Source organism: Pleurodeles waltl, chromosome 12 (genome assembly GCF_031143425.1).
Source record: "Pleurodeles waltl isolate 20211129_DDA chromosome 12, aPleWal1.hap1.20221129, whole genome shotgun sequence".
In the NCBI taxonomy this organism is placed as follows: domain Eukaryota; kingdom Metazoa; phylum Chordata; class Amphibia; order Caudata; family Salamandridae; genus Pleurodeles; species Pleurodeles waltl.
Genome location: NC_090451.1, coordinates 448648224 through 448720312, shown reverse-complemented (window position 1 = coordinate 448720312; position 72089 = coordinate 448648224).

The window sequence follows — 72089 nt, the reverse complement described above, 5'->3', positions numbered from 1 at the left end:
AGAGAAGGATAGGAACAGGATGCCACCCAACCTGTGGACACTCGGAGACAGAGGATGCTGCAACTGGTCGTAGACTCCTGGGCCACGTCAACAAGACAAGCCTGCAGGCAGGCTTGGCTGGAGTTCTTGGAGAGTGGAGCCCATTGGAGGGGGGAGGCGTGGGACAGGACAGAGATTGTGATGCAATTTATTATGTCATTGATTGAGAAGGGGCAGTATAGAGTTAATTTCGCTGGTAAAATAACTGGGATTTCTTTCATGGGCAAACTACTTTGGGGCTATACGCCCACAGCTGGTGCGTTCAGGTGTGAATCTTGGAAGGGTAGACTCAGGAAAGGGGACACCAGGGACCTAGAATGAAACCATTAACCATTAAAATGTTTGCTAAAAATGTGCCATGAGGCGGATGAGGGAGGTGACTTTATTTTCCACTTTAATGGCGAGGATGTTATTCAGGGCTTTTAGGGTGTCCAAATTGCTAGGCAACAAGAAGAGCAGGGTGTTGGTCTGGGAGGAAGTGTCTTGTGGTAAAGTCCAAGATGGATAAAAGAGGGTGGGGAAAGTTGGTATCCCCGAGCAGGTACCCAGTGGATGCACTCAGCCTGTTGAAAGCAAGTAGAGTAGCAGAGAAGGACAAGGTCTTTTTACATCAAACTGGCTACCCAGTAACAGCGTATCAGTTGTTAGCCATCCTAAGGAAAGTGCTGACGTGCATAGGGGTGGAGGCGGCATGCTATGTCACACATTCATATAGGATTGGGGTATCGACAAGGTTGCTGAGAGAGGGTTGGAGAAATTTAGAATCATGAGGCTGGGTAGGTGGACGCCAGACGTTTTTCAGCGTTACGTGCATTGGAGGAGGAGTGTCAGTAGGGAGGGAAGACTTACACTTGTTATTGTGTTTTTCGGGTGCAGTTCCAGGCCCAGATGTGCTAGCCCTGTAAGTGTGGATCATGGGACACTTGTCCATTGAATGGACAGAGAGACATGTGAAGGGGAAAAATCATGGTGTCAATTTGGGATTCAATCCAGCATTTCTGAATGTGCGGTGGCATGGGAAAGGGGGTATGAGATGGAATTGTTGCAATGCCTGAATAGATTGATGATCCAGGGGCAATGTCCTGATTTATAGCTCATCCATTTAGGGGAAAACAACTTAGTTATTTAAAAAGGAGTGGCACTCATCTGGGGGATGAAAAACAAAATCCTAGAGATACAGAGGCAGTGGTGAGTGACCCATGTGATATGGATGGAATTTATACTAAGAAGTGAGTGGAGGGGGGCTATTAAGTTGAGCCATAGAGAAAACAAGGAGGAAGATAAACAAGGAGATGAGGAACTTCTGCAGGTAGTATGGGGTAGGCAGAATAGAGCACAGAGATGTATTATATGAAGCAGTGGAATTCTTCCAGGGGGATGGGGTGCACCTATTAGTATGGATCTTTACCTCTTGCAAGGTGAGGAGGTGGCTCAAGTGTTAAACATACATTAGAAGGCAGCATGGCACTTGGATGAGAACACCATGATTCTTTAGGAGCCAAAAATCGGCAGCCCCAGGGGGCAGGGCAGAAAAAGGGGAAGTACAGCTTCACTTTTTCTGGGTGGTGGTTTGGCAGAGAAGTTAGCATGGGTTAGGCAAGTTTATTGTTGTTGGCAGTAACGATCAAACCACGAAGGGTACGAGTAGGCAAGAGCATGCCTGGGTGAGGCAGTTCAGTAACAAGTTAAATTAGTTGCAGGTTTAATAGTTGACGTTAAACAGGATGGGAGGATGAAAGCCTCAAGGGAGGAAGTTTAACCCAATGTAGGTTGTACAGCTTAGGTTGCAGGGGAGGGACATTTGTAGGGGAGAGGGAGAAAGTAATTTAGGCAGTCAGGTGTATAGTGATGCTTCTAGTTTTGTAAGGCTTACGGCCAGGTTAAATGATGTGATGTGCACCTGTTTTAATAAAGCGGCCTTTTTCACACAACAAGGTGTCAGTGGTCTGCGATGATCCCCTATTCCCCAACATACTTTCTTTGTATTCAAGGGAAGACATCTTGTGTAAATGAAAGCACAAGTGTGCCTCAACATTTCCGGCTCTCAGCCCAGACCCTCAACTCCATGTACCAGCTGGGCCTTGGCTACCGGGTTTCTCCCCATCGCTTGTCGCTGCTGGGTGCTCGTCTCCCCCCTCAGTGCCATCCTCAATGCCAGGTACTGGATGCCGGGCGTGCTGGCACCTCTGACTTGCTATCTGGGCCACCCTCAGAGGTACCAGGGGGGCCTTGTTAATGGGTTCAAGTGGTGCCACTGTGTGTTCGCTGCTGCCATGTCACTCTGCCACTCCTACCTGCCTTGCCCTATCTTGTCAAGCCTCTTGCCCTGCCGAAGTCAACAGCGTGAGGCAGGGAGGGAGCTACTGCATCTACACTGAAGTAGCATTGTAGATTAAACAAGGCCACTGGACTCACAAGGCCTGCTGTTCTCTGGGTTCTCAAGCCCTCCCCTGCTCTGGACTAGCAGGGTTGGGTACACAGAACCCTCCTCCTCAAGCATCTCCCACCATCTCCACTCACTGAAGCCTGCACCAGATCTCTTCATCACACGCCCCTGTAGCATGCCTAGACCCAGGGGTTTGGCAAGGATTGACAGCTGGACCAACTGAGGGCCGGAAGGAGACAGAAGGGTGGTTGTCAGGTGATAACTTGCCCAGTCAGGTCAGAGTTCGGTCAGTTGTGCCTTTGATCCTCTGAACCTCTGAAACCTTGGAAAACTTGGAACACTCTGGAACACTTGTAATAAACAGAACACCCATTTCAACTCTAGGAACAATTCTGACATTACTGACTGCCCTTCTCACTGCCTCTGTTAATCTTGAAATCTGGTGTATAGTAACTCTGAGCACAGACTGGAGATCCTTCAGCTGATCCCACAAGCCAGGTGGCTGCAATAGGCAAGTGTATCAACTGTAGTCAGTCACTGCGAAGGGTGTTCCCTGGGCCAAAGCAGAAGCGGCCCGGCCAGGCTGGGTGAGGCTTGCAGGGGCCTGGTTAGCCTCACTAGCCTTCCCCCAACACTCCCACCGCCACTTACCTACACACTGATTGAAGTTGGTTGGGAGAAGCTGGGCAGTTCTGTGGCGTGTGGACATTCACGGCGTACTGCACCTTTCCATTAGGTGAATTGAACAAAACAGGCCCAACAACCAAATAAGTTCAACAACACAAACCACAAGAAAGCAACAGAGGGAAGGAATCATGTGGTCAGGAAAAACAAGAAGATCTCCTCCCAACAAAACTGCAACAGGAAAGCAGAAGAGGAAACCCCAAGAATCAGTGAACCACTCTAAAATGCAGGCAGCCCCTTTGCTCATTGAGATAGAAGTGCACAAGGAAGTAGTAAGCCTCAATGTCAGTGACAACTCAGAACAAGCAAAAAAATGCTGTATTGCTGAGCTCCAGCCAAATATCTACACATAGGGGGTCATTCCAACCCTGGCGGTCGGTGTTAAAGCGGCGGCCAACCTGCAAACAGGCAGGCGGCCAAAAAAATGGAATTCCGACCCTGGCGGGAACCGCCAACACAGCCCGCCACTTTAACACTCCGACCGCCACAGCGGTACAGACAAGCAGCGCGGCGGTCACCGCCAACAGACAGGCGGGAGACAATGTACCGCCCACCCTATCACAACTCACCAATCCGCCACCTTTTCCGGGGCGGGAGCCCCGCCGATAAAAACACGGCAGAAACAGACTACGAACGGGAAAACGCTCACCTCTACACACTCCACGAGGAATCTGGACAGCATGGAACCAGAACTACACATCCTACCAGCTATTGTCTACCTGCTCCTCTACCAGGAGCACGAACGCCGGTGCAGAAGACAACGGTGAGTACTGCACCTACGACACACGGGAGGGGGGAGGAGAAAAGATTACGGGCACACACATACGCGACACCCCCCCCCAACTACCTACACACCAATGCAGAGCAACAACTCAGAGTGACACCCCCCAAACCCCCCGGAAGAATGCAAAGACAAAATAATAAGTAATTGTAATACAAATATATTGTAAGGCAAAGTAAATAAGTAAGACGAACATCCCATAACTATATACACATATGTATATTGTCCCATCAGAATTGGCTTTCTGTCATTGTACGTGGGCCAATGGTCCTCAACACATGGGCAAAGCCCACACATGAGACCCGAATCCATTGAAGAGAACACTGCAGGGGCATCAGATAGGAAAACTACAGGCACCTCAGGGGGAAGGTAAGGGGGGCCACCTCAGCCACATGAGTCCACGACGCCAGATCCACGAGGGGCCTCCATGGCCAATGTTCAATCCTGGGGAGTGCAAAACCACTGTCTCTCAAGTCTCTACAGTGGGTGGGTTGCCCACTGTGCCATCCTGGGGAGTGCAAAGCCACAGTCTCTCAAGTCTCTACAGTGGATGGGTTGCCCACTGTGCCATCCTGGGGAGTGCAAAGCCACAGTCTCTCAAGTCTCTACAGTGGGTGGCTTGCCCACTGTGCCATCCTGGGGAGTGCAAAGCCACAGTCTCTCAAGTCTCTACAGTGGGTGGCTTGCCCACTGTGCCATCCTGGGGAGTGCAAAGCCACAGTCTCTCAAGTCTCTACAGTGGGTGGCTTGCCCACTGTGCCATCCTGGGGAGTGCAAAGCCACAGTCTCTCAAGTCTCTACAGTGGGTGGGTTGCCCACTGTGCCATCCTGGGGAGTGCAAAGCCACAGTCTCACAAGTGGATGACAGACTACAGCGGTACTGGAGGACTATTGGTGCCCAGAGTGTATTGTGCAGCCCTGTCCGACACTGATCCGGGCCTGCCCCTTCTGCCAATGTGTCAGCAGTGCTTGAGATGAAGGGCCCAGCGGAGCGGTGCTTGAGTTGAAGGGCCAAGCGGAGCGGTGCAGAGACGGCGGTGCCCAGCGGTGCTTGAGATGAAGGGCCCAGCGGAGCGGTGCTTGAGATGAAGGGCCAAGCGGAGCGGTGCAGAGAGGGCAGTGCCCAGCGGAGCGGTGCTTGAGATGAAGGGCCCAGCGGAGCGGTGCTTGAGATGAAGGGCCAAGCGGAGAGGTGCAGAGACGGCGGAGTCCAGCGGAGCGGTGCTTGAGATGAAGGGCCAAGCGGAGCGGTGCAGAGACGGCGGTGCCCAGCGGAGCGGTGCTTGAGATGAAGGGCCCAGCGGAGCGGTGCTTGAGATGAAGGGCCAAGCGGAGCGGTGCAGAGACGGTGGTGTCCAGCGGAGCGGTGCTTGAGATGAAGGGCCCAGCGGAACGGTGCTTGAGATGAAGGGCCAAGCGGAGCGGTGCAGAGACGGCGGTGCCCTGTTCAGCGGTTCTTGAGATGGAGGTGCCCTGTTCAGCGGTGCTTCTCTTGAAGGGCCCTGTTCAGCGGTTCTTGAGACGGCGGTGCCCTGTTCAGCGGTGCTTGTCTTGAAGGGCCCTGTTCAGCGGTTCTTGAGACGGCGGTGCCCTGTTCAGCGGTGCTTGTCTTGAAGGGCCCTGTTCAGCGGTTCTTGAGACGGCGGTGCCCTGTTCAGCGGTGCTTGTCTTGAAGGGCCCTGTTCAGCGGTTCTTGAGACGGCGGTGCCCTGTTCAGCGGTGCTTCACATGTGTCTCCAGGGCACCAGATCCGGGCAATAGATGGTGTTCACTCGCCAACCGACTTCTCGCTTGCTGGGCCCTCCTGTGCTGGTGTCCCGTGCCCGTGGGTGTCCTCCTTCACCCCTGGAATGGGGCTGGTGGGGCCCTCCTGGGCAGCTCGCCTGCTGCCGGACTTGTTGGCCGTGCTGCCCTTGCCATCCTTGCCTGATCCTCTGTGGCCCTTGCCTCCCTTTGGAGATGTGCCAGGTGGCACCCCACTCCCTGACGGTGTCAGGGTGGTGCCTGTGGATGCTGCCGTCTCTGTTTTCTCGCGCCAGCTCTTGGCTTTTTTTGTTTTTTTCCCAGGGGGTGGGCTGGTTGTCCCTTTGCTGCTGGCCAATGTGGCTGCCCTCGAAGGTGGGGGGACTCCAATATCCCTGGACTATGGTCCTTGTCGGTCCAGGGGTTGTGGTGGCTGAGGTGCAGATTGGACTTTTACGAGATGGAGGGGGTGGGTCAGGTGATGGAAAGAGGTTAATTTTGGAGAGGAAAAACTTTTTAGGAGCAATGGGAAGGGTAGGTGCAGTGGGTATGGGAGTAGAGGAAGAGGATGTGGTTGTAGGAGAGTCAAGTGTGCTGTCTATGGGTGCAGGTGGCTGTCGTGAGGTGGATGGCTGTTGGGTGGGTGGCTGCCTGCGTTTGTGTGGTTTGGAAGACGGGGTGACAGACACACTGGGAGAGGACACAGGGGACATGTAAATGGCAGTGGGGGTGGTGACTGCACGTGTGCGGAGTGTTCTGGTGGGTGTGCTGATGATGGACGTAGTGGCTGATGAAGTGGTGCATGCAAGTGTGAGTTGGGACGTCACAGGGAGGGAGGAGGGAGACGAGGAGGAGGGGGACACAGAGGAGGCAATGGCTGTTGGCATGTCTGCATGTGGATGTTGCTTGTGTGAATGCTTCTGTGATGTGTGGTGCTTATGTTTGGATGAGCTGACCTTGGGTGTTGAGGTGTGTGCAGGCTGGTCTGTAGGTGTGTCTGGGATAGGCAGAGAAACAGGGGAGTGGGACTGGGTGGAGGGAGTTGGAGGAGGGAGGCAGGAGACAGGGACAATGGCTGCCGTCAGTGCTGAGGCCAGAGCGTTGAACGATCGCTGATGGGCAGCCTGACCCAAATGAATGCCCTCCAAGTATGCATTGCTCCGATGCACCTCCCTTTCCACCCCCTGGATGGCATTCAAAAGTGTAGACTGCCCAACAATGAGCGTCCAGAGGAGGTCGATGACCTCCTCCCTGAAGGCAGCAGGGGTAACTGGGGCAGGGCCTGAGGTGCCTGGGGCAAAGGAGATGCCCGCCTTGGTGTGCGAGCGGGCACGGGGCGAATGAGGGCGGAGCTGGTGCGCTGGGTGGCGGCTGTACCTGTTGTTGCGGTGGGCATGGATGTTGCCGCCACCACAAGGGAGCTCCCTTCCGAGGACGTGTCGGTGTCGCTGATGTCTCCACGTGTCCCCGTTGTGGAGCCCCCCTCGCCCTCCGTCTCACTGGTCAAATCAGAGTCCGTTGCATGGCCCTCCGGGGCCATGTGAGATGCAGCTCCCTCGTGCTACAATGCCACTTCTCCTCCGCCAGATGATGCTAATGCACACATGAACAGGAAGAGCAGACCAAAAAAGGGGGGGGAAGAATAAAGACATGTTGAGTGCATGCATTGGCAACACTGTTGGCGGAGAGGACAGACACAGAAGCCCCCTGCACTACGCCGCGCACTTGGGGTACACTACTCAATCAGTGGAACATGGCCTACAAGCCTATGGACGACAACTACACACATAGGTGACACAGGGCCATGGATAGCTGTACTTGGCACCCTACAGAGGTGGGGGGCGGGGGCACAGGGCCATGCCTTACGGAGGGGCCTAGCCTACAGAAATCGCCCTGGCCTAGGGATACCCACAGCCCTCCTCCCCCACCCAGACACTTCCACTGCGCGCATAGTCAGCAGAATGAGAGTGTACTCACCCCCTTGTGTCTGCTGTGATGTCCTCACGCGCCCATCCAAATCTGGGTAGGCCACCGCCAGGATCCGAGACATCAGGGGGGTCAATTGATGCGTGGCACCCCTCCTACGTTGGGAGGCCATCCCCAGCAGAGCCTCTGCGGTCTTTCTGCTCCCGCGGTGGATGTCCTCCCACCTCTTGCGGCAGTGGGTGCCCCGTCTGATGTGGACCCCCAGGGTCCGGACGTCCTTGGCGATGGCACGCCAAATGTCGACTTTCTGATGGGCGCTGACCTATGTGACAAGTACAGGGAGAGAAAATACAATTTCAGAATTTTCTGCATGCTCGATGTGAGTGTCCCCCCATCCCCACACTTGCCATGTGGCACATGCTCTCATCTGTCGTTTGATGCATGCCTCATACGCTCCCCTCCGCACCATCGTTCATTCACCCCACTCAACCCAGGCATTGCCCACAAAGCATGGTCCCAGTGTACTTACCTGTTGGTCTGGAGGACCGTAGAGTAGCGCATACTGGGGGAGGACCCCATCAACAAGTTTCTCCAATTCCTCAGATGTGAAGGCAGGGGCCCTTTCCCCAGTCGCAGCAGCCATTGTCTCTTCCAGACCGAGGTCACAGCAGCACTTGCAGTATAGGCCCTCTCCTGTGGATGATCAGGTCTCGAGTGATTAAGCAGATAGAAAATGGCGGTCACGCCCGCGGCGGTGCGTACCGCGGCGGTGCGTACCGCGACCGCCGGCGCACATCGTCATTGGCTCCTGAGACCCATAGGGTTCAATGTTAACCAATGGTGCTTTGAGCCGCGGTCTTCGACCGCCTACCGCCAAGGTGTGCCACGCCAGCGCATTGACCTCACATCCCATTGTCACACTTCACAGGTCAGGCAGCCGCCATTTCAAGGGCCCACATGGCTTAATTTCTACTGCGTCACACATGCCTAGCCGTTGCATTGCCACTCATACAAGCCATTCAATGCATAGCGAATCGTGTTCTGTGCAAGCTGTGGTTACGTACCTGTGGGTTGCTTGACTCTGTGCTCCATGTTGTCCTTCCTAGGCACCGTCCGCTGGGACTTGCGAGGAGATGGAGGAATCTTCCCGTGTACAGACCGCTGGTGGACCTGTCGACAATGGAAGAAAGACATGTCATACTGACATACAGACTTGACCGAGCCACTATACAGGAACTATGTGCCCAGCTGGAGCCAGACCTGATGTCCCCCTCTCGCCAACCCACAGGGATTCCCCCTCTGGTGCAGGTGCTGTCAGTACTCCATTTCTTGGCAAGTGGATCATTCCAAACAACAGTGGCCATATCATCAGGGATGTCTCAGCCTATGTTTTCTAAGGTTTTGTCCAGAGTGTTGTCTGCCCTGATGAAATACATGCGGAGCTACTTTGTTTTCCCTGAGGTGGGCGATTTGGCTACAGTGAAGGGTGATTTCTATGCCCTTGGACATATTCCCAACATCATTGGTGCCATTGATGGGACCCATGTGGCTTTGGTTTCCCCCAGTGAAAGTGAGCAGGTGTACAGGAACAGAAAAAGCTATCATTCGATGAATGTCCAGGTGGTCTGTTTGGCTGACCAGTACATCTCCCATGTAAATGCCAAGTTCCCCAGGTCAGTGCATGACACGTACATCATGCGAAATAGCAGCATCCCTTATGTGATGGAACAGCTACAGAGACACCGTGTGTGGCTAATTGGTGACTCTGGTAACCCCAACCTGTCGTGGCTACTGACCCCAGTGAGGAATCCCCGGACCAGGGCAGAGGAACGGTACAATGAGGCCCATCGGCGGACTAGGAGGGTGATTGAGCGGACCTTCGGCCTCCTGAAGGCCAGGTTTAGGTGCCTGCATATGACAGGTGGATCCCTAATGTACTCACCAAAGAAGGTGTGCCATATCATCGTGGCCTGCTGTATGCTTCACAACCTGGCTTTGCGACACCAGGTGCCTTTCCTGCAGGAGGATGGTCCAGATGGTGGTGTTGTAGCAGCTGTGGAGCCTGTGGAGAGTGAAGAGGAGGAAGACGACGGGGACGACACAGACAACAGGGACACAGTGATACAACAGTATTTTCAGTAGCACACAGGTACGAATCAACCCCGCCATTTTACATTTACTTAAAGTCTCCTGCCTCTCTACTGTCTGTGTTTCCCCCCAGTTCCTGTTAACTGAGTTGTGACTTTCCCTTCCGTTTTCAGAGCTGTGGGCCCCACTGCGTGACCTCTGCTTTGTTTGCCCATGGACTACAGCTGTGTGACAGTGGTATGTTGTCATCACAATGTAACTGAACATTTTGGCACTGTTATGTCTAATACATTTGTTCAAAATACAAGCAGACTCCAGATTTTTTAAGTGCAATAAGTGATTTTATTAATGTACTAAATTTAGGGACATGGTTGAAAAACGGTGATGGGTGATGGTGGAGTAATGTCCATGGCAGAGTCCAGTTTTCAGTCTCACAGGTGCATTGTCCATATGCCTGTGGAAGGATGGAGCAGGGGCAGTTTAAGGTTGGACAGGGTGACAATGTGGGACAGTGGGATGACATCAGGGGGTATCCTTTGCTGGCAGGGGTCTTGGCATCCTACTCTGTCTTCTTCTGAGATCTCAGGTACCGCTTGCGGGGTGGTTCTTCTTCTGCAGGAGGTGGGGTTCTGGTGGCCTGTCGTTGTGTGGGGGCCTCCTGTCCACTAGCGCCGGCGGAGGTGGTAGCCTGGTCTTGGTCCATGCTAGTGACAGGGGCCCTTTGTGGTGCCACATGGTCCCGCAATGTGGTGACTATCTGGTTAAGAGCCACGACGATGGTCCCCATTGCGGAACTAATGTTTCTCAGTTCCTCTCTGAACCCCATGTACCTGGATCTCCTGGAACCTGGCCAGTACCGTAGCCATCGTCTCCTGGGAGCGGTGGTATGCTCCCATGATGGAGGAGAGGGCCTCTTGGAGAGTGGGTTCCCTGGGCCTGCCCCCCCCCTGTCGCACAGCAGCCCTCCCAGTTCCCCTGTTTCCCTGGGCCTCTGTCCCCTGGACCTTGTGCCCACTACCACTGCCCCCAGGTCCCCGTTGTTGTTGGGGTGGTGGGTCAACCTGGGTGCCCTGTAGTGGTGGACACACCGCTGATTGCCGTGTCCTGGAGACAGAGGCATGGGCCCGCTGGGTGGGAGCTGTGCTGGTGTTCCCAGAGGGGGTTAGGTCTGCTGTAGCCTGTGGCTGTCTGTGGGGAACCGACTGTCCTGAGGTCCCCGATGGGCCGGGCTGGTCATCTGGGTCCAGGGAGACAGAGCTGCTGTCATCACTGGGGGCCTCTTCTGGGGGTGGGATGGACATCTCTGGACCCTCCTGGGCGGTGTGGTGGCGTTCGGGTCCTGCAGGGGTATAAGAGTATGGTTATTGCTTCTGTGTGTGCCATTTCGTGTAATGGGTGGGTGGCCGTGTACCAGAGTGCTGGCATTCCCTTGTGGGGGCTGTTGTGACGGTGGCTTGTGAGGGAGATAGGGATGTGCAGTGGGCATGCTTTGGCGATGGGTGTCCATGCTTTGGGGACACATGCAGAGCTAGGTTTTGGGATGGGTGGGTTGTGATGGTGAGCCATTTGCAAGGAGTTGGTGTGATGGGGGTGGGGGTATGATTTGGCATGCAGGTGGGGTGGGGGGAATGAAGTAGTGAAGATTTGACTTACCAGAGTCCATTCCTCCGCCTACTCCTGCGAGGCCCTCAGGATGCAGGATGTGCAAGACTTGCTCCTCCCATGCTGTGAATTCTGGGGGAGTAGGTGGGGGTCCGCCGCCAGTCTTCTGCACCGCGATGTTGTGCCTTGATACCATGGAACGCACCTTCCCCCGTAGGTCGTTCCACCGCTTCCTGATGTCGTCCCGATTTCGTGGATGCTGTCCCACAGCGTTGACCCTGTCCACTATTCTGCTCCATAGCTCCATCTTCCTGGCAATGGTGGTGTGCTGCACCTGTGTCCCGAAGAGCTGGGGCTCTACCCGAACTATTTCCTCCACCATGACCCTGAGTTCTGCGTCAGAGAACCTGGGATGTCTTTGGGGTGCTATGGGGTGGTGTGGATGAGGTGAGGGGTGGTGTATTTGTTGTAGAGTGTGGTGAGTGTGGTGGTGTATGGTGTTTTGTGCGTGGATATTGTGTGGGTGATGTTGTGATTTGCCTCTGTGTGATGGTCTACTCTATTCTGTGCTGTTTCTCTCTGTCCATCAGTCGCAATTGTGGTCGTAAGGGTTTGTGGGTGATGTGGGTGTGTGTTTTATATTCTATTGGGTGTGTGGGAGTGGTGTGTGTATGTGTCTCAGATGTGTGTATTTTGAATTGTCCAATGTGGTAGTGTTTTGTAAAGTTGTGTGTATTTTGACCGCGGCGGTGTGTACCGCCAATGGAATACCGCAATTGAAAGACCGCTGCGGGGATTTGTGGGTCGGAATGGCATGGGTGTATTTCTGTTGGCGTGACGGTGGAGGTTTGGTCATTGCCAGTTTTTCGCTGGCCCTTGGTGTGGCGGAATTTTGTTGATGTCGGGTTTTTGGCGGTTTGCCAGTTGCGGGTCAGAATGACTGTGGCGGTTTACCGCGACCGCAGCGGTGTTATGGCGGTCTTCTGACCGGCGGTAAGCGCCTTTTACCGCCGAGGTCAGAATGACCCCCATAGTTCTTCTTGAAAAACACCGGATCAGACATTTAATCAAGTAACAGCAATATTTAGGGCATGCAGCCACCGCTGCAACGTTCAGTTTCTACTACCCACATGACAGGTAGTCCTGCTAAAATTTAAAAAGTGTTAAGACCAAGACAAAGTCAAGATACAACTACAAACAAATCCCTATTGTCTAGGAGGCAACATGAGCAAACTATTCAAGCAGAGTTCCATCCAGCACTTGAGCAGCACTCAGAGGCTCAGGTGTTGGACCCCTTACAACAAAACAAGAAGCGCCATAATGCCTCAGCCCTTAGTGAACCTGTAATGGCGCTGACACGACCGTCAAAGAGAAAAGCCTATTGCCCCCAGATACCCAGGACATGACATCACACACAGACTTTAGCTCACAAGCAATTCCAATGATCTGCGCAAACCAAATTCACCAATCGCCAGTGCTCTCACGGGGACTAAAGGCAGTGGAAATTCCCACAGCAGAGGATGAAGAGATACTATCATAAATGGATACGCAAGAGTGGGAGGACATGCTGACTGCATACTCTCTCCTGGCAAAGATCTCTGCTCAACAATTTATAACAACGTCAAAGGCATTGACGTGAGCACTATTAGAAGAGTTGCTACACCAACAGGAATAGAAGTGTTAACTCTAGGGAATTTAGCACTGATGGCGCATGGGCACCCCTAATCCATGCACCGTCTAATTAAAGCTCTTCAATACCAATCAGATTAAATGGACGTTCAATTAACACTACTCAATCCACTGGCAGTGTTTGTAGCAGGAATAGATGGGAAACTAGGGGACCTAAAACTTATTTTTATGCAGACACAATATGATCTTGCTAGCAGACAGGCTAACTGCACATGTGGCCCAAGTGTAGACAAACTTTCTTCATAACCTTCATGCTCAGCAATCTCTACGTGTCCCTGATACTGGGGGTTTCCAGTAATCCTCCCCTCTCCCACTTCAGAGTTGGTATTCCAGTCCAGGACTTGCCAGAAAACCATCTACGCACAGCAAGGAGCACAGTATGCGACCTGGGAGCAAGGGACCAAGTTCAAGAATTAGGGCATCACCTGACGCCACCTGATGTGGAAGTACCAACCACCTTGGGTCTGGCAGCTGGTAATGCTCAACCTCTGGGAAACACCCAACCACATGATAGCCCCTCGGACGGAAAAACAAATGCCAAGCAAAGACAGGCTCAAAGGAGAAAGGACGCAATAAGAAGCCTCTAGGAAATAGCAATGAAATTGCTCTTATCTTCAAGCTAGCGAGTGGCCCTCCAGCTACAGAGACCTGCCATGTAGTAGCGTCTCTGCTGATCCCAGTGCTAAAAGGGAACTCTAACATCAAAAAATCCTCTAGCAGGGAACCAATAGCAAACACAGAGCAGATCTGCACAAATGCAACTAACCACTGAGGGGGCATGATCAAAACAAATCCTGCCCCTGTGCCTGTCGTAATTATAGCACAGGAGGCCCGTACAACATGGCCCATCCGGAAAAAGCAAAAACCCAGTGGAAGTGAGCTGGGAGAAGGGGCACCCAACCCTTAACACTAAAACTATTACAGTCAAAACTGCATCAGCTGCATTAGTCACACAGTCAGAAGAATGGGTGGTTAACATTGTTACTGTCAAAACTGTGCATGTTGAACAAACTGCAGAGAGACCTGCCAATGGAATCGACAATCCATTTGTATGCCAGGACTCACTGGTCCCCATATTCACATGGCTGCAGGAATCCTCACTACCCAACCGTTCTTTCCCCAAGGTAAGAACTAAGAATGCAACGACCTACAATCGAATCAGGCCCAATCAAGACACACAAGCCGATGATAGCTGACATGAGCAAAGCAATCTCTGGGACCAGTACATGGATGAAGTACTTAGTCAATCACCACAAAAAACTGGAGATCCAGGAGTAACATCCTTCAGCTGTTATCATAAATCAGCCACTGTTGGTCTGTGCACAACAGATCTCCTGGCTGTGGAGTTCATTCGCCTGGATGTATCATCATCACATGAAGCTACTAAGGCCACGTCGAGGTCAAGCTCAATAGCCCAAACAATTTTTGCGGAAAGAGCCATCTTTGAGCAATGGGGTATAAGCATTACCAAGCACCACGAAGTTGGGGATCCGCTCCCTCTACTAATGGCTGGCCTTAAAATCAAACCAGAAGCTCTGGTCAGGCAAACCAGAAGCTCTGGTCAGGCAAACTCAAGAGTGCCCTGGGGTGCTCACATTGGAACTCAAGGTCCATGACAATTACCACCTCAGACATTCTCCGGAGCTGCCCAACTCCAACAGATCTTGAATACTCTAACAAAGACACAAGGCAGATCTCCAGATTGATTACCAATCGCAAGGGGTCCCGGTGACAAACCTTAAACAAAAGAAGGGACGCTTCAATAATAAGGAAACTTTCCATCCCGGCTCATGGAACGTGAATGGCCTCCTTGCTGAAACCTCAGATCAAGACTTCCTTCAGTATATCAGCACTTTTGACATCATATTGATGCAGGAAACATGGCTAGAAGATCATTTCCACCTGCAGGGCTACATGTGTTTTTTCACACCAGCAACTAGGAAAGCTAGGTATAATCATCTGCAGGGCAGCCTTGCCACATATGTCTCTTTATCGATGACAGTTAAAGTCACTTCCCTTGCCTCTAACTTTCCTTTCATCAATACTGTTAAAATCAATACAACTGAGAATACACCCACAGTAGTGGTGGTTATTGTAAACATTTATATCCACCCTAAGCTCAAATCTAAATATGCCACTCATCTGATGGATCAGCTTGAGAACTACATAAACAGCAGAGAAATAGCGGAAACTGCAAACATCATTTTCTCAGGTGATTTCAATTTGAATTTACTAGGATCCTCCACAGACGAAGCTGCAGCTGCTCTTTTCTCCACCTGGGAAATACCAATGAAAGGGACTAATAACCCTGGCGAACCACGACAACAAGCAGGGCGCTTTTTAATGGCCTGGAACAACTACAACTAAGAGACCTGATGGTCCCAAATTTTGACAGAACAAGAGTGTCTTTTAATAACACCTACACTACAAACTACAAATGGGTCAAATGTTTCCAATCAAACATAGATCACTTATCCCATTCAGCAATGGTCTTAGTAGCCAAATTGGAAGCCACAATCAGCAGTGAGGTGGCGAAATTGGGATTGCTAACTACTATGCTACATGACAAGTTTGCAGAATTCGCTCCAGCTCACAGCTCTCTCAGCAACAACATGCATGTTACAGAAACAAAGGGTCAAACTACAAGAATTTAAAATGAAAATTAACACCACCGTAAGGCATCTACAAAGTAGTCCCGGCAACTCAGTCCTGCTAGGAGCTCTAAGGCACGAAAAATGGACACTAAGTAAGCTGAAGTGGTCAGTCAACAGGTTACGTGAAGAAGACCTATGGGCCAAGTTCTATGGATACAAAGTGTAACAACAGAGCCCGCTTCTGGCACACAATATGCAAACTTTTGTGTCCCTCACACGGAGGCATTACATTGCACGTACCGGAAGATGTCTGGGCACAATACCTTCACTTCAATTGCTACCATGCAACTTCCATCTCCCATGAAATGCCTACACAAAGATTGAGAAGCACAGGAACACCCTGTCTCCACATATATGTGCTCAGGAGCCTCCATTCATTACACCTGCAACATCAGCCCCGAACCCTAACGGGACCAAATAGTCTTCCCCTTGCAGTCTCCAAGCATAACAGGGTATTCTGGGGTACAACTTTAGAGCCTCTCTACTCAGAAATCAGTCTCACTGTCATAATTCCATTGTCTTGGAAGGGATCCATATTCTCACCCACCTTCAAAAACGGGGACAGATCACTCCCAAAAAAACTACAGCTTAATTATCCTAATTGACAATGAAGCAAAGTAATTGCAGGACTCCTGCTCGAGCATCTGTCAGCATGGTTTGCCAAAAAGAGAATAATCCCTAACACTCAAACTGGGTTCTCAAAAGCGACTGGTACAATAACAAATATTGTGGCTATCACACTTCTCATTGACAAAGCAAAGGCATAGAAACAACAGCTCCATCTATGCTTCGTCAATTTCAGGGCTGCCTTTGATCATGTGGAGAGGAACATGCTTTGGAGGAAATTCATAAAACTGGGGCATCCCCCAACTGCTTTTAGACCTGATAATAGCCTCCACAAGGACACCTTGGTGCAACTTAACTGGGCACAGGCAAACACCTCTCAAGGAGGATACCTACCCCCAAAGGTCTGAAGCAGGGTTGCGTCCTGGCCCCCACACTTTTCAATCTGTAGTTAACAGATCTAGCAGGGGTTCTTGCAGCTACAAACTCACGTGCTCCAAAAATCGGGGACCAGACAGTGCAGTGCTAACAACCTTGTTTTGATAAGTCATACCAAGATAGGGCTCCAGGGATTAATAAATGGCACCCAGTTATACTCGGAACCTAACATCTTGGCTTCAAAGTATAAAAAAAAACATACAATGTCACTTACAGACAGAGAGGAGAAGTCTCCTCAGGTGTGATTTTGGGACAAGGCACAGCTCCTTCAAGCCCACAAATAGAAATATCTTGGGGTCATCAGTGACAAGTCAGGCAATATTGTGCAACAATGAGGTAGTATCGTGGGTAAAGGCCTGGCCTTAGCAGTATCCATAAAAATACTAAAAACAGAACTGAATGGTCCATCATTAATCCCTCTCCTACAGGTAATGAAAGCTAAGGTCCTGCCCAGAATAATTTACAGGAGTAAAATACAAAGAGGAAGAGACTCGCAAATCCCTAGATCACACAATATGCAAAGTTTACAGGATCATCTTCAACCTTCTGAAACACACTTCTCCAGCCCAAATTAGACTAGAGTTCGGTCTGTTGAATCAGTCTCTGGCAGGTTGAGGTGCATACATAAACTTTTTGAGTAAAGTCCAGAGAGCCACTTCAGACTACCTTAACTACCATCTATGGCAGGAAATCCAGTGAAAGAATGCCTTACCAGCTACAGTCTACCTAGAAGACTCATTGAAGAAGACAGGGCTCATTGATCTATGGGGACTCCAACTCCACACAGCATCTTCAAAAAAGCAGTCTGGAGGTCAATCGGGCTCCATTCCTTGGTGGAAGACAAGCAGCCTCCTCAACGTGGGCTCATGCCTGGATGACACTGAACACCTACACAACCTTGGGTCCACAGTCATATCTAAGTCTCAGCTTTTCACGGCAAACTAAAGAGCAGTTTTTAAGGTACCCACTGGGGCTTCTACCATGTGCACTAAATACAGCACCTGGATTGAGAGATCGCCAAACACCACCTGTCGCCTGTGTGCCGCTGGCATAGATGATCTTTAACATCTGCTTTGCACTTATGAAAAACTTGCACCTGGAAGGAAAACACTTTATTTAATGAAAGGGGCCTAGGAGTAAGGAGACAAGCTGTGCTGGCATGCTGTGCTCCAGGGGACATACAGCTAAACTGTCAACTGGTGACATGTTTAACCTTGGCAACTAAAAAGCAACAGGGGCCAATATGACAATATTGCTAAGGCAAACTGTTTTGCACATTTTCCATGTCCTTAAAAAAAACATTCCCACATGCTTTTATTCAGTTCAGTATCTGCAAGATTGCAAGGAGCCACTAACATACCGAAAGAAGCCAGCACAAACTTGAACAAGACATAGGCACCTGCTCCTTATCCTACTGGCTGCCCGCAGCTATCCCAAATAGTCATATTAGCTGATGGATAGTCTTGTAGATTAACTCAGCAGCAAATGATAATGTGAACTTATGACAGTTCAGAATCTGTTGAGATCTTTTAAATGTTGTATTAAATTGTTGTATTAAATTGTGAATATGGTTTTAATACAGTGCTTTAAGTAACTATGCAAATAAAGTATCTATCTATCAACATCTAAACTGACATGTTGTCCTAATATTTCATTTCATTGAAGTAAATATGCCTTAATCATTTGTTAAATTGTGTACAAGGTGAAATTTCATTTAACAATTATATTTACTGTGTGAACCTTTGTGTTCTTTGTAGTGCGTTTTGGGACTAGCACACCTGTCTAGGTGCACTACCTCTCATATTACCTCTCATATTAATTCACACACAATTATGGGCATTATTTGTTCCAGCACTGCACAGAATATGATTATTAAATAGGCTATAAATTGATAACAGTGTCAGAAACTGTCCTATTGAGTACACAATACCACCATTTACAAATGCACCCACTTGCCAGGGCCAAACATTAATTTTTAGTACATGTAAGTCAACCATAAGGTAGGCCCCAGCAGTCTCCAAGGGCGCGGTGACGTTTTAAAAAAAAGTTGGACATGCGCTTTTAGGTTTAAATTATCCTCGTAGTCCTATCTCTCCCATAGGTTATCATTGGGATTACCTTGATACAGTTTGTAAGTGCAATTTCAGATTGGGAAAAGATAGACCTTTGGAGTTTGGTGTCCCTGGACACACAATTTAAAATCACAGCTTATGGTGAAATCGGATTCTAAATTGTAAGTCTGAAAAAAGCCACTTTTAGAAAGTTGGTGTTGGACTTTTGCTTATGCAGGGTCATCCCCAGTCATTTTGCCTCCTGCCGCCTATTTTTTTCTGACCTGTTGCTGTTGGCTTTTGAACTCTGAGCACTTTCCCACTGCTAACCAGTGCTAAAGTGCATATGCTCTCCGTGTAAATTGTATGTAATTGGTTTATCCATGATTGGCCTGTTTGATTTACTAGTAAGTCCCTAGTAAGGTGCACTAGAGGTGCCAGGGCCTGTAAATCAAATGCTACTAGTGGGCCTGCAGCACTGGTTGTGCCACCCACATAAGTAGCTCTGTAATCATGTCTCAGACCTGCCACTGCAGTGTCTGGGTGTGCATTTTTACACTGTAAATTCGACTTGGCAAGTGTACCCACTTGCCAGGCCTAAACCTTCCCTTTTCTTACATGTAAGGCACCCCTAAGGTAGGCCCTAGGTAGCCCCAAGGGCAGGGTGCAGTGTATGGATAAGGTAGGACATATAGTAATGTGGTTTATATGTCCTGACAGTGAAATACTGCCAATTTCGTTTTTCACTGTTGCAAAGCCTGTCTCTCTCATAGGATAATATGGGGGCTACCTTTAAATATGATTAAAGTGTAGATTCCCCTAGAGAGTAGATGGACATGTGGAGTTTGGGGTCCCTGAACTCACAATTTAAAAATACATCTTTTAGTAAAGTTGATTTTGAGATTGTGCGTTTGAAAATGCCACTTTTAGAAAGTGAGCATTTTCTTGCTTAAACCATTTTGTGACTCTGCCTTGTTTGTGGATTCCCTGTCTGGGTCAGTTTGACAGTTGGGTTGTTTTTCACCTCACACCAGACAGTGACACAAAGTGAGCTGGGGTGTAACCTGCATTTCCTGATTAGCCATCTCTGCTAGGAGGGAGGGGTGGAGTGGTCACTCTCATCTGAAAGGACTGTGCCTGCCTCTAACAATGCTGGCTCCAACCCCCTGGTGTGTGTCTGAGGCCTTGCCTGGGCAAGGCAGGATTTCACAAGTAGGTGTGAGTCCCCTTTGAAGAAAGGTGACTTCAAAGACTAAAATGGGTGTAAGAAGGGCACCCAAATCTACAGACTTTAGAAACACTTCTGGAACCAAGAGGAACCTCTGCCTGGAGAAGAGCTGAATAGCTGAGGAAGAAGAGCTGCCCTGCCTGTGACTGTGCTTTGTGGAGCTATCCTGCAGTTGCTGCTTCTGCCAGAGTAAGAGGGCAAAGACTGGACTTTGTGTGCCTTCCATCTTGAGAAGAAATCTCCAAGGGCTTGATCTAGAGCTTGCCTCCTGTTGTTTGAAGTCTCAGGGACAGCAAAGACTTCTCTCTGCCAGCACCTGGAGTCTCTGGAGAGACTCCTACTCTGCCCTGTGGTGCCCATCCAGTTCCTGGGACCCTGAAAGGAGAAGCTGGCAGCCTAAAGACAAGAAAATCCACGCACAGAGCGCCGTGCGGGGAAAAGATTGGCGCAAATCCGATCTGCGGCTGAAAAAACGACGCGCCGCCGGCTCCGCAGCTGAGAAACGACGCTCGCAGGAAACGCGACCGAAAAATCGACGCACGGAGCAGGAGAAACGACGCGCAGCATCGCTGACGGAGGCTGGGAGATCGCAACCTGCGCGGCGGGATAATCGTGCGGCTGGATTTTTGACTCAAGTACCGCCGTGCGGAGTTATGTTTGACGCACACCAGGTACATTTTCACTCTAGCAGCGCTAGTGTGTTTTTAAAACTACTTAAAGACTCTTTTTGATTTTTTATTAATAACGACTTGTGTATGGTGGATTTTTGTCATTTTGGTCTTGTTTTGTTTAGATAAATATTTCCTATTTTTCTAAACTGGTGTTGTGTCATTTTGTAGTGTTTTCATTAAGTTACTGTGTGTGTTGGTACAAATACTTTACACCTAGCACTCTGAAGTTAAGCCTACTGCTCTGCCAAGCTACCAAGGGGGTAAGCAGGGGTTAGCTGAGGGTGATTCTCTTTTACCCTGACAAGAGTGAGGGTCTTTGCTTGAACAGGGGGTAACCTGACTGTCAACCAAAGACCCCATTTCTAACAGTTGGCATTCTATTACTTTAACCATTCTGTGCCTATGCTTGTCTCTGAATATACATCTAGGTGGATGACATCTGGACTGTGTGCATTTCCACTAAACATTCCCACACAAAGTGAGCTGAGTTGTGCCATTTACATCCTGATGGCCCACCACTGGGCTGATGGGTCTTCATTGGTTGGATTGGAGGGAGGAGCTGACAACTGCACCTGAAAAGGGCTGAGTCTGTCCCCACACGAAGCGCTGAATAACCCCCTCTAGTGTGACTGGAGCCAGGGAAGGAAGGGCAGGGACCTTGTGTACTTCAGAGGCTTCTGTTTGAAGTCTTCCCCACCCCAATGGCTCAATTGGGTATAGGGACTGGACCCCAGCCCACCAAATCAGTTCACTTCTGGATCTGAGGATATTCTACCAGGAAGAAGGACTGCTGTACTGCCAGGAGGGACTGCCACTCTATGGAACTGCTTTGCTGTATTGGTCTGCTATCTGCTGCTTCTCGCCTGGGAGTGAGAAGGACTATACTTGCTTCTCTACAACCTCTAAAGAACTTACATGAGGCCAAGGGCTTGTTGGCTTGCCTCCTGTTCTGACGTCGCAGGGCCATCAAAAACGTCTTACAACCCTGCTCATCTGCTGGACTCCTATCAACTGTGAATCCTGTCAAGAAGTGCCAATGCAGTCCTGGGACTTGAAAGGGGACTCTGCTGCAAAGATCGACACATCAAAGCAGTTGAACCAATCAGAACTACTGCATCCTCCCCCGATGCTGACACATCACCGCTGCAGCTGAGGTCAAGGACTTCACATCACTGACTGAGCAGCTCAGGATAGAGGCATCACCCCTATCCCTGGGGCATTACCTTCACATTGCCAGTTGCGTGGCTTGAGGATGATGCATCGCCTTCATCACATGAGTTCGACACAGCATTTTGATGACATTGCCTGGTGCGTGGCTGAACGACAATACATTCCCCAGAATGCATGGATTAGATCAGACGCATCGCCTCCTTGACGTCGACTCAACCCTCCATCTGAAGAACTGTTTCAACGGTCCTTGTGTGGTCCTGATGCCAACCTGTCCATCGCAGTCGGCTTGAACTTTGGATTTACTTTGTTCTAGCGCAACCTCAAGTAACTTTTTAGCTCTATGGATTTCTAAGCACTTTGTTGTAGTTTATTTTAAAAAAAATCATATATGTATTTCTACTTATTGGATTTTTGTCATTTCGGTCTTGTTTTACTCATAAAAATATTTTGTATTTTTCTAAACTGGTGAGGAGTCTTCTAGTGGTGTTTTCACTATGTTACTGTAATTTAAGAGTTGCACAAATGCTTTACATGTTGCCTTTTAAGTTAAGCCTCACTATTCTGTGCCAAGCTACCAGAGGTAGAGCACAGGTTAATTTAGGTGGTGAATCTGACTTACCCCAAGTAGAATTCTGGTCCCTACCTGGACAGGGTACATTCCTCTGCCAACTAAAGACCCAATTTCTAACAGCAACCATGATTGATATCAGTAATATTAGCTTGGACCATTGACATTGTGCTGACACATTCTACTTTATGAAACTAGATCAATATATTAAGGATGCTTTGCTTTATACAAAGGGAGATGGATATTTTGCACTTTATAAAGTGATAATTGTCTTTTAGCATTTACCAATGATCCAGCTATCTATTTAAATTGTTCTACATATTCTGGTTTTTAGATGACTGTGATTGTTATGAACAATTCTAACATGAATTATTGACACTCTACTGTCATGTTGCATTGAATGCAATTAGATTGATACGTTACAGCTGATTTATTTTTTACAGTGGAAAGTTTTATACTGTTTTACTGTATGTTTAAAATGTATTATTTATGATGTAAGTATAGATCTGCTTGTTTTATGGATCTTTGTTGGACCTGTCCCTTTTTACAAGGCCATCCACAAATTTTTTGCCTTCCTCCTATATTTTTGACTTTTTTGGTTGATGTTAGGACTGTGGGCACATTGCCACTGGTGATCAGTGCTAAAGTGCATGTCCTCTCCCTTCTAAACTTGATATGATTGGCTTTCACCTGATTGACACAGTTAATGTACCTATAGGTTCCTTGTACAGTGGTATCCCTATACCCAGGGCCTGCTAATGAAATGCTACTGGTGGGCCTGAAGCACAGCTTGCGCCACCCACAGAAACAGACTTTCAATCCTGTCTCAGATGTGCTACTGCAGGGCCCAGGGGCACAGTTTTCTGCCACAGGGACCAGGCACCTAAATTCACTTGCCAGGCCTGGAACTCCCCTTTAACTACATATGTCACCCCTAATTTAGGCCCTCGTTAGCCCTATGGGCAGGGTGATGTGTGGGCAAAAAGCAGGACATGTACCTGGTTGTGTGGGCTGTTTTGGTAGGGACATACAGCATATTTGGTTCCTCACTACTGTGGGAGCTGCCCTTCTCATAGGATTGCATTGGAAATGCCCTAACACATGTCTAAGTGGTATTGTCTAATCTATGAGGGGTAGTGTAGCATGTTGGTATGGTTGTAAGGGTAGTGAGAAATGCTACGTACTGGTGGAGGTGGATTTCTTATCATCATTATAAAAATGCCACTTTTCGAAAGTGGGCATTTCTCTGTGCTTATGACTCTGGTGGTTTGCAGCTTGACTCCAATCCATGGCTGGGACAGGGTGATAGATGAGCGTTGTGCATACCTTTCATACAGCCTGTACACAGGGAGGGTGGAGGTGTCACAGAGGTGCATCTGCATATTGAATGTCTTCCTTGGCTGAGAGAGGGAGAGGCTGGGCACACCTGCATTTATAAAAGCTAAACACAAATGGCTTGTTTACCCCCCACTGATGTCTGGAGCCTTTGCTGGAGGAGAAAGGGGACACTCCCGGAACCAGTTAGTACTGGTTGGAACCCCTTCTCCATCTTTTGTGGAGACTGGGCAAAATTAGTATAAGTACAGGGGGTCTTCATCCATATTTTTAGGGCACTTTTGGAACTGGGACTAGACATCTGCCAGAGAAGCTACTAAACTGCACAAAGGGCTCATCAGGACTGCCCTTCTGTTTTTGTCCTGCTGCCTGGCTAATGCTAGGTGGCAAAAAGGACTCATCAGGATCGCTTTTCTGCTTGTTGCCCTGCTGACCAGCTGTCTCCATAGGCTGGCATTGCTGGACTGTTGGTGGCGATCACCTCCACCTGCGTTTGGGGTGCTGGTCTATCTGTCTGTGGCCACCTGTCCTTGTCTGCCCCTCTGGAGTGCCTCTGGAGGGCCCAGCATGTGGTGAGCACTCTGTAAGGCTATCTGCTTCATCCCAGTGAAAAGTGAGCACTTTTGGGGGAATCTGACACAACGTGTGAGGAGCGCTATTTTGAGCTGGGTACTGCGTGAGCACAGTACACCCTACTTACTTAAGGCTAGGTACCCCCCGTGACCAGGTCACCGCCGGGCCAGGGAATCCCAGGAAATTAGATGTTTCCAGAGGAGAAGATACCGCATGGAGCACACCGTAATTATTTGAGGCAAGGTGCTTCCACCATTTGTGGCCTGGAACAAATGGAGCTGGCGATGCATTGCCCACGAGACCGGCCGACCTGAGTGCTGGAGCAGAGAAGCCGGCTAGGAGATGTCAGAGGCCTCTGTGCTGAGACGCATCCCTCCGACGGGTACGGCTGATGAGGTAGCGAACGATGGTGACAGCCACTCCTGTGTGGAAGTGGGCAGCTGTTTAGAGTTCTTCCTGATGCGAGGAGCCCAGAGGGGTGTCCACGCCTTAGAGGGCTGTAGATGCGCCCCCACCTGTGGCACCCTACCTGCCCGGGTGAGTAATTGACGGGGCTTGCAGGGCAGGAAGGAGACCTCGACAAAGGTCCTGTCCCTGCCAAGCCCCTTGCGGCTTTTCGGAAATTACTGCATTTTTTATAACAGGAGAGCAGGAGCTCTAGGATTGAGAAGGGTGTGTCCCTGTCTGCCTCATAAATTCGAAAGAATGCGTGGATGCGCTACGAACTTTGTTTAAAAGGCATTCTTTTTGTGATGTGCCTAGTTTAGCAAAGTTCATTTGATAAGCCCTGCTGATGATGATATTGCTTGGTTTTGGTGCCTTAGACATGCCAGAAGGAAATGTTTCATTGCATGTACATACATGATAGTGTCTTGGCCCTCCTGCTAACATGTTTACTCTGACTGGTGCATTTTTGGTAATAATGATGACAACTTGACTACTACTTGTGTTGCAGAATAACAAGTAACATATGTGTTGTACAAGACTACTGCTGGCTTTTGCAGAATACTAGTAACCTGTGATTTTCTGACAACTGCTCTGTAGCAGGGTATTACTGACACATGTCGTTTTTGGTCTAATGATGTTTTATGCAATACAGTACATTTTTATATAACTTGTTGTTATGTTTCCTTTGTGGTCTACTGATTGTGTCGCGTGTGTTGTGCATGTTGTGCAAACACTCTAAACATTGCCTCTGGGATAGGCCTGACTGCTTGTGCCAAGCTACCAAGGGGGTGAGCACGGGTTATCTTGGGTGTGTAACTCCCTTGCCCTGACTGAGTGGGGGGGTTCTGACTGGCTTTGATGCATACCCTAGGCACCCAGAAACACCATTTCTAACAGTCTTGTTGCCTGTATTAAACTAATTGATGATGATGACTTTTAAAATAGCTGTCTGGTTGCAGGTTTTGGTGACATGATGGCCCGAAAGATTAAGGGGCATATTTATACTCCGTTTGCGTGGTTTTTTTCGACGCAAAACTAACTCCATATTTATACTTTGGCGTTAGACGCGTCTAGCGCCAAAGTTCATGGAGTTAGCGTCATTTTTTTGCGTGAACACCTTCCTTGTGTTAATGATATGCAAGGTAGGCGTTCCCGTCTTAAAAAATGACTCCGATGCATATGCGTCGTATTTATACTCCCAGGCAAAAATGACGCCCGGGAGTGGGCGGGTCTAAAAAACCCGCATTAGCGCCGGATTTTAGCGCCTGGGTCAGGGCAGGCGTTAAGGGACCTGTGGGCTCAGAATGAGCCCAGAAGTGCCCTCCCCTGCCCCCAGGGACACCCCCTGCCACCCTTGCCCACCCCAGGCGAACACCCAAGGATGGAGGGACCCACCCCAGGGACATTAAGGTAAGTCCAGGTAAGTATTTTTTTTTATTTTTTTTAGTGGCATAGGGGGGCCTGATTTGTGCCCCCCTACATGCCACTATGCCCAATGACCATGCAGAAGTCCCCTGGGCATGGCCATTGGGCAAGGGGGCATGACTCCTGTCTTTGCTAAGACAGGAGTCATTTCAATGGGGGATGGGGGTCGTAAAAAAATGGCGCAAATCGGGTTGAGACGATTTTTTTGCCTCAGCCTGACTTGCACCATTTGTGGACGCCCATACGCCATTTTCCCTCTACGCCGGCGTTAGCGCAGTTTTGCTATTTGATATTCTGTCCGCCGTATTACAATCCCATAATATACTATTGAGATCAGAATACTGTGGACTGGATAGCCGTCATGTTTGTGATGGAGTAATCCTGCTTCCAGGATCTAATGCAGGCACAAAGTCTGGTAGGTTAAGCTGAGTAGGACTTTCTGAGAGGGGAGACTTGGTTTTGCAACTCAGAACGTGACTTGATTTCACTGAAAAAAACTCTGATTAGAAACGAAAAAGCAGGAGCAGGTTTCCAACTCATGTGTTAGAAGCTCAAGGAGTTTAGAATCCATTACACATTTTAAAGCCTCCCCAATGAATCTTCAGAAGCCTTTCTTGGCTTTCATATCGTGTGGAGGCTTCTCACACCATGACAGATTTAAGCTGTTCTTCTCTACATTGCTATAGCAGGCCTGTTTGTCAGTGATGTGCTGAAACCCCCCCCCTCACACAAGCCTTGCCCCTCACTCACACAGAGAAAACATTTTCTAGGTCAGCAGGTCAACTGTATCCCTTCTTGCAGGGGCCGTGCCTGAAGGAGGCATTGAGGGCCGGCACCATAACGGTCGCCGTGGACCCACAAGGACTGCTTGACTGGTTATGTGGCTGTCCAATAGCTGCATCAAAGAAAAATATGCCCTTGTCCTCCGACCGCTATGAAAATGGTTGCTAGATTTGGGGCAAAACAAATGGGGCCAATGATAGACCCGGGGACAGCTTGCACAGGCAATGCAACCTGACCTACACTACTTGGAGGACTTTACACAGGCATGTTTTGTACCCCCCCCCCCAACATGAGAGAGCATATAACACCTCCAGCAGGGTACTGAATGCGTAAAAAAGGTGCACTGTCCCACTTATCAGGTCACTTTTGAAATAATGGGGGACAGTGCACCGCAGGACTTAAGGAAATACTTCATCAGACTCACCTTACTTCAATGGCTACCTGCATCCCAGAATCATCGATGAGCTAAAAGGCACTGGAGGACAGCTGCAGTTGGCAGGGATGCGACTCAGTGTACCCCCCCCCCCCCAGTTAATAGCTGCTCTGATATCTGCTCCTCATCAGTGCTGAGATCTCCTTTTGTGATGGAAAACCTGCTCTCAAACAACTTCTGACTCCACAGATTCCCTTCCTTCCAACAATCCCTGAAGCAAGGCGGGATTCACCACCAGAGACCCGAATAGGCCACAACAAAGGGCAGCTGTCTAAGGCAGTGACATGACATTGTCTCCACTGTGGCTGGGGTCCCATGGAGTTAGAGGAATGCTGTGTTACAGGGGCGCAACTCCACCATTCCCCAAGGGACAGGTGCCAATCCTAGCAGAGTCCACGATACACTGCTGCAGCCCATGTACCAAGGCAGCAGAGGATCGCTGCGTAGCCAGTGATGCAATTCTACCATTTTGAGGATTCCAGGAGCTGTGCCTCCATTCCTTCATCACCGGCAACAATGTGGATGGTTGTGCAGAAGGAGACTCTTGGCCCCTGCCTACAGGAAAGAGGTGAGCATTCGTAAAGGGACAATGTGCTAGATGCTTTCAACTCAGCAATGTTACCCTGCATGTGTTAAACTGCCTTTAAACTGCAGCAATTATGAACCTGGGAACAATAAGGACCCTCCTCTTCAGGGCGAGTGAGCACTGGATAGCTGGATGCTTCTCAGGAGCAGCCAAGCCACTAGAAAACCTGTAAAGCCTGTTTCATTAACTTTTTCATGGATCAGAGGAGTAAGGGAGTCTCTCTCCTTGCGACAAGAGAATTCAGTTTGAGTTAGGTTCTTGCAATAACTAGTAAAAAGGTGCAGGCTGGCTGAGGGAGGAATTGTCAAACGGCTTTCAAGGAACATCCAATAGATACTGGCAATTGGCCTTTGGAGTAAGCATGCTACCAATTGAGTCTCATTTACCGTAAATATAGAATAAGTACTTTTTGTATGTGCCTGCTTCCATTCTTGAGCTCAATAAGGCAGAGTGCCCTGCTTGAACCCTAAATCCCCTCCAACTTAGACAAATTTATAAAGCCCTACCAAAAACCATTTGATTGGAAGTCAGATAAAATAAAAGGAGACCCGGGACAGTCTGCACAGGTGCCGCAACCTAGCCTACACTACTTGGAGGACTGGGTACAGCCCCTAGTGGCATGGGCAACACAGTACTTAGCAAGGCGTTGACAGTTAAAAACCCTGTATCTGCAGGTCAGGCACTGGAATTTTACACAAGACGCTCACTGGAACATCCCTCAAAGATCACTAAGGCTACAGGGTTAGCAAGCTTGATCCCTCTGGCAGTTGATATGGAGGTAAGAGTTCTTTGACATATTCACCCTCCTAGAAATACAGCTAGAAGGTCTACACCTGACCCCGTGTGGTAAGAAGGATGAGGACATGCAGAAAAAGGAAGAGAGTGAACAAGGAAAGGACTTTTACAATTGGTTACACACCTATAGGGTAATGGCAGTGTGTCATAGTGAAGAAGTTCCCTTACTGCGTGGCTGGCCTGTAGTTCTTTGAGTCCAAGATACAAAAAGCGCATGGGCAATTTTCGGGTGTTGCTTGACTGGAATTAGGCACCTTTTTCAGACTAAAAATGCAGGGGCACCCAGAGATGGAATGGAATGAGGACAATATATCTGGGTATATCCATAAAATGATGGTGGCCAAAGAGGTCAAGACATGGGCAGAGAAGGGCAAACAACCCTTTCATACCACACATTTTAAGGGAAGGCATGACAAGAATAGATCAACACACAAGCACAAATCACTACATTATTAGAGAAAATCCATTGACGGGCCACCAGCAATCTGTTGAAAATATGACACTGATGAATGCACGTGGGGGTCAGCGGGTAAATTTAGACATGCCTGCTCCTCATACAAAAGAAATCAGACAGCATTGGGGTGCAAGTGGAAAAAGCACCGAATGAACAAGAGGGAGAAGAAAAAGAAGCATTATTCTGAAAAAGACACCCTGGGGGAAAAGCTTTCACCCAGCCAGATCCCCCATCAAGAAACACCTACTCAGAAGTTTAGCCAGTGACTACACTAACAAAGAGGATGCTATCTAGCTGGTAAAGGGCTTTGAGGAGTGTTTTGTAATACCATTTGAGGGCACCACTTCTGAGTGTGGAGGAAGGAATTTGAAATCAGCACGGGAACACCCAAAGATGGTGCATCAAAAAAAAAATCAAGAAAGGGCAAGACCTGGGGCACATAGAAGGACCACTTACCCCTCCATTTCCTAAGGGCTTGATGATGTTACCACTCAGGGTGGTCCCTTAGAAGGAGCCAGGGCAGGACACCTCTCATTTCCAGACAGTGCGACCATAAACCATGGGATTGAACTGGAAGCATGCTCGGTCATGTACTCGATGGTGGAGGACGCCTTTGTGCTGGTGAAGGCAACAGGCCAGGGATCTCTCATGACGAAGGCAGATATTGAGATAGGAGATTAGGGCCCTATGCATTAAAGAGAAGGCAACCCTCAGAAAACTGCAAAGAATGATTGGTAAGCTAAACTTTGCTCATAGGTTATACTAGCACGGAAGGTGTTTGCCAGATGCTTAACCAGGCTGACAGCAGGCCTGTGGGAGAAACACCACCACGTCAGGCTGGAGGCAGGAGTTGAAAGAGATTTAGGCCCTCATTACAACCCTGGTGTCCAGTGTTAAAGCGGCAGTAATACCGCCAATAGGCCAGCCGTAAAAAAAAAAAGGGATTTGGCCAGGGTGGTAACAGGTGCTGGGCTGGAGACTTCGGTCTCCAGCCCGGAGGCCATCACATTCCCACCCTCGGGATTACGACCTGGCCTACCGCCATGGTTTCCGTGGTTTTTGTACCGCCATGAAAACCATGGCGGTAGGCACTATCAATGCCAGGGAATTCCCTTCCTTGGCACTGATAGGAGTCTCTCCTGCACTCCACCCCCTCCCCAGAGTCCTCCCCCACCCGCTCCTTCCCCCTCACATATACACACCCACACGCGCACCCATATACACACATGCACTCATGCATACCCACCTCCACCCACACATGCACACATAGACACCCACACACCACAACACACACCAACATACCTTGTCACATGCATGCATCCACAACACATAACTCTCACAAACACTCATTCATGCATGCATCCAACGTGACTCACACCAGCATGCACGCATCCCAAAACATACATCCACCCCCCCACATACACACAACATCCCCTCTCTGGTCAGAGAACCCGACTTACCTGCTTGCAGGGAGTCCTCCAGCTGGAGACAGTCCACGACGCTGCTGTCAGCAGCAGCCTTTGCTAGCAAAACACTGCCAGGCCGTATCATTGCTCATGATATGGTCACCGGTGTTTTGCTGGCATGGCGGTGCTGTTGTCAGCAGGGCCACCTTACCGGCGTCCGCCGCCATGACAGTCGGCGGTGTTATGCCAGATTTCTGGCGGAATACCATCAGCTGTCATAGTATGCGTTGCTGGCTGGTAGTCACGGCAGCGGTATGTTGGCGGCCGTCACCGTGGCGGTAGGGGGTCAGTACCGCCAATGTTGTAATGAGGGCCTTAGTTATGTTGTATTCCTTCTTAACCAAATTTAAGAGACTCTTTATTTGGAGAGAAGGCTGAGTCACATCCAAACAGATAGTCCTATTCATGGATGCACTTGCAGCATTGGAGCGCAAGGCAGTGGCCCAAAAGATGGCACAGATCGGCGCGTCACCTCTAATATCACCTTTCTCAAACTATTCCCCAAAGTGGTAGCCCTAGTAGTATGGAAAGAGAGGCTGTGGGATATGAAGAGCACACTGTGGGCTGACAGCCAGGGAGTGGTGCACACCATAAATATAAGAACATCCATGTGGCTGGATATATTGAAGCTTATGAGGCATATGTTTAGATTGCATCTGGAGAGGAACCTTGATATTATGGCAAGACATGTCCCAGGCATACAGAACTTACTGACGGATGCGGTCTCTCTTTCTCAGATGGACAGGTTCAGAAGGCTATCACTGGCTGCCCATCAAAAAATAACATATTTTCCAAAAGAATTGTGGGAGCCGGCGGAGAAGACCTGTCTGTACTAAACAAGCCCTCACACCTAGCACAGGGAGGCCCTACTACAAATACATCAACACTGTGATACAAGTGGGGGGTTGCAGTCCCTGGGAGACCTGGAATCCACAACTGGGGGCAGTGGAGCACTTCATCGAATGGGTTTACCAGCAGTAAAGAAAAAGTCCTTAGGGCAAACCCGCTTTGCTGTAGTGATCCATTTTCCAAAACTAAGAACAGGCAGGGACCCCACGGCTTCCCATTACATCAGAACAGCCAGTAAGGATTGGAAGCACCTGGAAGGGGGGAAGCAGGACACAAGGCCTCCTATAGATATTGAAAAACTGACCTGGATGATCTCTGCTGTAGAGATAGCTGCTGTAGACCCGTTTGCATTGTCACTGTTCAAGGCAGCCTTTACAACGGCAGGTTGAGTGAACTTGTGACCCCAGGAAAGAAAGACACAAGCTCCACTTGCTTACAAGCTGCAGATGACATGGCAAAGATGGAAAGAATTCAATTTCTGCTCAGGAGATCCAAAACTGATCAGCTAGGCAATGGAACCTGGGTACACCTCGGTTGCATAGGGAACTCAAGGTACTGGCCTGTGGGCTGCCCAAATAAGTATTTGGCAATACAACCAGGTGGGGCAGGCCCTTTCTTCATACACAGAAATGGGAATTCACTGAGCAAATTTCAGTTCATGGCAGTCATGCTTAAAGCTCTGAGACAGGCAAGCTTTATCGCCTTTTAATTTGGGTCTCACTCATTTAGGATAGAGATGGTCACAACAGCAATTCAACATGGGTTGGCCAAGGTAGGCATCAAGGAAGTAGACAGGTGGCATTCCAACACTTACAAAATTTATATATGACGGCAACTGCTGCAAGCGGGTCTCGAATGCTTTGCAGACACAACTGACAGAAGTTATGTTGTTGCCTCCGCAGGGGGTTGGCCCTGAACAGTGTGGGTGGTCGGGCACTTGCTTATTCATAGAATACAAGCTTGGTAGAGCCACGTCGGCGGCAGACCAGAAGGGGGCCTGAGAGCCATGGACATCAAATTATGGGACTACCCAAGGATGAAATGGGGTTAACTTTACCCAACACTGAACAGATTGTGCGCATCATCTTCCAGGCAGCTCGAGATATTGATCCTACACCTGCGGGCAATGACCTCACACAGATGTGCAGAAAAAATCTCCTCAAGGACATTTGGTTTGGTTTAACAGCAGCTGCAAGGTAATTTGGTAACACAACCATAATATGGTCTGAAGTCATTCCCAGGCTCACATGGTGGGAGCCATGTCTAACAGCGTGGTTGAAAGCTCCAGGAGAAAGCTGAATATCGCTGTTAGTAAATATTGCAAAGCGAACGGGCTGGAGAGCATCAGGCATGGCCTAATACACCCGAGCTGCCTAGAGTTGTAAGCCTGCAGCGGGGTGTACCTGTTTAAGGAGGAGATGGGTGTGTTTTGGTCTCACCTATGGATGGCCATGGATCTCGCGGGCTACATATAAAAACAAAAACACATCAACAAAAAAGGAGGGAACCAGCTACCGACGTGAGTCTCACAAACAGCGTGGTGGTGAAAATGGGGACAATTGTTGGTAAGGTGGCTCACTTGTAAGGCAGTGGGCCAGAGAAAGGCCACTCACCTGAGGATGCCTTACGGCAGGGAGAATGGGGCCTACATGGGAGTAAGCAGAGCATGGCACTCACAGCCCAGACCTGCCGGATGAATAACAGGGCACAAAAACACTTAGAAAAGGTAGCAAGTTGGGCCTAAGCAACAGTAAGAGGCTACCCTCTTCACAAGCAGGTTAAACCTACAAGAAGTCCAAGGACCCCAAGGCAACATGTATGATTGCCTAACAATAAAAGGTGCTGGAAAGGTGGGCAAGCAGGTGACATGACTGGATGGAGATGTGACAACCCAGATTTCAGAGCTAACTGATTTGTGACCTGTCACTTATGGATGATTTATGACCCTGTCACTATGATTTGACACCTCCATCATTTATGGCAGGTTAACTACGTTATGTCCCCGTCACCAGGAGGCGTGACCAGGTGTGTTCTGTGATCATGCTTGCATAGTAATAAAATGTGGCAATGTTTTTCCCATAATCATAATAAGTGCTAATGTCTCATGTAATTTATTATGGAGTAATGAAGAGTGCATGTGGGAACTGAAGTGGAGTCATTAACCAAATGTGATCCCATATGTAATGTTCAGTGTTAGACAGAGTAGAGCCCTCACCCACAAAATGACTGATGCTTCATCTTTGGGGTCTTCAATGTAACTTTGAATATTGCGAAAGTAGTCAGTGAAGGATATTTTAAAATAGTGATTCATTAGTTGGTTAGCAATAAGCTACAGACCCATACACTGTTTTTATTATGCCCTCCTGTCACAGAAAAGCCATTTTCTTGTTAAACTATTGAGGTTTTAATCACTCTCAAATATTCCTTTTTACTGTGGTTCATAATTTTCTATCTTAAATTGCATAAGTATGTATGTGAATGATATTCAGTAGTGTGAGCCTAGCCAAAAGGCAGCAGCGTGGTGTACTGGGTCAAAGGTAAGCATAAGAGTAAGAGGAGAGGTAGCTGGTTTGTGGAGGATTACTGCACCACGTAGAGATCTTGAAACAGGTGCATCTTCACTTCTTTCCTAATTTTCTTAATAAGATGTTTCTCATTCCTCTTAATTTACTAACCTTAATTTGCATACTCACGTCTTCAACTTCAACAAATGCAATTTTTTTGATACAGGCGCCACAAGAAATTTCAAGAAGGAACAACTCTTGTTATTAACAGCAGCTAAATTCCGTCCGGCGTTTACAAAATACGGCGCACAAATACGTGCAATGATTCTAAGCTGCACACAATGTTCCCTACTGATTTCATTCCGCGTCAATGTTTGCATAAAATGAAACAACAAGTATAGATATATTACGAAGCTTTGCATCTATCCCGATAGACTTATTTAGAAATGTTGTGCAATGCAGAAACGTGGTAAATAATTAATACGTTCCATGGAGACATTTTGAGAGCGAGTTCCCCTCAAACGTTTGTTTATTGGCATTTGCCTAAAGCGAGATCTGTTGCTCTTTCTGTGCTGTGTAAAAAGACGCTGTGCATATTGAACAATACTGCTGGCAGGGATCTTCATCCGAAGGCTTAGCCTGGCCTACTGGTTAAATGTGCACTAAAATATTGTGTTAAACTCGTGACATGCCTTTAGGGTGCACTGCCTACAGTCAGAAGCATCTTTATTACGTGGCTACCATTTATACAATACTCAGTGATATTTAGGTCGCTGGATCATTGAGGCCTTTTTCAAACAATTGTGTGTAAGCTACACTGCTAGTCAAAAAGCATAAAAAAACAGAGCCCCTTAAATTGACTGAGCGAGTTTGTTACTCGTCTGGAAGAGCTGAAGACAAATGCAGTTTCTTTCAGCATTATTAATATGCATCTTTGTGGGTATAGATATGTGATTATACACCTAGGGCCTCATTTACAAGGCCCTAATGGCACACTGCGCCAACTGAGCATCATCTTTTTTTTAACACTCTGGTGGCGCAGTGTGCCGGCCCATATTTACAAGGCTATGCAAAGCCACCTTGCATTGTTTTTTATGGTCTTGTAAATATGGCCCCCTTTCGCATATAACTGCATGAAAGGAGCGTTCCTTTGATGTTGCTCTGGATGTTCCAAGCAACACCCTTGGAACCTGAAGGAATCTGACACATTCCCAGATTTATAACGCTTGAAATGCATCAGATTCAGACAACACAAGTCTGTACAATCTCTAGCACTGCAGATATCCACTCAGAGTAAAGCCTATGATTCAAAACCATTTGATGATAAAGTTTATTTGATTAATCCTTTCACTGCTAGCCCCCGTGCTACGCCATTTTTTTACGATTTGTGAAAGTTTGCACTTAGACCTCTAAAACTCTTTGTCCACATAAGCTATCCACACCAAATGTACATCCTGTTTTTTAAAACATCGTAGGGTTTCTAAAGGCACCCAGGGTTTGTGGATTCCCCTGGAGGAGACCGAGAAATTCACCAAAATATAGCTAAACGCTGATTTTTTTAGGGGAAAGTAGGAAAAAAGTGCTGCAGGAAAAAGTGTCATTTTTCCTGCAGATGGCATCAACAGCAGGTTTGCTGTGCTAAAATCATCATCTTCCCAGCTTTCAGGTCAGGCAGACTTGATTCAGAAAACCAAATTTTCTAACACAGTTTGGCATTTAACTGGGAAACAGCTAATTTTCCCTGTTGTTTTGTCCTTTCAACCTCCTTATAGTTTGTGGTGGAAACCGGTGTGAAACCAATGGTGAATCCCTGAAAGGTAAACATTTCTGAATAGTTACCAAAAATCTGAATCTAGAAAGGGGTCATTTGTGGAGATTCTCAATGTTTTCTCAAAGAAATCAAGTGTTAAAATGAAAAATATTGAAAATTAGTAGAAAAAAAACGGTATTTGTGACAACGTTTGCATTTGTAGCTTCTCATCATGATGGCTAATTAACAAAATATATATACCATTACATATGCTAGACCCCTCTGGTTGTAGGTATATATAGGGATTGTGGATTTTCCAAGAACTCAAGGTATCCAGAACCAATAACTGAGCTTCACCTTGCAATGGTTTTTCATTGTGTACCGGCTATAGAGCAATCTATAGCATCTATGTAATGGTATCAGGAAAAGCTATGTGTTTCCAAGATGTTCACAGGATATGGAGTTCAGAAGCAGGGGTTATTTGCACATCTCTGAATGTGTGGGTACCCATATTAGCATGTGAATTACAGGGTATTTCTCAAAATTACTTCTTCCTTTCACAATGTCTTACATTTGGAAGGTGCAAATGCGGAGAAATAAAGTTGGTAATAACATTTGTTATATTATTCTGTGTTCCCCTAAGTCTCCCAATAAAAATGGTACCTCCCTTGCGTGGGTAGACCTGGTGCCCACAAAAGGAAACTGCCCAAAATGCAATATGGATAAATCAAAATTTTCTATGCAAAACTGACCCTTTTTTTTGCAAAGTTGGTAGCTTGCTCAGACAGCACCAGGGAAATCTAGCAACCCTGTACATTTTTGAAAACCTAGACATCGAGGGGAATCCAGGATGGGGTGACTTGCATGGAGGTTTTCTTACCCAAAATGCCTACAAACCTCAAACTTTGCCTGAAATCGCACATTTTCCTTACATTTCTGTGATGAAAACTTTCTTTCACCCAACATTGCTGTGCGATTTGTGTGGCTGGGCCTAGTGCCAGTTCTTTGTACATAGGGATTTGCATCAAACCCCATTGGTAGTTGCACAGGATAGTTATAGTTTTCTGTAAACGTACATTGGATTGATTCATTGCTATTAATAAGGTAATGCATTTTGTGTTAATGGTCATGACGCACACAATACATTATTCCCCTAAAAAACTGGTTACACATCTATTTTCGCTTTTCAGCGTCTAAAATGTGTAACTTTGCAATGACAAAAAAAGAGAGCTCATAAGCTGTACAAACAATGGATACACCATTTATCTTATTTATTTCGGGACATGTATCATAAAGTAAGCAGCTGTAGACAACGCTCACAAAAGCCACAAAACATTGTTATACACCATGTAAAACAGCAGAGATTCCCCTTGCAGACTAATGGAGTGTTTTGAAGGCATTGGTCCACAGTAATGAAAATACTATGGCAAATGGGCTTTTATAAAAACACCTGCAAATAGAGATATTAATTACATTTAGAGAGAGATTTGGAGCAAGAAAATCATTAGATAAACTCTCTGAAAATTGACCTTTGGATCATCAGCTACTAGCATATGCAATCCACAATGGTTATAGACAAAATGATGCATTTTGAAATTATAACATCACATTTCCAAAAAGAACAAAAAGTGATTGTCTCTGAAGATGCTAGAAAAGCTGTTCGATTAATATAAATAGCAACATAAATGCAACAAAATTGACAAATACTTCATTATATATCTGTGGATTTTTTTTTTAATTTTTATTTTTTTTGCTTTTCTCAAGTGCCTGTACTGTAACACCTTAATTACATGAAGGAATTAAGAGCAGTCTGCGTTGTTTTATATTTCGATCGCGCTACTGACGAAGATTGACAGTTTAGTAGGAGGTGAGTATGTATTGATGAACAATTCCTCACAGAAATCCCAGTCTCTTGCCATGTGCACTAGCCCCCCCTAAAAGTCCACTAAACAACTTACTGTATTCTGAAGAAAATGATCAGTGCTAGTACTTAGCAGGAGAGCAGTGTCAGGATTGGTCTGAGTGGCTCGGTCTGCCACTCAAACAGTGTGCAGGGGTCTGTGCAGTTTCTTCAACCTGGAAGTGTTGCGCAGCCGGGTTGGAGAAACCTAAGAGAACTTGTCAGTTTGGCTGGTCCAAGACAGCCGGCCAAATTGACATGCACACTTAGTCCACTGACTCCATTCCTCCCCCCTCCCATGGGCCAGCCCCACCTCACCCCTCCATGCACATCCTGGCTGAGCCAGCATCTGAAAAATAAAACAATATTAAAATATCGTTTTATTTTTCAGCTGCTGGTTCAGCCAGCAGGGGTGACACCCCTTTGCTATTGCCAGAGAGCCGGCCCGGGGCAGATTTTAGCTTCTGTTTCTCAAACTAAAAATTGCAATTTCAATGTATGCATTAGTTATTTGTAGAGTGATCATTATGGTGAGATAATGATTTCACCTGTGTCGGTGGCTCCTGCTATTCGAACATGATTCTGGGGATTTTTTGGATAGCAGAGAAATCCACTCGCATGTTACGTTTTCTTTCTTTTCATGGCATCAGCCTTCATTTCTAAATTTCGTTTATTAGTTTTAATATTTCCAATGTACATAGTCGGTAAACACTTCCTTTTGAAATAGAAGTAGAGGCACTGCAAATTCTGTCATTCTAACAAATATCTAGTGTGCATAAGCATTATTTAACAGACAATTATAGGTAACTACCGCAACTCATAGCAATTATTCAATGTTAAGTTGTGTTGATAAATGACAGACCAGGGGAGGGAGGAAGAGAGAGGTATAAGAAAAGCCTGGGGGCAGAAGGGAACAGGGCACATGTGCCCGTGTGCTTCATCCTGGGGAGGATGCGGTGAGTGGATGGCATCTCCACCGGTTCTAGAGTGAGAATTGTGCCCAGTGATGCAGATCTTGGGGATTGCAAGGTCACAGTCTGTCACCTGACTACACACTGCCCGCCGGCGGTGATGGCTGCTCAGTGGTGGCAGTGGCGGTGCTGCTTGTGGAGCTGGCATTGGTGGGGGGAGGCTCCAGCCCTTCCCCTGCAGCCTCGGACGGCTGCCCACTGGGGCTGCTGCTGCTGGTAGTGGTGCTGGTGGTGGTGCTGGCGGCGGTGCTGGCGGCGGTGCTGGCGGCGGTGCTGGCAGTGGTGGGGGGAGGCTCCAGCCCTTCCCCTGCAGCCTTGGACGGCTGCCCACTGGGGATGCTGCTGCTGGCAGTGGTGCTGTCGGTGGTGCTGGTGGCTGTGCTGGTGGCAGTTCTGGCAGTGGTGGGGAGGCTCCAGCCCTTACCCTGCAGCCTCAGACTGCTGAACCACCATGGTTGTTGGTGGGGGCTCCGACTGAGTCCCAGCACCAGGCCTCTTGTCCTTTTTGCCTGCTGGTGCAGGCACCTTGCCCTTCCTGTCAGCAGCCGGGGATTGCCCCTTGCCCTACCCTGTAGCAGCTGGGGTGCCTCCCTGCCCTTCCCTGTAGCAGATTGGGGTGCCTCCTTGCCTTTTCTAGACACAGCTGGTGGTGCCTCCTTGGCCTTCCTAGACGCTGCTAGTGCAGCACCCTTTCAGGGTGGCTGCCTGGTGGCCGGGATCCTCTCCCATCCTGCAATAACTGTCGACACAACTGTGGCCGTGGACTGGGTGGCTGAGGTGCTCGCCTGGGTTCTGACCACCCTGGCCCAACCTGAAGGACGGTGGAGGGAGTGGTAGGGAAGAGGTCAACGGTGGAGAGGAAAAGCTTCTTAGGGACATTGGGGCGGGAAGAGGGTTTGCACTGCAAATTACAGTACCAACACAACTACTAACCACAACTACTAACCATCACACTCCTACAAGTGATTCAATCATAATATTCAAGGCCCCCAAAGCTGTAAGAATGACTTGGGTGGCACGAATTAGTGATTATTATAAAATAATAAACAGCTGTTGTGCTCATACACAAATTTGGCAGACAGTTCCACCATATGTCAGACTGCCACAAGCTTCAGTGCCGAGCACCAGAAACCACTGGGTCAAATTAATCACTGTATACCTTAGTCCTTTGTTCCTGAAGTAATTCTACCCAATTGGCATCTGTGTACAATTTATTTACTTTCTCCTGCCAGCTGGATTCCAGTATGGACGGGGTTAGCTGTGGAAACAGTGCCTCCAAGAAGATGTTGTGGAGAGCTGGTCAGTTTTGTATTATTTCCCCATTGAGTTAAGTATGTATGCTGGGTGGATAGAGGAAGATTAGTGAGGGATTTGCCTACCCTGCTAAATAAGCATTGTTTACGCTGTAAGTACTGTCACCCTTATATTTTATCTGGTGCACATTCTGCTTATGAATCTGTCAAGGACATAATGACACTCTTGCTGTAAGCCTTTCGTCATGGGGACAAGACTGCTGGTTTAGGTGGCAGTAACACCGGGTGTAGGGGACTGAGTCAATCTTACACAATCTGGCATCTCACACCATCTGGTAGCTGTCGCCCTAACCCTTTCCGCAAGCTAGCAGCACCTCACCTAAACCTAAAAGCAAAAGTGAACTGTGGCTGCCTAACACATGACACTCTCAGACTTCTCAGGGAAGTTGTGTTTGGCAGATCCTGCCCCTTTCCCTTGTTATCACAGGGCTCACACACACACATAGTTAGACAGAGAGATGTAGGACAGTTTTCAATGCATCTATTGAAATGACTGCAATCTATGATAAAATATAGGAACTGTGAGTATTAGGAAGATGAAACATAGCACAATTAGAATTGTTACCAAGAGTGAAAAACAGATAAACAATCCCAGCATATTAGAATAAACATGTGCCTAAGAACTTCTACCCACACTTTCTAGCTTCAACACGAGAGCATGGCAGTGATACCCCTTTTCTGCTCATACTTAGTCCATCGAAGGAACACCCACCGCCATACATGAAAAGGACGGTTCTTCCCACCATCTTCTCAGTTGCCTGTAGAGACAGGGCTGAGGTCAGCAATGTGGCAATGAAATGGCATATAGCATGGATGGATCCTCTGGCTAGAATGACCTCTCTAACCTTCTTCGGCCTGTGTGATGTTTTTATAACAAAATGTGTTGTGTTCTGAGAAACAGGCCTGACAGGATCATGTTTCTAATGGGCTGATTTAAGAGTCCCTAGTGCCTCAATGGGCCACATTAGCATCAGTTTTTTACACTAATGTGGCCCAACTAGGCCAAAATCACAGGGCCAAATTGACAAAGTGGCGCAATTCATGCATTGTGCCACTTTGTAACCCTTTGCGCTACATTTTGCCTGCGCCAGGCATAATGTATGCAAAGGGAGCATACCCCCATTAGGGGGACCAAAAAATGGCACAAAGAAATCTCAGAGATTGATTTGTGTTATTTTTTCTGCACTTTTAATGCCTGCTTAGAGCAGTTGTTCAAAGGAGGCACACCATTGTTTTCAATTACCTCAATGAGCTTTGCAGGATTAGCGTCAACATTTTTGACACTAGTCCTGCAAAGCTCCAAACGAGTGTCAAAAATGTTGATGCTAGTTTCTCTAGCTACCACCATGGTGCGCCATATCTTAGATAATGTGCACACATGGTGGTGTTAGGGGGGCACTAAGCGGCCCAAGAAAAGTGGTGGTGTACTGCGTGCAGCACCACTTTTCTTAAATCAGCCCTTCAGTGTTAAGGCTGGCTGCGCACACTTGTGGCGACAGTACTAGATAGATTATCATGCACAGCCTTGAGCAGCTTTGGGCAGAGGTACATGGTGAAAGGAAAGCAATAACACCACTTTCACAGAATAGCAGCTGATTAGAAAAATAAAGCATCCTAGTTAAAAAGCTAGTTATGCTCAAATAAATTAAAATAAATAAATTAAATAAAGTATGAAACTAGGTAAAAGGGCACAGGCTGCAGGCCTCAGCTGTAATACTTGTGCCCAAGCAAGGCTCTAAAATGAGCCCATGACACTCTTGTTGATCATGTGCTTTATAAGATTGATGCCTTTCTATTGCTATGAAGGACAATGGAGTGCCTCATCAGCTATGAGGATGTCATGATTGTGCCAAAGGGGGTACTGCTTCTGAACACAGCTATATTCTTCGACATAATTGAATTGGCCTGCTATTCCTCTTCATGGTTCAGGTGTTTTGAAGTATTTAGTGCCTTTCACATCACCTTGTAGTTTTAGTTCCAGCTTGATCCTTTTAGGGGTCTCTATGTCACAAATAAACAGCAGGTTGGGAGGTTGGGGGAGGTGCTGCGCTCATTGGTAAAGCTGTAGATTTGGTAGTCAAAGCCCTCCAGATTGTGTGGCAACATTTGCTTGCAGGTCAGCAGGGGCATTCTAGTGGGAGATCTGGGTTTCTGAAGTCCCTCAACTGGGGCTTCCTCCTGGTCCTTTTCAGTCCAGAATGGTCTGTCTTTCTGAGAGTCCGCCATGAGGTGGCCAGGACCAAGGGTTATTGCATAGTCTGGCTACTTGAGGGTGCTCTGCCACAAAACTTGTCACACTGACAGGGTTCGGCCTCACAGTTTGACAGGTGAAGTTTGGTCTGGCTGCAGTGTCCGGTTCTTGCTCAGCAGCCGGTCAATGAAGGTCTTTGGTTCCTTGATCTTTTAGAGTGATGTCTTCACTCTGGAAGGGGATCGTTGTTGATTTTTGAAGAGTGGGGGTCCTCTGGGGTTTTTTAGAGTCAGTCTAACATCCAAGCAACCCCTCAGCGGCAATTGTCAAGTCCTTGGTGCATCAGGCAGGACTTGGCACCTTTTCTTGGTGCAGCAGGACTTCAGTTCTCAAGCCTTGGGTCTTCTTTGTTACTGGTCTTCTTTTGTCCTTGGAATCTGATTTGTGGTCTAGGGATGCCCACTAAATATTGTATTTAGTGGGCATTTTACAGGTACCTTGTAGTGACCAATGGGTCATCTACCATAGGGTACCTACACCCACTAAGTGACTACTTCTTGTGGGGAGAGGTCACTTACCTGCAGCTGATTGGCTATTTTCCTTCCATGCAAGATGGAGGAAAATGAAACGGAGGGGTCGCTTTGCATGCAACACCTTGGGAGTGGTATAAGCCAGGACTAACCACTCCCCCTGTCCTTTGTCTCTTTTTTTGCCATTGCTCCTGCCAAAGGTGGGGGCTTTGCTACAGGGGCGGCCATCTGCAGCTAGCAGCAGGCCTGGGGGTTAGATGTAAGCCCTTTAAAGCTCACTAGCAGGGCAATGTAGATTCCTGAGGGAGGGGTTGTTAGCACTGCATCTAGGAAGGGCTTTGTTCTGAGTCCCAGAGAGCAGGATCTCTCTCCCTGGGACTCAGAATTTGGCCTCGTGGTGGCCTGCTGGTTGTGACCACGGGAAACGCGGTGCTAGGGAGGGTGCTCTTCAGGGCGTCGTTCCGAAAACAAATAATATATTTGTTGAACAATGCAAGCCCAATGTTTTCCACATTGGCTCCATTCTACCGACACGAGGAGGGTCCCTACTTAGATTACTATATCATCAATTAATTATATGGTATTTGTCCACATGACAGTGAGGATTAGGTTGTTTTTTATAAAGGTCCTGATGAATTGCATATAGATCCCTATGACTACTAGAGTGAGAAACATGTTGACCAGTTTGTGATAGGCAGTGTAGGGACTACCATCACTTGCCCCCATTGGTCAGTCCCCATAGTAGGGGCACATGACACACAACTAGATACACTTGGAGGGAAATTAGGTAATTGCACTTAACTTCCCCCACCTTTATTGTTTTTAACCTTGACAGGGGCTCCACTTTCACAATAAAGGTCTGTCTCTTGGTTTCCCCTAGTCAATTTTAACAGCTTTATCGCCTATCCCACATTATTGCACTCACAGCAGGTATTTCTAACAGAACTCCAGCAAAAAGCCCCCTCAAGGGGCCCATCAGGAATTGCAGTGCTGGCCTGATGATAAGCAAAGCCCGATGATGAAGCATGTCCCCAAAAGGTGAGTACGGTCCCTTGTTCCTAGTATTTAATACTTGTAGTGATGAGCTGATTTCTCCCCGAATTGGTAGTGAGGATCCGCATTGCCAATGGAACTGTGCCTTCTTCTTTTTTGTTGTGTGTACAGATGTATGAGGCAAAGGACCAGATACATCTCCCACTCAATTAGTCCCTCCCCTGCTTATTCTGTGTTGCAGCCAGCAACCATGCCAGGATAGTTATCTTTTTCATAAATCCAGTGCTGGTACCAGTTTGAACTTAACATCCTGAGTTGTTTGATACCAAACAACCCAGGGTTCAAAGTAGTCAAAGTAGTCATCATGTAGTTGTGAATCTCGTACTGACCAGTGACCAGCGCATGTATTAAAGTGGCTGCCCTGTTCATTTACTATGTCCCAGGTTTAGCAAGGACCCAGTAGGGGTATATTGCTTGTGCATCTATGCCCACGCATACCATGTAGTGCAACCAACCATACAGCTGGAAGGCCTGCCAGATGGGAGACTTGCCTATAGCGCCTGCAGTGTTTAGTGGACAGGGCACACAGGCTGTGTGCCATGTGGAAGTTGTCTTTTAGAAGTGCATCAGAGCACTCAGCATGCAATGGCAGTGATGAGTACTCTGGGATGCTTAGCCCTAGAGGGTGGCACAATCTGTGCTGCTGCCATCTGAGGCCTACCCTTTGTACCCGATGCCAAGGGTACTTAAGTACCATTTACTAAGGACTTTTAGTGGCAGCTAAAGGTGTTTCCATTCATGCCAATGCATCGCAACAGTTTTAGGGAAAGAGATCTGGCCTGGGGAACCTGGTTAGCAGGGGCCCCTGGCCCCTAGTAACTTTGAGACTACATCAAATACCAGGCAAAAGATGGGGACTAATCATGACAAAAGAGGCCTTTTTCTCACAATTTAAAACCCTCCAAAAGCTTTTAGGGTTATGGCTACACAAGGAAGAGATTACCCTTGGCCACAGGTTCTTTCTTTCCCTCCACTTATTGTGCTGCATCTGTTTCCTATGGTCTTTCCTATGCAAATTGATCAGACTCCCCCTACACGGGCCCCCAACCCTAAAAGCCTCTTGAATGTTTCTGTTAAACATAACCTTGGCCCGTAATATCTCTGGGTTCTGCATAGCCTTATCGGCACATCTTTTATTCATCCCCAACCCCGCCATGACCCTTACGGAGGAGATACATTTTTCAAAATCCTGGACTTCATAATAAGAGATGAAACTGGCATTCTCCTCTAGTAACTTCCTCAAAATATTTATAACATAACGTTTTAATTTGGCAGACCAGAATATTCTGTGGTTATTCTTACAGCGTAAATGCAAACTGTTAGAAAACTGATCTCTTTTCAAAACCTCCCTGGCCAGCGAGATCATAATGGGTATATGGTCACTACCTTCCAGAGCCCCTACAGTCAGATCCATTACCATCACAAAATGCTCTGTAGAGATAATTGCCTAATCAAGCAAGGATGTGACCCTCCCATTATCAAACGTTGATTGCGCCGGCTGATCTCCCGTACACCTACCATTATTAATTGGCAGATGAAACCTGTCAAGCAGGATTCGTTGGTGTCTACCTGTCACCTCCCCTTTCTGACTCACCGAGACCTGGCTGTGGATATTGAATGCACTTTCTTTAGCACTGTGAGTGCCCTCCCTCATCTGCCTCAATCGAATTTTTACATTTAAAAGAATAGGCACCATTGGGAAGATCTCTTGGATCATTTCAAATAAGCGAGCCAGATCCTTGAATTGAGACTTCTTGCTCAAACATGGGGCAAGGTACATGTCAATAAGTATCAGGTCCTAACCTCCAAGTGCCCCCCCCTCAGTAGCAAAGCAGATGATGAGCCCGGAAATGATAAAACCACAACATTTATAGAATCCCAAGAGGTAGCAGACACCCCTATATTGCACTCTGCAGCTACCAAGACTGTAAGACCACACGCCGACAGCCCAAAGTGCCCCTTCACTGCCCTTAAACTGAAAACAACAAATTTTGGCAACACCCATTCCTCCGTAACTCATGTTTCCTGCAGGGCTGCAACCACAACTTTATTCATCTTGATAATTGATGGAAGTGCCTTAAAGTTCCTTCTCAGTCCCGCATTGTTCCAGACAAAACATTAACCCCCAGTATACCATGAATTACAGAATAGAGGCTTTAATGACTTCCTTTTTTAGTTAATTGCCCCTGCAATCCAATTACAACTTATTTTAATTTTCACCACTGGCTCCAGGCAATTGGAAAAGATTTGTCTACCCCGAGCTGTCTTCACCACAAATAGTTACTCTCCCCCAAAACCAGAACAGCTCTCGTCGACCACAGGTGAAGACACAGGGGCTGGTAATAAAAGGCAGAATAATTCAGCCAGACCAGACAGCTTGAAGCTGACATTAAATGATGTGATGGGAGATCCTGCTGGTTTAACGGCATTGCATATACGTCGAAGCCTGAGCGCCGGGGGTCATCTAATGATTTCATCACCTCTTCAGCCACTGCCTGTTGGACTTGGTCCTTTTTGCGGGGTCATTGTCAATCTTTTTGCGTCCTTCTTCATATTTTTTCTGACCTTTTTTTGTTGGCTTTAGGACTCTGGGCACTTTACCACTGCTAACCAATGGTAAAAGTGGATATGCGCTTTGTGTAAATTGTATTGTTGATTGGTTTATCCATGATTGGTGTATTTGATTTACTAGTAAGCCCCTAGTAAAGTGCACTAGAGGTGCCCTGGGACTGGAAATCAAATGGTTCTACTGGGTCTGCAGCACTGATTGTGCCACCCACATGAGTAGCCCTGTAAACATGTCTCAGACCTGCCACTGCAGTGCCTGTGTGTGGAGTCTTGCACTGCCAATTCAACTTGGCTAGAGATTCCACTTGCACAGCCTAAACCTTCCCTTTTTATATGTGTAAGGCACCCCTAAGGTAGGCCCTAGGTAACACCAGGGTGCAATGTATGTTAGAGGTGGGACATGTGCTTATGTGTTTTATATGTCCTGACTGTGAAATACTGCGATATTCAGTTTTCACTGTTGCAAGGCCTGTCTCTCTCATATGTTAACATGGGGGCTGCCTTTAAATATGATTAAAGCTCAGATTTCCTCTTGGAGCAGATAGAAATATGGATTTTAGGGTCTCTGAACTCACAATTTAAAAATACATCTTTTAGTGAAGTTGGTTTTTACATTGTGTGTTCGAAAATGCCACTTTTAGAAAGTAGGCCTTTTCTTGCTTAAACCATTCTGTGACTCTGCCTGTTTGTGAATTCCCTGTCTGGGTCAGTTTGACAGTTGGTTTTGTTTTGCACATCTCTCTAGGCAGTGACACAAAAGGGTCTGGGGTGTAGCCCGCATATCTTGATGAGCCATCTGGGCTGGAGAGGAGGGGAGGTGGGGTCACTCACACCTGAATGGGCTGTGCCTGCCCTCACACAAAGTAGTCTCCAACCTTCTGGTGTGTGGCTGGGGCCTAGGCTGGACAAGAAAGGATCTTACAGACACTTGAGACTTTCTTTTGAAGTTTGCCAACTTCAAAGGCAAAAAGGGGTATAAAAAGAGGACCCAAAACCCCAGACTTTAGATTACTTCAAGGATTCAAGAAGAACCTCTTCCTAGAGAAGAGCTGAAGAGCTAAGTAGAAGTGCTGCCCTGGCCTGTGACTGTGCTGTGTTGGGCTATCCTGTAGTTGCTGCTTCTTCCTGTGCTAGGGGTCAGAGACTGGACTTTGTTGTATTCCTGTTTGAGAAGAGACTCCAAGGGCTTGAAGTAGATCTTGCCTCCTGTTTTGAAGTCTCAGGGGCAGGAAAGGCATCACCAACCAGACCTGAGTCTACTTGCTGTGGACTCTAGCTTGCCAGAGGGTGCCATTCCAGTTCCTGGACTCCTGGAAGTGAATTCCTGGAGAAAAAACAGTCTAGTGATGTCAGACAATGCCGTGCGACTCTGCCAAGTATGGCCCTACCCCAGAACCACCACACCGCCTGCCCCGAGGCCGTGGAACTTGTAGAAGTCCGACGACCTTGTAGGCCTCGCAATCACTGCAACTGCTGATCCTGCATGACTTCGCTGACACTAGAGTGTCGTAAGTCAAATGTCCGTGACAATTCCATGCCATTGCAGCACCTGCGGTCCTGTGATGTCATCGTGACCATTTGAGTTTGCCCTGAAGCATTGTGACTTCGGCGGACTTCGCATCTGCTGGAATCAAGGGACCAACTTCACATCTGACGCTGCTTCATCTCCACCGCCATATAATGAGGACCCGATGCCGCTGCACAACGCCGCAGTCCTTCTGCCCTGTGGCACTTGAACCGATCCACATCGGACCCAGCGAAGCTGCTCTCCCGACTCTGTGTACCGGCCTGTTCAATACTTGTTTCTTAAGGTACTGTACCTGGGGGTCGAACGACTCCGTAAAAGGTGCCATTGCCATTGCATTGTAGGAAACTACTTCATCATGACGTCACATAATACCAACTTGCAATATTTGTGCTTCAAAACACTTTTTTCTTGCTTTTAAGTGCTAAATTCATATTTTTAACTGTATATTGTGGTTTTTTATCATATTTGGTATTGTTTATTAGATAAAACATGTACTATTTTTTTTAATCTGTGTTGCGTCATTTTGTAGTGGTTCACTGTATTACTGTGTGTGTTTGTATAAATACTTAACACATTGTCTCTGAGTCAAGCCTGTCTGCTCGTGCCAAGTTACCAAAGGGGTGAGCGGGGTTTAACTGAGTGTGATTCTCCTTTACCCTGACTAGAGTGAGGATCCTTGCTTGGACGGGGGTAAACTGACTGCCAACCAAAGACCCCATTTCTACCACTGCCCTAGACTGGAAATAGGCCCAAATCCACTGATAACCCACCTGTATGTGGCTGGAGAACCAAAGCAATATCTGTAGAAGAGATCTTCCTCAGCCAAGGAAAGGAACGAAGGAGTGCTAATAACCGTGATCTGTTTAGCATCCCATCTGCCTCCTCATCTGCAAAGCTGTCCACAAACTGAAGAACCCACACCATATTATCATAGGGATTGACTTTTAAGTTAATCTCCCTCCTTACATCCTCCTCAAGTCCCATCTGCGGTCATCCGCCCTCCATAGGTGGGGAGCCCTCTGCCCAGGAAGCCGCACAACCCCTCTGCGCAGCCTTACCAAAATCGGGCACCACCTCTCATGCGGTCCCCAGTGAGTGAGATGGAATTGTGGTCCTACCTGAAGATGCCAATGCGGCGCCGTCTGCTGGAGCTAAGGCCAGGGCACACACTGGGACAGAGGGGAATTCAGCCTTGCTAGGCCTTCTCTTCGATATTCTTCTCAATTGTATTGTTTCTTATTGGAGGATTTTGCTTGGTTTATCGAGGGGGAAGTGTTTTTTTTTTAGATTTATTTATTTTCTACGTACTGAGGTAACTCCTTTTCTGGATGTTGGGATTTCTCCTTACCTGGGTGCTGACCAAGATCTTCCACCGTAATTGCTGACTTACTTCTGCAACCTTTTCTAAAAGTAGAAAAAACTGCCCCTGCTTCCTGTGGAGCCCGGGGAAACCCACGGGCCCTGGGCAATTGTCTTCTGCCTCTGAGGCTGGCGGACGGGTCTTGTAAAAAAGAACTTCGAGGTCACTTAGAATCAAAGATTGTTCTCATTCATTCTCCACACACAACTGGACCCTAGGATCACCCACCTGAGTGTTCTTTTCCACTGTGGCCGTACCATAACCTATTACTTTAGACATAGACAGATCCCTACTAGAAGAAATTGGCAGAACCTTTAATATCACTGATAACATGTCTAACACGTGGTCGGAGCTCATAGTGATCTTTTCTAGCAGGGACAAGATAGATCCCAAAATGCGTTCAAGACTCTGCAGGGACCTAGAAAAACATATGTTGTCTTGGGAAATATTCCCCTGTGGGTTCAGCAATGGATCCAAAGAGGCAGAAAGACTCCCCTGATCTGAAATGGGCACACTAGGGGTACTAGAAAACAGGGCCATAGCTTGTTTCTGTTGCTTTAAAACTTCAGATGGTTATTCCTCCCTCCTGTTCAGAGCCGCAGACTCTGGTTCAAATGGCGAGGACTCAGGTAGGTTATAGTCCAAGCTTAAAGAGGGTTGGGAACTAGGGGGTGTTACCATCCCCTCACTATCACTTCCTAATACTAAGCATGTTAAGGACCGCTCTGCAGAGGAATGCTGGCTAAATACACCTAGAGAAGCAGCTTGAGTCTGGCAAATCAACAGGTTTTGTGAGTTGGTAATGGGCAATGAGGCAGGCACTGGACTTTCCCCAAGCCACCCAATCTTCACCGGAACTGTTTCCACCTTAAACTCCCCCGAGGGACTGACTGGACAACTTCTGATATATCCTCTAACATGGAAGCTTCCCCCTCCAACACTCTTTGAGCAAAAGCTGGTATGTTGCCCGATCCTTTTAGAATACCCAAATAGGGGGCTCTAAACCTCATCATATTTGCCTTAGTCTTTTGGCAAAACTGAGTGCCTTTTTTTTTTGCCGTCATCTTTGCACCCATTCAAGAAGGCTGTTATCACAACAAAACCTTTGAATCCCAGGGGGTTAAGGTCACAGGCTGCACAGGCTCCGCTGGAACATCACAGGTACTCAAGCCCAAATCTGTCACTGTCACATAAAAATAGCACAAAGAAATAATGATAATCACACTATGGTGTATAAGGACTTCACTGCTCTAGATTCACCAAAACCATGAGCTTAAATACTACTTTAATTTTCCGTACCTGATTGCAACGTGGGCTGCTTCCGTCTAGTTGACTGCAGAAATGACTTGGCCAAATTGTTCATAAACAGGCCGTCAGTCCAGTTATTTAGGCGTAGTAAAAATCAAGGTCCAGCAGGGCACACCTGAACCATGTAAGCAAGCCGCACCCAGACCTAGCTGGAACGCTTCTGCAAAGACCAGGCACACACTCAGCAGAGGCTGACTACAGCCACCGTGTTTGCCACTGTGTTACTATGTTTTCCCCTACTAACCACTGCAGTATTTGCACCTTTTGCTTCCATTCCAACAGTCCGAATTGCAGGTGCCACTGTGACCTAATATGGGCCTTTGTAAAAGCTCCTAAGACTACAAGGAAGGATCCAGAGGTGCTTTTTAGCCATTAAAGCCCCATTAATGCACCTTTAGCACATGCTACTGCAAAATGTGACCCCAGAGCACCGCTTCATCCCTTACACTGCCCTGCACTCTTCAACCTAGAGGGGCACAAGCAAGCTCTCCTTGAGGGTCCTGCCAGTACTGAAGTTCCTAAAAGTCTTTGAGAAGAGAAGAGAACATAATGCTTAAGGCTCTTGAAGAAAATATTGAAAGCCTTAGTGGCTTTTGAAGTCATTTTTAAGTCCTTAAAACTATAGGCAGGTACTGGCTTAGCTTCAGGGGGGAAGGGGTAGCCCTGCCATGGGAGAAAGCTGCACTGGACTACTGCCACCCTCTTCCGCTCCCCTAGCCAGGTTTGCAGCTCTAATCCCACTCCCTCCACACACTTCCAGCTTCACTTACCATGTGGCCACCTGTACAATCGCTGCCTCGGGCCGGCTAGTACCTAGTGTGGCCTGCATCCAGAAGGTCTCCTCCTCCAGGCCTTCAGTCCTTCGCCGCCACTCCTGAGAACTGTGGGGGCTCGGGTGCAGGGAGCAGCAAATGGAATGGCTGGCAGGTGTTTTAGGAAGCCCTGCAAACACCAAGCTCTGTGACCTGTGTCCCACTCCGCTCTACTCCACCTCTGCCTCTCTGCCTCTAAATAGTTATAAAAGGGTGGGTATTGAGGCCCCAGGTGATGGCAGGTTAAGGACACTGGTATTGAGTTAGAGCATCAGTTTAAGTTTGCCTATTTATATATTTTTTATATCAATTCCTGTGATCTCCTCCATGTGCTGGATGGTGATTGTCAGCGATTCTAAAGCTAGAAGGAAAAGCAGGGGGGATAAAGGGCATCCATGCTTAGTTCCCCTACTAAAGTATACAAAAAAGTGATTGATGGAATGCTTCAATTAATCTCAGCCTCTGGTAATTATTCATTCCACATCCCAATCCATAGTTAATTTGCACACCATGCCACCTCAGTTTGGATCAAGCCATATGCAAAACAGTCTTGACTCGGCTCCAATGGGAACAGACCAGTCCAATCTGACAGGGCAGGTCCTGAGTGAACTGGAACACAAACTTCCCACAACCTGTTCTACACTTGTTATGGTCTCCTCAGTTGGGCAAAGCTTGGTTTGAATGATACAGTGTACATGGGACCCAGGTCTGGGAATGCATGTCGCACTTAGGGTGACACACTAAAATGTACAACAAATCATGGATGGAATGCTTGAATTAATTTCAGCCACTAATAATTACTCAGGGACGCATCCCAGTCTATTATTATTTTTTACACCATGCCAACTCAGTTTGGATCCAGCAGTATCAAATTAGTATTGGCCCTGCTCCAATGGGAATGACCTGGCCTGGCAGCTCAGGATGAAGTTCCCATTGGAGCTGCGTCGAAACTGATTTGCATATGGCTAAGTTCAAACAATAGTGACACGTTTTGCAAAATAAACATGGATTGGAATCAGCCTGTGTAATTACCAGTGGCTGACTTTAATTAATTATAACTTTAAATCCTCTTTAATGGTAAAGTCATATTTTAAGTCACAGTTTTGAAAATGCCACTTTTAGAAAGTTTGCATTTTCTTATCCTAACAATTTTTTTATTATTTCACTGTCTTGGGTCACAAGACTGAGAAGGGCTCTGCTGTTGGGTTTTGTGTATTCCTCTCAGACCAAGACAAGCAGGGGAATAGGTGTGGGTAGAATGGGCCATCCTGCCCAAATTGCTGGGGATGGAGTTGTGCTCTGCCACACTTGCACTTCAAAGGGTTTGTCTCCAGCACACAGAAAGGAACTTGATACTGGCCTTTGGTCACTCCAGACTTCTTTGTGCCTTGACAGGAGAATGGAAGAATTTTCCAGACCCAGAAGTAGGGGGTATGACAAGGAGTCCCCCCCCACACACACACAAAGACTGCCAGCAGGTTTAAATATTGGACATCCAAAGCCACTATTCAGTGTTTTCCTGGACCTGTGGACATTACAGAAGAAGGACTGTCCTGTCACCAGAGGACTGCTCTGCTGCTCCCAGAGGATTGCCCTGCTGCTTGATGAGTGCCTTGCTCTCTGAGAAGAAAGACTGGACCCATTCCCTCCATTCGAGGCTAGCATGAGTGACTCGAAGGTTCAGCTAGTTGACCTCCTGTCTGAACCTCAGTGACACAAAAAGCTCCAAAGGCCTCCCTGCAGCTGTTCAGCTGATCTGCTGCACTGAAACTGATGCGCTCTGCGGGAGTGAGTTCCTTATCACTGAAAGGTGCCTCCCCAGGACCTAGACCTATGAGCTCCCCTAAGAAGAAAGGTGAAATCCTGAAGTTTTGGGATTTCTGAGACTGTGAATGGGTCAGTTTGGACCAACATTCTATTGCCCACAACGACCACCAATGCTCTTTTCTGATGACCCCCATTCTTCCTGCTACAGCTACTGCCAGTGATGATTGGCAATGCAAGATATGCACTTCACACTACAGCAATGACAGCCCAAGTGACCACCAGTGTGAAGTTCTTGCAACAACAATCCATGACACTGAACCAGACCTTTGCACGACAGTGATGTCAATCAGGGATGCCAGGCCTGCTCACCACACCAAAGTGATGACCTTCTACACACTCTCTCTGCTCCTCACAGCCTCCTTCTTGACAAATGGAACTCTTTGTGGCAGAGTTTGAGATGGTAACTTTTTCAGTGGAAGTAATCTAGTCCCAGACTCCATCATAGTCATCTTAATATTGTAACGTTTCCCCATCTAGAATTATCAGATGACAAGAAGCAACATTTTTGTCTCATAGGGGCTACATTTGCTTAAAACATAGAAATTGAATATATCCCAGATTGTTTTTTTGTGCTTCTGGTAACATTTTATTTTTGTAAAATGTGCTCTATGTTTCGGAATTGGTATGAGATGTGTCTTCTGTTTTTCACTTTTATTACTGCTGAGTGCAGCTTAAATACTTCACACATTGCCTCTTAGTTAAGCCTGATTGCCTATGTGCCAAGCGTACCAAAGAGATAAACACAGTTTAATTTAGTGACCTTTATGGTTCACCCTGACAAGAACTGTGGTTGTAGCCTGAGTTTTTACAAATACTTTTTACAAAGAGCAATGTAATTGAAATTGTATCAGGACAAAGTTGACAGTCTTTACCAGTGTGCACACTCTATATTGATGGGAGATGACAAATCAACTATTGCACCCAAATGTGTGCGATTGAATAGGTGTGCTGTGAGCAAAGGTAAATAGACAGGTGGAGATGGCTCATTGGATAGGATATGGGTGCGGCCCAAAAGTTGGACCCTAATCCAAGATGGCCCCTCTCCAGAGGAATGACATGGCGGAAAACTGCTGTGAGCTAATCAGAAAAGTTGTGAGCTTGCCACACAACTCAAAAGAAAGAAGTCTGACTCAGTCCACTCTCTCCTGAACTGATATGATGGCCAAAGAATCAGTAGGCAACCAAGGAAACAGGAGTTGAGATCAGGAATGGAACCTGAGCATAATGGGTAAAAGCCATATTGTCCTATTTAAAATGCACAACGCCCGTCACTGGAACAGATCAGATTCTCACTCCAAGTCCACTATCGGTGATGTCAATGGTGAAGTAGCATGGCAACGGCTTGCCAGATAGTGACTGGCAGCACTAGCAATCCCAGGAGAATCAGTGTCATATTCAAAGGACCATTAATCATGCAGGAGCAGTTGGCAGGTGGGCTCAGGAGACACTCTCAGAGTGGGACAGGTGGCCAGGCTCCCAAGATGCAGTGCAGTTGCATCAGTGATCCGCAGTAAATATTGTGGAGGGTCTCAGTTAAATCCACACTCCTACAAAGCTGTGTATGTATCATTGGAAGGGGGCATGCGAATGGGAATGATGGGAGGTGGCAAGAATTGAAAGCAGCCTGTCTTCCAAGGACTCCACTAGTTTCTGGTACTTCATTACATGGGAAAGATGTGGGCAAGTGCCCCTCCCCATAACTTCATCCGTCCCCTTGCCTAGGTCGACCACTTCTCTAATTTATATTCTGTGGATCACTCCCCTAATGCAGTGGTAATCTTTATACACCTTGTCTCCCTGCCTTGGCTGTTCCATTATTTGGACTAGTTGATGTTTCCTGCGCCTTGGATGCAATCACTAGAGGTAGAGAACCAGGACCAGATGGCATACCTGTGGACATATTCCTGCAAGTTAGAGCCAACTGGTCAAGGTATATTTTTTATCTTGGCCAATGCCATTGCATCTGGAGCTTCTATTCCAGACTCCTGGAAGGGAGCTGAAGTCATCTGTATTTATAAAAAAAGGAGATAGATGTTTGCCAGTCAACTACAGGCCAATCAGCTTGATCAACTGTGTCCAAAAAACGTTTTCACGTCTTGACCTGAAACAGGAGTGGACCAATGACAAAGACATCCTACCATTTGTTCGAGCTGTAGAAATTGTAGAAATCAGCAAAGTCAGCATGTATGTAGCCTTTGTCGATCTCAAATCATCTTTTGACCTAGTCTCCTACAAGAAGCTCTGGCAGGTTCTCCATGAATGGGCATGACTTTGAATCTCCTAAATATAGTATTTCGCTTGCATGATGGCAAATAAGCCCAAGTTTGATGGTTTGACCCCCACTTTGTTTTCTTTATTTCTCAATGACATTGTCCACTTCTTCTCTTGCTTTCCAACGGATGCTCCCACTTTGGATGGCTTGAAAACACCCAAACTTTGTTTGCAGATGACACCTCATTGATTTCCCAAAAATCCAGCAGTTTGCAAAATATGCACCTCCACTTTGAGCAATATTGCGTAGCACGTGGCTTGGAGATCAATGCCACAAAAACAAAGTTTATGTCATTCAAGCAGCTTGATCATACAAGAGAAGATTACCACTGGGGGGAATGCTACAAGAGAGGGTAGATGTCTTCAATTATTTGAGTGTCACCTTGTCCTCGACTATGGAAAAAACGTGTGGATACAATCACACTTAAACACAGGCATACTACTTGTGCTATAGTCATAGAACATAGTAGTTCCTTCTCTAACCCAATTGCTCCAGCCTTACAGATATATGATGCTAAAGCCCTGGGCTCAGCTTTATACGGTTGCGAGGTGTGTTATTGTTTCTTATGTTACTCCTCTAATACGATCAGAGACCAAGTTCTTGTGAAGATTTACTCGCTTTCCCCAAGCACCCCGCTGAAACCTTTGAAGAGTGACATGGGTGGGAAGGCATTAGTCATTAAAGTCAGACTTCATCCATTGCTATTCTAGAGAAGGCTTTGGTCTGCACCAGAATTAGCCCACTATTCTATTGCCTTAAAAGACATCATGGATGCCAACAGATTTCACAAAATTAAGTGGATCCAGCAAATCAAAAAGCTCTTATCTGCCATAGGAATGAGGAATTTTAGGGAAAATCCATCTTGCCAACCCATTCTCACAGCAGAGTTGTGAAAAAAACATTATTGGTCATGAATTATACAATGTGAAGCCTGAGCGGTTGTGAGCTCTACCCTGATGGGGAGGTTCCATGATTTCAAATGCTGCAGCTCCCTGGAACCATATAGGGATACCATTACTGTGCCATTAGACAGGAAGTTCTATATTCAACTTAGGGTTGGCACATTACCGCTGAAAAACTTTACCAGCAAATGAGCTCTATCTGAGGGTGTCTTGTGTCCCGCTTGCAATAGATCTGTAGAAACTATAGCTCATATTATATTCATCTGGGCTGTGTTGGCCCTCATCAGAAGTGGATTAGCCCATTCTGAAAACAATTAAGGACACAAAGCAGCTGTACTGCCCTTATAATCCTAAAATCAGATCACCCGCCATTGTACTCATTAAATTTTGCTAAATTTTGGGGTTGGATGTGGATATTAAGAACCAGGATGTACACTGCAAAGTGTGATTTAAGATATTCCAGATGTCGCAAACAAACCTGCCTGGGGCCCATATGCTGTGAGTAATCCCTCAGGATATTTTAGCCCTTCGTACTACGGTTCATAGTAGCACAATTTCAACTCTGTTTTAGTAAATCTCAAACTGTGCAGTGACAATGGCATTTGTCTGTGAAAACACATTTTGTGGCTGTGCAATCTGTATTAATTTTTGCTGCTGTGCCTCTTAGATTTTACATAAGCAGGCCCCTCCTAAGAATTATAAAAGATTATTTGCATTGAACTTATTCTAATTCATATTTTAACTTTTATTGTAATTATCCATTACTAGGGACTATTTATAGCTCTGTTTTGTTTGATTTTAATTTGTTGATTAATTCTGATACTATGACAGAGACAATGTAATTTGCACTAGTGTAACAACCAGTTCTCTCTGTATACAGTAATGCCTTGGCTCTCCTACAAGAATGTACTAGCACTTTTGGCTTGAAAGGTCTTTTTACTTCTCTTCTTAATATATATTGCATTTTTAATTGTAATTAACTGCTTCTACGGTCCACCCATGGCTCTGTTTTTGGAAAATCACAGTTCCAGCAGTGCTGTGGGGATTAAACGCTGTAATGTACTAGTGTAATAATCCATCTCTTCTGCATGCTGTGATGCCTTGGATCTCTTACTAGAAAGAACTATTACTGAATGATTAATATGAGTTATTTTATTACTTTTAATACAATGCATGTATTTATTATCATTTGCTTTTATGGCACCAGTTGCCGAAATAAAGCTTTATGGAATAAACCAAAGAAGTGGGCATGGACTACATTGCAACAAGATACAAAGAGGTATTGAGCAATCAGCGGAGGAGTGGCTTTAGAAGTCGGCCATCTTCCAGGTAGCCAGACCTGGCCCTCATTCTAAGTCTGGCGGGCGGCGGAGGCCGCCCGCCAGACTTCCCCCCTCCAAATTACCGCTCCGCGGTCCAGAGACCGCGGAGGGTATTCCAAGTTTTCCCCTGGGCTGGCGGGCAGCCGCCAAAAGGCCGCCCGCCAGCCCAGGGGAAAACAACCTTCCCACGATGAAGCCGGCTCGTAATCGAGCCGGCGGAGTGGGAAGGTGCGACGGGTGCTACTGCACCCGTCGCGTATTTCACTGTCTGCTATGCAGACAGTGAAATACTAGCGGGGCCCTCTTACGGGGGCCCCTACAATGCCCATGCCATTGGCATGGGCACTGCAGGCGCCCCCAGGGGCCCGCGACACCCCCTACCGCCATCCTGTTCCTGGCGGGCGAACCGCCAGGAACAGGATGGCGGTAGGGGGTGTCAGAATCCCCAAGGCGGCGCAGCATGCTGCGCCGCCTTGGAGGATTCATTTGGGCAGCGGGAAACTGGCAGGAGACCGCCAGTTGTCCCGGTCCGACCGCGGCGTTACCGCCGCGGTCGGAATGCCCAAGGGAGCACCGCCGGCCTGTCGGCGGTGCTCCCGCCCCCGTTGACCCTGGCGGTTCTGTACCGCCAGGGTCATAATGAGGCCCTCTGTCTCCCTAGCATCTGCTTTCAAAGACTGACAGTCTGAGAGGGAGATGAACGTGTCAACATCCAATGCTCCTCCTCAAACCATTACTACTGAGAGTGACTGTGAGGGGAGGCCGGGAAATTCTGGCCCTCCTAACAGTGAGCCAATAGATTAAAATTAAATGACACATAATCCTTCCTAGCTGACTGTCATTGAATTATAATTGCAGAGGTTGCTGCACACTGGGCATGCTCTGGAACTGCTGCCATTCAGTGACAACAGGTGTTGAGGGGGAAGGGAACATTCTTGTTTTTCTGTAAATTATGAGTGAAGTTATAGTTATTTTAATTTATTACTTAATTAAATGCTTGGTTAATCAAAACCATTGCATCATCTATACAACATACATAGCTTAATACATAAGTCATATAAAAAGAAACCATGAATTATTTAAAAATGCTATCTGTAGAAAACCTTATGTTTGTCAATTAAAATCAATATGCATGCATAAAATTCTGTTACCATATCCATTGACAATATAAATTATAAAAGCAATCATTGCTTTTCTTTTTATCATAAAACCCAGGATTGATTTGTGTAAGGGCAACCAGACTTAACTAAAGATTTATTGACTGAGGCCTACATAAGGAAGGGCAGCTATGCGCCCAATAACCCAGATAACCCATGAGCCTAAGTTTTAGACAATATATATGAACTGCCAATACACCAACTCATACTGCACCCTCAACTGGGATTTAATTGATTTAGGCGTCCAATTTATTTTAAACCTGACTTAAAAATTTAATTAGTCTGGTATTCAGCATGGTGTCCGAAGAATTAAAACTGGTGATCACTGCTTGCCTGCATATGCTTATGGCTCTCTGGTTAATGGCAACCTTAAGATATTTTCTACGTTCTTGCCTTAGACCTTAACATAAACAAATCAAATGTAGTAGGTTCCAGACTCTGCTTCCATGTAAAACGCAAGAAGCATTACTATCAGAGCCTACCTGTGGGGCATAGTTTAGGCCCCCTGAAAAAAGAACAAATCGATATTTAGTAAATTAGTCTTTTTCTATTCTTGACCACCCCAAGTCCGAATACGACTGACGTTTTGGAGTTTTGTACTCATTTATTACAGCCCAAGCATGAGATCTACCAGCAAAATGACTTATCCATGGCTAGAGATTTTCTTTTCACAGTACGGTTAATGATTGATTTAAAAGCATCAAGTGGTAAAGACATTTGCCATAGTGAACGGGCTCCCAGATCGTCAAGGGCCTGGTCTAAATATATCCGTGATGGGACTCTCGGGTTCATACTAATCACTTTCCAGATTACTTGACTTAGCCTGTTTACCTTAGCTTGTTGTACATGTTTCGAGACTTTAATATATGCACCCTGTCTTGCAATTACTTGCAACTCCAGCCTAATTTGAGCCCGAGAGGCTTTCCTTGGGAGATGGAAAAGAGCTCTAAAGACTTTCACAACTATCCAATTCAAAATAATAGCGTCCCCACCTCTCAAAGCTTCGCTCCCATAGGTGACACTTGGGATTAGTTTGGCGGTAATCACTTGTAGCAGTGGTCTGTAGCTAGGGCCATGTAGTGATCTTAGTAGGGTACGGAAAGCGAGTAACAGGGTATTTCCTTTTCAGGTTAGGTCAAGTTTCTGGGGAGAAAAGGACCCCTTCTCATCAAATAGAACCCCCAAGTACTTATAAGTTTAACTTGCTCAAGTATGTGGCCTTGGAGGAACCACTTATGAGATGTATTTAATCTGTTGCTTATTACAATGGTTTTTGTCTACTTCTTATTTATTTTCAATCCATTTATTACTGCAAATTCAGTCAATTTCACTATCAGACATTGTAGACCAATTTAGTATAACTTAACAGGACTACATAATCCGCATAAAGCAAGTTTGAATAAGTAAGTCACCAATCTTTATGGGGTGAGCATTCACCTCATCTAGCAGGGAGGACAAGTCCGATACAAAGAGGTTAAGGAGGTAAGGCACAAGCATGCAGCCTTGTTTTAGGCCGCGTTCTGTCCCAATTTTCCTTGATAGGAAGGAGCTGTCCCCAATTTTCACTCTAACCCATATATCCGTGTAAAGCATATGTATTGCTTTCAATAGCTTTGCTGGAATACCCCAGGAGGTTAATTTTGCCCATAACTGGCTACGCTGTACCGAATCAAAGGCGGGGTTGTTTTTCTGTTTGCATTTGTCTATAATGGTGGTGAGTGATAGAATGTTTACAGCTGTTCCTGGCACTTTACCAAAGCCTGTCTGATTAACTGGGATAATTTTGTTTCCTTCTGACCAAGCTCGAAGATCTTCCAAAAGGGAGCCAGCATAGTATTCTGATTCCGAGTCGGTTAGAGTAATTAGGCGATAATTCTCAGGGTTGGTACGGTTGTCGCCCTTAAAAATTGGTTGAATAATGGCCCCCTTCCAAGAGTTTGAAATAATTTTGAGCTCCAGTGTGTTGTTATAGACCACAACCAGCCTCTCGGCCCAGAATCCTGAATTTGTTTTGGGACTCCGTTTGGGCCAGTTGCCCCACCAGGCCTGCAATTATCGATGCGTTGTTAATCTGAGCGATGGAGAACATTTGTTTGTTTTCTTCAATAAGCCTGTGACAGGTTATTTTATCACCAGTTCGCTGGCCATGAGTCCCTAATGGCCTCCCAGAGCAGAGGAGCGCTTCTTGGCAGTTTTTATTTTGGTTAACCTATTGGGTATAAAAGTCACACCAAGATGATTCAGAAATATCTGAACTGGTCAGAATTGTGGGGGCTTTGTTTAGGTTGTTTACCATCGTCCAGAATGCCCAAGAGCTCCTTTGTTTACTTAAAAAAACTCCTTACAGTGAGCCAATAGAATAAAATTAAATGACACATAGGGGCATATTTATACTCCGTTTGCGCCGAAATTGCGTTGTTTTTTTTGACGCAATTTTGACGCAAAACTAACTCGATATTTATACTTTGGCGTTAGACGCGTCTAGCGCCAAAGTCCATGGAGTTAGCGTCATTTTTTAGCGTGGACACCTACTTTGCGTTAATTATATGCAAGGTAGGCATTCCCGTCCCAAAAATCGACTCCGAGGCATGTGCGTGGGATTTATACTCCTGGGCAAAAATCACGCCCGGGAGTGGGCGGGTCAAAAAAAATGACGTACGGCCGCTTTTGAGCCGTTTTTTAGCACCTGCAAAAGGCAGGCGTTAAGGGACCTGTGGGCTCTGAAGGAGCCCAGAGGTGCCCCCCCATGCCCCCAGGGACACCCCCTGTTACCCATGCCCACCCCAGGAGGACACCCAAGGCTGGAGGGACCCATCCCAGGGACATTAAGGTAAGTTCAGGTAAGTGTTTTTTTTTTAAAAAAAATTTGTGGCATAGGGGGGCCTGATTTGTGCCCCCCTACATGCCACTATGCCCAATGACCATGCCCAGGGGACAGAAGTCCCCTGGGCATGGCCATTGGGCAAGGGGGCATGACTCCTGTCTTTGCTAAGACAGGAGTCATTTCTATGGGGGTTGGGAGTGAAAAAAAATGGCGCAAATCGGGTTGAGGCGAAAAAATTGCCTCAACCTGACTTGCCCCATTTCTTGACGCCCAAGCTCCATCTAAACCCTATGCCGGCGCTGCCTGGTGTACGTCGTTTTTTTTAACGCACACCATACGGCGCCGGCGGCTAACGCCGGCTAACGTCATTCAATAAATACGGCACCCGCATGGCGCTTCAGAATGGCGTTAGCCGGCGCAAATTTTTTTGACGCAAAACTGCGTTGGCGCAGTTTTGCGTCAAAAAGTATAAATATGGGCCATAATCTTTCCTCTCTGACTTTCATTGAATAATAGTTACAGAGGTTGCTGTACACTGGGCATGCTCTGGAACTGCTGCCATTCAGTGACAACAGGTGCTGAGGGAGAAGGGAACATTTTTATTTGTTGTAAGTTATGAGTGTACACCATATGTATATACTTCATAGCTTTGTATCTTCCTTCCACTAAATAAGATGTTAATGACAAGTGCAGAAGGATACCGTTATGTGCAACTTGTACTGTAACTGTCAATCGTTTACAGTAAAAACTGAAGAGCAGGTTAGGATGGAGAGAAAACCACCCAGTCTCTTTCCTCAGACTGAGGATGTATATTTCAACGGTAACGTGCTAGGAATCGATCTCTTCATTTTTGATTGACAGATGCTCTTGACTGTGCATAGGCAATTACATTTCTGTTCAATCTTAGCTGGTGTGCTTCAGAGATCCTGCCTGTCGAGTCCATTTTTTATTTCTGACTACAAACAGCGATAGCTAGCAGTCAGGGCTCATGTCATCAACTCAAACAAACACAGAGCAAGGGAGCATTATGTTAGCCTCCTTCAGCCATTAGGTTTTTTGGGTCAGCCCCTCCAAACATTACTTGATGACAGATTTGTCACATTTAGCTCAGCCTGCTGGAGTATTGGACAGACATACATGTTATTTTTGAAACATAAAGCATACAATCAGGGCAGAAAGGAAGGGATGGACAGCAGGATTGAGGGAAGAAGAAGGAGGAATAAAAAGATGGATGAAGAGGAGGATTTATGGATGGATGAAGAAAATAAATTATTGATCGGAAGAAGGCCGGATGAAGACGAAAAGATGGATGCATTGATGGAGAGAGGGAAGAAAGGATGAAACAGAAGGAAGGAATGAGAAGAATGCAAAGACAAATACAAAAATAGATGGAGAAAAGGAAGGGAGGAAGAATGTATGAACGGACGAGTAAAAGAACGCATAGATGGAGAAAAAAAACAAAGGATGGAAGGATGAATGGAATTGAGGACAGAAAGAAAGATTACGTAAGCAAGATGATAGAAAGATTTAAAAAGAAGTATGAAGATGAGGAACAAAAGACTCAAAGAAAGACGGGGAGAAACGAGGAAGGAAAGATGTAAAATGAAAGAAAGAAAAAAGAGATGGGAATGGTAAAAAAAATAATAAAGCTCGGCAAAAAGGAACGAGCAGTGAAATACATGAGAATAGATGGAAGGAAGAAAAAATTTAATGAAAGTGAAGAAAAATGAAAGATTCTATACCTGTTCCCCAAGGGATCCTTCCCTGCACCTTGAAGATGCAGGCATAAAACATATTGTATGATAAAAACATATTTAGCGTGGCATAATATAACTTTAAGTCGAGTGCTGAACGCCATAGAGTGTATGTAAAACAGTCACCTAAAATATTACGGCCAAAGACAGAAAAGCAGTCTATTGACTTCTTAAGCGAAATTCACATCTGTCATGTGAAGGCTACTAAACTGGTGCCATTACGTCAAAGAGCAAAACAAGTAACCATCTTCCACGGTTACAATCTTTATTCAGATGAACTAATGTACACATCATACGTGAAGTTTAATAAAATTCCATGCTCATCAAGGAAATGCTTTAGTTTCTATATTGGGTATACATAGAGCATGCACATTCACACGTTTTGGTAAATGATCGCTCCTTTCCCAAGAAGGCGTTCTGTCTCTGGTCAACATACATTAGGGGAAATTATATTTCGAACGCATTTTATTTCTTCTGCCCATCTCGTGGTGTATATGGCATTTAGTGCAATTCAATATCAACTCAGTTTGTATATCTCAATAAATCTCCACTTCCTAAATTAGACTGTAGTTTCTTCTTAGTAAACTCACTAAACATGTAAAAGGAATAACAGGCGCCCATACAAGAGCTGTTTTGTTTTGATGTCACTTGGGGTATCTTGAAGAACAAAAGTGGAAAGGTTACACATTTGAAGCCCGTCAAAATAAATCTAATCGCCTCGAATGAAGAAAAATGAGAAAAAAGTGGAATTTGAACATTGGTCTGTGAAAAAAGTCAGCGATATCAAATCATATGTTACTGTGGATGAATCGTGAGATTTTCTGTCAAACAACACGTATGCAAATAATTTATAACACTTCTTGCAGTTTGTCAAACGAATGTCAAATTCCACATAACAAGAGTAGCACAAAAGTTGTTCCAACAAAAATAAAGGTATCAACATATTTTCTAAATTATATTTCATCACATTTTATTAAATATTACATTACATTCGTTAAGTTTTCAATGTGCCAAGGAATGGAGAAATCACATAAGTACATTGTCACATTCATGAACCACAACCTAGGACGACTACACATTTTCACTTGGTGATCTCTTTCTAGGTTCTGGTGTGTACTATCGACAGTGAAGAACTAGTGTTAAATATTGGGGAAGCATTTTGTCCCTGAATGTGAATATTGTATTGCTAAAGAATAAAACGTGCAGCTGCATAGAAATGCACATATTAGCTGGAACATACAAAATTGAAATGCATTTCCTTGCTATCCTCCAAGATCAGATTCCAGGAGTAATCACGAGAGGGTAATTCTTGCTGCAAAGGAGTAACAGAATGCTTTCTATTTTCTAAATATATATATTTATTAAGCCATGGTTTAATACAGAACGCATTTTGCCACTTTAAGATATGTGCATTCCTAAAATGGGGGCAGAAGCCATTATGTATGCCTAGTATAGATGTGATTAATCTAAATGTGGGCACACATGTGAGGTTGCTTTTAATGGAATAAAACATTTTTATTGAGGTGTACTCAATAGATATTACTTTCTGGAACCTTTACTTGAGAAAGCTTCAGATTATTTTTGTGCCATATTTCTTCATCTCAGGTTTGTGTGATTTCAGAATGCCAACCAATTCTGATTTTAGTCATCTTTACTGATATTACTTTGATCATTGCTGTTGTTTTTCCCTGGTAGTTCTTTAGTGTTCCCTAAAAAAATGCATAACCTCTAAAATTCTTGATGAATATAGTCAAACAAACATGGTTGTGTGTGATTAATAACAATTGTTCTAAAACTGGGATCCATCAAACAAAAATCTGGCCTGCAGCAAATATACTTCTTTGTCAATATCAGAAGCTACACTTGAGCAATGTAAATTTGGTCACTTAGGTTTACTCCTATTTTGGGATTAAATAGGAAGCGTCTTGTTATACTCAAAAACTGGGTGCAATGACAATGGGCAACGGAGGTTGCAGCTTTAGAGGAGCACTTGTGTGTAAGCATCTATACATGAGTAAATGTTGCAAGTACACATGCATAAAAGTGAATTTTAACCTTATAAATTATTATAATTTTTATTTGTTGGCATTTTTTTTTGAATTTGCAGAAATTCCAACTGCTGCTCACTAACCAATTTTGTGGGTGGCCCCCTTCTATTCTTACTTCAGCAGGCAGGATTTTAGCCTCATGTATGAAAGCTTTACCCATTCTCTGTCTGTGGCAAAATTAGTTAGTACACGTGTTAGAAATGGGGTCTCTGGTTGACAGTCAGTTTGCACTCTGTCCAAGCAGGGACCCTCACTCTAGTCAGGGTAAGGGAGATACACACCTAGGATAACCCCTCTCAACCCTTTGGTAGCTTGGCACAAGCAGTCAGGCTTAGGTCAGAGGCAATGTGTAAAGTGTTTGTACAAACACACACTGTAGCCCAGTGAGAACCCCACAAAAGCACTCAACATCAGTTTATCACAATAGCCAATATTTATCTGAGTAAAACAAGATGAGAACCACAAACATCCAACATAATCAGGCAATTATACACATTTTCAAAGATTAAACTTCAATATAGTGCTTAGAAACAGAATAGCACCAACTTGGGTATCACTGCGTCATTGACAGAGTCGTTCCCAATAATCCAATGCCACTCGCAAGGAGGGCAGCGCCGGTCACGGATTCGCACAGAACCCCAGGTACAGTACCTTTGGTAATGAGGAAAACAAGCCGGTGCACTGAGTCGGGGAGGTGAGGCATCACTGGATCTGGTGCGGCATTGGTTCCGTATTGCAGAGCAGGGGAGATGTTGTGGCTTCGGTACAAGGTGTCGGTTCCTGACGATCTGGTGGGGTCGATGAATCTGGTGGGTCAAGACACATTGGGTGACCTCACAGGGTTGCTGTCATGCAAAGGGCTACAGGTTCAGCAGCAGAGTCGGGTGTCATGAATATCGTTGAAATGCCAGGGACTTCAGCAAGGCGGCATTGGGCCTGGGGAGTCGGTCGGGGTTACTGCATTCCAGTTGGGACCGCAGCTTTGGGTTGCTAGCAGCAGCGTAGATTTGTGCGGTGGCATCGGTTCTGGAGTCGTCTGGAGACGTTTGGAGTCGATGTGCCCGGATTTTCATGTTTCTCAGCAGAATTCACTTCCAAGGGCACAGGGACTGGACTGGCACCACTTGGCAAGTCAGGGTCCTCAGCAGGATTACCCAGATGTTGGCAAGTGAAGTCTTAGATGTCCCTCAGACTTCGTAACAGGAGGCAAGCTCAGACCAAGCCCTTGAAGAAAATTCACAAGCAGGATTTCAGAAAGCAAAAGTCCAGTCCATTCCCTCTTAAGGCAGAAGAAGTAGCAGCAGCGGGTCAGCACAACAAAGCAACAGGCAGAGTGGGAGGTCTTCCTTAAGCAACATGCTCTTCTCTTTGACAGAGGTTCTTCTTGATCCAGAAGTAAGCTGAAGTTGTGGGGTCAGCATTCCAATACTTATACTAATTTCTGCCTTTGACGTAGGCAAACTTCAAAGGAAAGTCTGTAGTGCACAAGACCCTGCCTCTTCCTTGCCCTGTCACAGACACACACCAGGGGATCAGAGTCTGTATTGTGTTAAGGCTGGGACAGCCGTATCAAGTGCAGGTGTCAGCTCCTCCCACCCACTCTAGCCCAGGAAGACTCAACAGAATATGCAGGACACACCTCAGCTCTCTTTGTGTTACTGTCTAGAGTGAATTCACAAACAGCCCAACTGTCAGTCTGACCCGAACATGTATCCAGCAGCCAGGCAGAAGCAGAGAATGGTGAAGCAAGAAAATGGCCACTTTCTAAAAGTGGCATTTTCAAATTGGCAATCTAAAAACCAACTTTACCAAAAGATGCATTTTTAAATTGTGAGTTGAGAGACCGCCAAACTCTACATCTACATCTTCTCCCAATCGAAAACTGCACTTAAAAGATATTAAAGGCAATCCCTATGTTAACATATGGGAGAGAAAGGCCTTACAATAGTGAAAAACGAATCTGATAGTATTTCACTGTCATGACATGTAAAACACAACAGTACATGCCCTATCTTTTGAATACACTGCACCCTGCCCATTGGGCTACCTAGGTCCTACCTTAGGAGTGACTTACATGTAGTAAAATGGAAGGTTTTGGCCTGTCAAGTTGGTACACTTGTTAGGTCGAACTGGCATTTTAAAACTGCACACACAGACACTGCAGTGGCAGGTCTGAGACATGTTTACAGGGCTACTCGTGGTTTGCATTTGATTTGCAGGCCCTGGGTACACATGGTGCACTTTACTAGGGGCTTACAACTGAATCAAATATGTAAATAATGGGTAATCCAATCACCAATACAATTTAGACAGAGAGCATATGCACTTTGGCACTGGTTAGCAGCGGTAAAGTGCACAGAGTCCTAAAGCCAACAAAACAGGTCAGAAGAAATAAGAGGAAGGAGGAAAAAGTTTGGGGATAACCCTGAAAAAAGGGCCAGGTCCAACAATATGAACTTTACTCCAGCCTATGCCTAGAGTATATCTCAGGTGGTATCCACCTCTGATAACCTGGGCTTAAGGAGATTTAGCCCTTAAGTGGCTACCCACATCTTTTGAGCAAGGGCTGGGAATTAACTTTTCCTAACCCTACTTTTTAACTTTGTTAGACCTGACAGCCTTAGTGTGGTCTTCCCACAACTTTTTGCTTAACTCCCTCCTTTTTTCTGATTTAGTCTTTGCTGGTTTTAGGATTCTGTGTTCTTTATCACTGCTGACCAGTGCTAAAATGCTTGTGCTCTCTCCTCTAAACATGGTAACATTGGCTCCTACCCAATTGTCATATTTAATTTACCTATAAATCCCTAGTAAAGGGCACTAAATATGCCCGGGTCCTGTAAGTTAAATGCTACTAATGGGCCTGCAGCACTAATTGTGGTACCAGCATATGTAACCCCATAACCATGTCTCAGGCCTGCCACTGCAAGGCCTGTGTGTGCATTTTTACTGTCACTTCGACTTGGAGTTTAAAACTACTTTCCTAGCCTTAAGCTCCCCTTTTATTACATATATGTCACCCCTAATTTAGGCCCTTGATAGCCCATAGGGCAGGGTGCTATGTAATTAAAAGGCAGGGCATGTACTTTTAAGTTTTACATTTCCTGGTACTGAAAAACACCTAAAGCCATTTTTCACTTTTGTGAAGCCGGCTTCTCTCCTAGGCCAGCATTGGGAATTCCCGTATATACTTTTATGTGGTAATTTCGGATCTGAAAGAAGTGGGATTGCCATGTTTGTTATGGTCACAATGGTAGTGAGAAAGCCTGTAGTAGATATTTCTCTGGTCTCTGCACTTACTGCTCCCTGTGACTTATAACCTGTCTCCAATCCATGTCTGGGCTGTGCTGGTTGGCAGCTCCTCTTTTGCATTCAACCAGACAGCTATAAACACAGGCCACTCAACTGCATCTGCATTCATCTGCATACTGATGGGTCTTCCTGGGCAGGACAGATGAAGGGGCTATCACACTTCAAAGGCTAGTGTTCTGACCACATACAAAGGATTAATAACCCCCCACAGATCTTCTTGCAGACACGTCTGGGCTGAAAGAGGAACTGGTGCACTTCAAAAACACTATTTGAGGTTTCCTCCACTTCAAAGGCACATTTGGATATATATGTTGGGGCTGTGCCCCCCCTCAAATCAGACACTTCTGGACTTACAATGGGACTCTGTCAGAAGGACTGCCGCACTGCCCAAAGCACTCATCTGGACTGCTTTTCTGGAAGGCCTGCTCTCTTGCTTGTTGCCTGCTGCCTGCTGTTCCCTGTCTCTGCTGGAAGGTCTTTGTCTTCCCTCTACAAGTGATCTCCAAGAGCTTGTCAGCTTGTCTCCTATTAAGACGACTCAGGGCCATCAAAGACTTCACCTAAGGGAGAACATCCACTGCACCTGCAGAATTGATGCTGGGCCTGCAGAATCAATGCAGCGAATGTCTCACAGGTGAAAAATCAGTGCTGCACTTACAAAATTGATGCAGTGCCTGTTCATCATCACAGCATGTTTAGATTTTCCACACATCATCCCTGGTCATCAATTTGTCATCAAAACCCACATCGCAGTAAGGAACTAGGACTGCATGCCCAGAAATCAACTCATCACCTTGCCTGCGAGGAAACAATCAGTGCATCACCTCCACTGGGCCAGTAAAATCGATGCATTACTTTATTTTCTGATACCTCAGCTTCTCTGTGACTCCCAGCATTGTTATTTTTTATGGATCCCAGATACTTTTTGCTGAAGAGATACATCAATTGATTCCTATGGATTAAGACTGACTTAAACTTCTAAAAAGTGATATCTTGAATTGCGCATATTGGATTTTTGTTGTTTTTGGTTTGTTTTATTCAGATAACTAACATTTATTTTCCTAAACTGGTGTGGAGTACTTTCTGTGGTGTTTTCACTGTGTTACTGCATGAGTTATTGCGCAAATACTTTACACATTGCCTTCTAAGTTAAGCCTGCCCGCTCTATGCCAAGCTACCAGAGGATGAGCACAGGATAATTTAGGTTGTGTTGTGACTCACCCTGACTAGGATTGTGGTCCCTACTTGGACAGGGTGCATACCTGTGCCAAATAGAGACCCGATTTCTAATAAACTTTGAATACTACTACTACTTAAACAGTAGCCAGTAGTGCACACAGATAAAATAAATGTTTACCCTAAGCCTCTGTACAGTGAAAAGTGAGCAACTAATTCACAATTGAGATCACACCCAGAGAGAAGTCTTGGAAGATGTGTGATCTTATGTGATTAAATAAAAAATGAAGCAATATCCATTTTAGGACATGTGAACCTTTGTCAATATAAAGCATTGTGATTAACTGAATGTGCCAAATGCTTTATGGGCCTGATTTAGAGTTAGGCGGATGGTTTATTCCATTACAGACATTTGCTACAATGCAGTTGTAATACATGGGACAGGCTAATACGTCACATTTGTGATGGAATAAACCATCTGGCAAACTCCAATCCAGGCCTCATGTCTTAATTGACCCACAAGCCAGAAAAACTGGGAAACTGAGTTATCTGGGACAGTGAGCTCTATTTCACGACCCATGAACATACAGCCACAAAATTGCATTTATTCACATACCTAAAATTGTTGAAAGCCTCCTCCTTTGTATCACTATCACTGTGGTAATTTTGGTAGAGAGTGTCTCACTAGTCAGGATGGCTGTACTGCACTGCGGTACAAACTAAATTGAGGTTTCCACCATCACAGAACTTTCTGATAGCCCAACAAATTATTTTAAAATCGGGCTGTTTGTGCCCTTGTACAGTCTTTCATTAACAGCTATGAATGCACAAGTAGTGGAAGCTTATGTATATGCCAGTTTAAAAGTACACACCTGAATTCACATTTATTGGGAATATTGAAAGCCGTGTGAGAGATTTTATTTACATTCTTAAACTAATTTTCTGCCTTAATGTGCTGTAGAACGCATATGCACGTAGCAAATAATGAATTTGAGGCTCATGGCTTTATGAATATGTTCTAAATTAAGTAAAGTGTATTTCTTAATGAATTGTTTGCTTGCATTGAATAAAACAAATGGCCTAAAAGACAAAAAAAGAAGAAAGGATTTTTCAGGATTATAACAGTAGTAAAAATCTTTCATCATCCATGAGGATTGTGTCCCTGCTGTGAGCACTCAGTCCACTAAAGTCATTTTGTCTCTTTCTCAAGATGATTTACCTTTGATGATTTCTTGTTTTCCTAGCAGCGGGAAAGCAGCGCTTATATTTTCAAAGAACTATGTAGTCTTGAAAGGCTTTCAAGAAAAATTACATTTCTCTTACTTCGTATAAACAGGTCTAGTGATAAGGCGTTTGGAAATATCCAAGTATAATTGTTCATTTCTAAGACCACATCAATATGTAGAGTGTATTGTGTTTACTGTTGAATTATGCTTTCAATTATGATGAGAGTGTTTTTTTTTTAATAAATCGAACCCTGCGGCGTAGAAAAGACATTGAGTTCATTAATTATCTGTTCTCTGAAAACCTAAAGAAAACATCAGTTCTTGTTTTTAAAGACAAGTACATTGGGAAAACTGTTTGAGCTGCGAAATAGGTGCTAGTACCGTAACCATTATCACAAATAATACAAATTCTACCGTTAGGTTATTGACATAAAGCTAAAAGAACAACGCTTTTTTTGAATCCGGGCAAAGGAATGGCTGAACAAAAGAGAAAAGCTGGCAATGAGCTGTTTCAGTGAAGGTTTTGAAAGTTCTGAAGAGTACTTAATCCCACGCATTGGTCTACACTTGTTTTTCTAGGGTAACCGAAGAACAAGAAGTACAAAGAAGTACTTTACAGAGTGAAAAAGAAAAAGAGAAATGTGGTTGCTGTAGAGGGGAAAAAAACAGGAGAAAGTGAAAAACCTGAAACTTTAGGCAGAGGTAAAGTAAAAAGAACATATAGGAATCGTCATGCTCAGCGTGAGTAGATTTTTTGGGGATTGTTTTTTGCTAATGGAATCCAAACTACAAGTAGCAGCATTTATTGAGAAAAAAACAGCATGAGAGCTTCGATTTATTTTGGCTGGAGTTTTGAATCTAAATTGGATCAGTTGCTAGTCCTATATCACTGAATAGTTCAACGGGAGACATGCAGGAATCGGAGCATCATTCACTGCCAGTGAAATGCTGACGACTGGCCTTCCCTGTTTGTGTGACACTGGTCCACTTCAGCTTTGCCATGCTAGAAATTTAATTGTAAATTTAATTGTGAAAGCAAAACTAGATTCACCGTTC